We start from the raw sequence: 56689 nt of genomic DNA on the forward strand, positions 1-56689 counted from the left end.
TTTCAAAAGTGTCTGGTGCCTAATGTCCCCCAATTTAAATGTAAATTAAATGTAAATTAAGCAAGCAGATCTCTCTGTACCCTACTCTCATGTCTTTAAGTTCCTTATTCCAAGAAGCAGGTCCAGGATTCACTTCATTATTCTTTGTAGTGTCTCTTCTGAGAACCTCAGCCAGACATGTAAGTCACAGGAAAATGTTCACACTGCAATATATCCTCTAGAGAAAGCACAAGATATGTCATGCTAATTGCTATTGCAAAAAAAAAAAAAGGCAGCTGTGAGGTTCTCTTGCTAATTTGAACAAGTGGTATTACAAAGCAGGGGTTCAGACTGTGAATTTCTAACCATCTCAAAATTTTGCAGATCTGTTTGCTTATGAGATTTTTCTTACTTAACTTTGTTGTGCTTGTTTAAAATTTTACATTTTTCTTCATTTTTCTGTTAATTCTAGTTATGATATTTGCAGTCTTAAGAGTCTTTATATTCACAGGTATCACCATCAGTTATCACCACAGGTATCACCATACCTGAAGGAGGTTTGGCAGATGAGAGAAATTATTAGGAGAGAGAATACTATCCTCACTAATAATGTTGCCCAAAGTAAAATTCTAGCCCACAGACTGTTACTTGAGGACATGTTTCTATTTCAGAAAAGGAGAATCACTGTTGCATACCAGCAAACAGCAAAAGCCTCCTTGGTGCCCAAGAAAATTATGACTGAATAACCAGTCCATATGATTATTTTATCAAAGTGTTTCCCAGATTTGTTCCCGTTTCGCATACAACAACAGATCTTCAGGTACAATGGGGTGAGACAGTACATTAATCTAGTGAAACACATTTTGGGTGGTATTTGCACTGATGCATATTAGTATATTGACGTTTTAGGAGGAGGACATTTGTGCAGGAGATAGGAAAGTCTCAAGGCGGCATCTAAATGAACAAATTCCTTCTTTCCAGGGCTAAATTCCTGTAAGAATATCAGAAAATATGAGAAAGTATTGTATATCTGCCCCCCAGTGCTTCTTGCATCTTTTCTCTCCTTTTCTAGCCTTGTGTTCTTTAAAAACAGACAGATATGGATGATACTTCAGCACTAATTTTTTTCTTTGTGAAGTCCGTTGACATAACAATTTTTTTTCTGTCTGTGGATTTTGTGTAACTCAGAGAGGCTAAGTATGTCCATTCTCCATTTGTACTTACAGTCCTTAAGAACACTTATCTGGACAGCAATTTTTGCAATATAAAACAATTTCAGATACAAAAGGCAGGATTTATTAAAAGCATTGCTTATGTTACACTCCAAAATACGTTAACCATTTTAGAGATATAGAATAAGATAGCTCTCTGCTGGGAACAACGATCGAAGGTCTCCTCAGACACCCAGACTGGATTAACTACTGGAAATAACAGCAGAATTGGGTTTTCTATTTACTGTAGTAAAGCAACCTTGTCTATAAACTACTTATTGCTGCAAACCAAAGGTGTGTGTCTGGGGAGGGCAAGCGTTTCCCCTTGATGTTCCAGGACATGGAAATACAATCCTTTTTCAGACACAGATGTTTGCAATAGAAAACTTTCACTCCACTCTCTTCTGTTTTTAATCTGCTCATGACAGGAAACGCAGATTCAAAATGAATGTAAAGAACACAGTCACCATAACTGATGATAATACAAAAGAACATGTAGGAAAGATTTCTTTTCTCCCAACATGTTATGGGGAGAAAAGGTTTACAGATTTCAGAAGATTCTAGGTGTTTTTATTTCTGAGTGGCTACCAGTACAGTGTTTTTCCATGAACTTCACAGGATACAGCTCTCCGCAATGCTATTATACTATCAACAGTTTCAGTGTACAAAAGATAATACAACACTCCTTCATACTCTCTGCCAGATCTTCAGATTCTGCCAAAGCTGCACTGAACAGATGTATAAAAATGGCCAAAGATTCTTCCATAGCATGTGTAAAATGAAATAGGTAAGAGTAATTGATTCACCCTCTTCACTCAGTCTTGCTGCTAACCTCTAGGCTCCCAAGAATTTCAAAGATGTGCTTTTAAACTACGCCAACCTACACATCTCAAGTGAAGTTCTTTCTGCATGATAACATGAAGTGGTCGGCTGGACTCTTTCCTGTGCTTTTTGTTTGCTTGTTGCAACTTCTCCTCCTACTGCGCATTCTTCAGATCCCACCCTTCCTGGTCTCTCTCTTTGCCTTCTCTAGACTTTGCCTAAATCTCCCTTTCCTGCTCTTTCATTCAGGTAGTACCTTGCTGATGACAGCAGTAACATGGGAGTCACAATATTTACATGGTAATTTCTGCAAATTAATTTATCACGCCATGTGTCGTAGACTCTTTGATCTGTGTCCATTTTGTGTGCTTAGACTATGAGCTGTTTGGAACAGTGGCAGTCACCTGGTGTGTGCTTGAGCAAAGCATGGCACAGAGGGATCCTGGTTTAGACAGTTTTAGACAGTACCTGAGCAATACTGTAGCAAATAACAAAATCAATTTTAATTGCAATTACCCCTCCTCCAAGCTACATTAAAAAGGCATGATCTCAGAAATTGAGAAATGAGAGCATCAACTCTGTGATTTGATTTCCATTTGATTCCCTCCCTTTTCCTGTATAAATATTATGATAGCTATAGCTATATGATAGCTATATGATTGCACACTATTTTTCTGCCAGGGTCTTGCTTCATTAATTATTGTTCATTTAAAAATTTTTTTTTAATTCAAAATAGTATCCTAAAATTTTCTTACCATAAGATTTTTCTGTCATAAACCATCAAGTAAACAGAAAATCACTTATTTCCTTCTACGTCATTATTTCTCACTTTTATCAGAGAATGTGACTTATTCTAGAGTATTAGTGAAATTATTTTGACAATGCTGACTTGAATACCTCTTACTCTGTTTTAAAGATGGGAGCTAAAGCATACATACATTAGGCATAAAAGATAAATTTTATGTGTTAAATTAATAGTCATAGGTCCTAATATTTTAGGTTGTTTCATGTTTTTAGCATATAGTACGTTAGAAGCATAGTAGAAAAAAATAGCCTTTAGCTAGGAGTGCACAGAATTTCTGCAAATCTGCCATACATTTTCAGGTGAGCAACACAAAATGTTTTAGTACCTATGATTTTTGACAGTGGTAAGGAATAAAGCTGGGGTTTCAAAATTTATTCCACTCCTGTAACCACTCTTCCTTTTTACAATCTGTTGCCACACCCACCAAACAACTTCTAATTTCTATATTAAATAAGACAAAGAGGCTGTGCATAAAATCTCTCTACACATCCCTAATTAATTAATTCTCTGGACCCCATTCACACTGTAGACCAGCCAAGAATGGGTCCTGTGTAAAGCACGGACTCTTAAAGCCTTCATGAAAATAGAAGCTTTGTGGGCTGTAGCCCAGCTAGAGAAGTCTTTCTACCTTGAAAAAAAGAACCACACACTCTCCATTCTGGTCCTAGCACTATTCTGCATTTTCACTAATCATTTACTTGAGCATATGCCTAAGTCTTCTCTTAAATAATTTTATAGCTATTATCTGTAGTTTTTTTCCTTGATTTTTCAATATGTCTTTTTAAACATGGAAACCCAAAGTGGACTTCGCATTTACTGTCTGGTACTAAAGATCACTTAGTTGACCATTTCAGCAACACATCTACACTATCAAAGAGAGCTGATTTTCCGACACAAACTCTAGATCTTTTGCAGAATCACTGTGTCCTGAGAGGCACACACTCATCTGAAAGATATGGTCTAGAACTCTTGTTTCTAAGTCAACAGTCAGTTTGGCAGTATTAAAAATGGAGAATTGCACTAGTGATATTTTGACTGAGTTCTGTTTCATCTTCGCCTGTTGGTGCTATTTTCATAATTTGGGCTCAGTAACAAATTCTGCACATCTCAACAGCCTTGAATGGATTCACAATGCGTGTAGGGGCAATATGGGTAGGGGAAAAGTGTCCAGGAATCACACATGTGAAAGGTCAGAAGAGTTTTGGCAGCAGTGTGAGATTTCAGAGGACAATAAATATGAGCAGTGAATCTTTCTCCTCCCCTAACTGGGCCATCTCTCAGGATGCAAGCTGTCTTGTCTTCTCTGAGATTCTCAAAGCCAAACTATTCCTCTTCTCACCGTCCTCACACATTCACACTAGTCTCCCTCACTGCCTGCACCACGAATACCTTGTGCTTATTCTTCCACTCCTGCTAGATTTCTGTCATATTAGTGGGCTCCTCTTGTGTTGAAGAGCTATTCTAAGTATTGTGTTGGTTTTATTCTTTTTGTTCAGCTTGAGTTTGGGTTCAATAAAGACTACAAAGTAATAATTTGGGCCCAGTTCTGGTTAACTAAAAACAAACAAAAAACCAAAACCAAACACAAATTTAAGTTTTTACTTTGGTTCCAACTTGATTTTAAAACATACTTTGTTTTATTACACTCCTATTATCAGAGTGGTATGAGTGATTCACCCTATTTTTAGTATTATTTACATGTCTGTCAATATTTGTGTCAGGGCCACATTCCAACATAAATTAGTCAGTAACTATTTCCAAATTACTGGTAACCGTATTCCATTTATTAACTCAAACTCTAATAACCTTGAAAATGAACACTAAGACTTTTTAAGTAGCATTAACTATACCTTCATTCTTCAGTCTTTTAACACTGAATCCTACATAGATTTTTCTTCGTCATTTTGCCTGAAACCAATGTCTGACTTACCTATTTATAATAACATCATAACATTTATATTTAGTAGATGTTGAAAGCTTTCTCCTTGATAATTACATACTGGAAAAGCATTTGGCTTTAAATTCTTTACGACTGAAAAATTGCCTTAACATTTCCTTATCGCATTATCTCAATTTTCTTTACAACTTTTTGAAGATAAGCTTATACCCCATTTGCCACTTCAGCATCCCCCTCTTTATCAAGTTAGTTTATGACAGCTCTACCTGCTCCAATTAATCTCCAACACAGAACAATTCTAGTTGTGAGACAGAGGCCAAGGCATCTGTGCATCCCTCCCACTATCAGGCTTGTTGACTAACACTCCACTCAAAGCATGTCTTCAGCCTCACGTTACGGGAGCAGCCACAGGCTCTTGTCTAATATTTTTTGGGCTTAGGACCAGAAAATCTAAAAAAATATCACCTGGATTTTCCATTTTTCAGCTTCTTCTCTGATATCTCCTATAATTCAAGCAGCTCCATGCGATTTTTCCTAGTTATGTTCTCAAAAATGGATGACACATTTTTGCTGAAGCATAACACTGAACAAAAATGTCAGACAAAGGTGACTATTACACAGATTTCAGCTCAAACTATAAGCAATATCTATAGTGATAATGCAAAGAACTGAAAACATATATATGCACAATTTCTGCATCAAGTTAAAGATTTTATTGACTGTGCAAAGCAGATGTTTTACAGTTTGTATTACAGTAGAGTCTGGGGAACTAAATGAAGATTAGGCTCCAAGGTAGTAAGCACTGTAGAGGCACAATTTTAAAATGTAAAAATTGTTATTAACCAATGCAAAGTGCAAATAAACAAACAATTATATAAACTTAAGAGTATTTTTAGCCATGAAAATTACTTCATGATTTCACAGTTAGGAACATTCTATGGTAATATCCTCAGTGATGGGGTTTGGACTAATCTTGCTTGGTACTGAGTTTGCAACTGGAAATAATCACCCTTAAGCTATCTAGTGCCACTGATAACAGAACTACAACTGCACCATCTTTCCTGATAGCTGGTCTGTTTTCCCAAATTCTGAAGAAGCAGGTTCCCACAGTCTCTGCCCCAGATGTTTCCAGCCCTGCAGATGAGACACAGTTCACATCCTCTGAACGTTGGTAACAAACATCCTGTGGCTTCCCAGACTAGGAATTGAACTTGGTAAAAGTTAACTGGGGAGAAACCCTTCCCACAAGAGACATCATGAAGGGTTGGGATAGAACAGCAGTGTCAAACTCATTTTCACCAGGGGCCACATCAGCCTCAAGGTTGCCTTCAAAGGGCCAAATGTAATTTTAGGACTGTATAAATGTAACTACTCCCACCCCTGAGATAGAACATTTGCAAGAGCATGTTAAGTCTCATTTATAATTTCAGTGTTACTTATTTTTTTGACTCTGTTATCTAGCAAACCAGGAGCAACACAGGCACAACGACTGGATTTGGGGTTGCATAGTGCCAGAGATGAAAGATTATGAGAGCTGCTTTGGCTGTATCATTAGGGACAAAGCAGGGCAGATTTGGGGCAGAGAGAGGTTTTCTGTGGGGATTTACTTTAGTTTGACAGGAGACCTGACACGTGCAGAGGCAAGTGTATTCGAGCAGGGGCCCAGTCTGTGGACCTCTGGCAGAAAAGGTGTCACAGCCATGGTGAGCCAGCCTCAGGGGAGCAGGGGTCAGGGAGCCCTCAAAGGTTGTCAGGGGCAGCGGGAACACACTGCTGAGAGGGGCACTTTCAAGGGCAACCTGCAGATGAGGCAGGACACATTAAAGAGAGGAGAGGACGCACTGGCGTTCGCAGCACGCGCAAGACAGGCCTGCCAGGCCCCAGCAACCGCCGACTCGCAACCGCCACCAGCGCCGCGCGCCCCAACCGCCCTCCTCAGTGCGCGACTGTCACGTGATAGCTCCCCCCACTTCCACACCCCCACCCCGGCAGGCCGCGCCCTCAAGCTGCCACTCCGGGTCTGCGCGTGCGCATTCTGGGCTCCGACGACTGCGCTGCTGAGCGCATGTGCTGACCCTTCCGGGTTTCCACCCTGATTCCCTTCCCCCCCACAACCACCCTTCCCGCCTTTGCCATGGCGACACCGAGTGGCCTGATCCGGGCCCTGCACCGCGGGACCCTCGGCCAGGTAACCGGCCTGGAACACCTCCTCCGTCCCGGGGGGACGCGGGATCGCCTCACGATGTGCTCCAGGCTTGGCTGAGCCCCGCGCTGCAAGCGAGGCCTTCCCGAGCGTCAGCCCGCCCCGAGTGCAGCGGGCCAGCTCCGCGCATGCGCATTGGGGAGACCAGGGCGGTCGCGGAGGGCGGGGCCGTGGCGGGCGCCGTGACCTGCTGACGGTTCTCGCCTGTCGGGCCGTGCACGCGGTTTGCCTGCCGGTTGTCTCTGGCGCCTCTTAGCTGCGGGGCTTTTGCGCCACGGGGCAGGCGGGGTGTAGGGGCAGGGCGGAGTGGGAGGCCTGAGCCGGCAGGTGAGGTGTGAGCGTGCAGTGGTTGCCTTCGCCGGCCTGGTCGGTGTCCTGGTGGTCGTTTGAGTGCTGAGGTACCACTGGGTGTTATTCAGATTTTCATTATTAGCCTTTAGTTTTCCCCAGATCATTATGTTCCCACATTAAATGTACCTACAGGCTTCAAACTCCTGGCTTCTCCACCACGAAGAAAGAAAATATATATATATATATTTATATATATATAGGTATGTGAACATTAGTTAAAGGCTGTATGTCAACCCTTGGCACTTCAGTGAGATGTAGTGGTTTAATTGGCTTAATGCATTGTAGATTTTCATTGTAACCGTAAGGAACTGCAGCTTGCCTTTCCTGCTCCTCTTCCCCCATTCTATTACAAAATTGAAATAAAGGAGCAGTTGATTGCATTCATCACGTTTGGGAACGTACCCTCAGCAGTCAGCCAAGTCAGGTAGGAATATATGTGTTTGTAGGCAACTTGCTTCATAAAATTTTCTGTCTATAAATTATTTGCCTTACCAATTTATGTAGCTTGTCATCTTGTTTTAAAATGAGTGGAAGAATAATTTACTAAAAAAACCTGACAATATACTAATGTTGCATCAATTTAGTCAATATTTGTTTCTCTTAGCTAAACAATTGGCTTTTTAACGAAAATCATGCTCACCTTCATATATGATCCAAATCCTGAATGCTATGCTGTATTTCTATACTTCATCCAGAATGGGTGTCAGGGTAGATATCTCATGTTGCTTGTGAGAAGAAATAGGATAATTAGAAGACCAAAAATGACTTTCAGTTTCTTGGTGTTATCCATGTTATGTGTGACCTTGCAGCAACTGTATTCTACCAGTTGCCCTCAACCACAGAGTTGCTATTCTGAGAATTTCAAGCTAAACCATACACAAATAACCAAAAGCAGGTGTGTTAAGGTTAAATTAATGCATATTTCAGTTACTTATGAAGATAGCTAATATCATACAAATTACCTGGATTCTGCCTTTCCTATTGAGGAGGTAGAATGGGAGGGAAAAAAGGAGAACTTGTTATCCCCTATGAAACTTTCATAATCGATATTTTATTTAGTAATTATGTGCTTCCTACTAAGTGTTACTGTGAGGCAGAACTAAGGTTTCTGTGCTCACTTTTTGTTTCATAATTCATTTGTGTACAATACTACTCTGAATTTTAATCATACAGAAGACCTACAGGGGCTTATTGTGGCATACTCAGTAAGCTTGTTGAGTGCTTCCATTCGTTTAGGTGCTTTGATTTCATTGCACTTATATGTACCTAAATCTTCCTATGTTTTTGACACTTAAACTTTGAACAGTTACACTGTTCCTGTAATACATTTGCCAAAGCAAATGACATGCAGATCTTGCACAGATGTTTCAAACCACTCTTTATTTTTAGAAAAAAAGAACGGCAAAGTTCCTTGAAAAATATTGGAAAGGTTTATATATGCTTATCTTTCATGGTGGCTCTTGGGGATCCATTCAGTATCCTAGCGGATACTTTCCCCTGCCCTCATTCCTCTAGCAAAGGATTCTGGTTTATCCTGCATCACAGAGAAATCTGCCCTAAGTAGACTTGGCTCTGTTAAATCTTTATATTTGCTCTGACATGAACTTCTTTGCCAGCTCTGAGTTGCCTGTCAGATCGAGATTACTCATTGGGTGCTTTGTCACTTGGTTATTGTTACTTGATGTTCTTTAGATGTAATGGATCTAAGAATGTACATCCTCACTGTTATTCTTCAAATGTTTGAATTTGAAAAACAAGAAGCCCAAAGTTAGTGTTGGTTATGTAAATTCATACTGCCTGCCCCGAAATAACAGTAGTAATTTAAGTTGTTTCTCTAGTTTTAAATTTGCAAGTCCAATATGCTGTGGGCTTTTGTCGCTTTTCTTTCTCACTCTAAGTGCCTTCTTATGTCTGACTGGAAAGAATTGCACTGGAATTGAAGTGGTACTTCAGTGCTTCTCTAAAAGAATTGAAGAAAAAACTGTTTTCCTAATTTATGCTGTTCCTTTTGCAGACTCAACTTCAGAGTATTTCAACTATTATGGCAGACAGCTTGGAACAGCTCGTGTATTTACTATGTGCTAATGAGGAATATTCAGATTTCAAGCTAGAAATCTGTTTATCTTAAAGCTTGAGCAGTGTATGTCTACTGGCACCCTAACATTTTTTATGTTTAAGCATTTCATAATGCAGCCACAGTTATTAGGAGATATAATTTCTGTGGTTTCAGCTTTGTTTCACTGTAGGGCAAAGTTCATTGTTATGCTGGATTTATCATGCTGTGGAAAAGTTCTTCTATACTATTTGTTTTACTTAGTTCTGAGATGCAACTAGAATATGTAGGCATAATATATGTGGTTAAGAAGAAAGTAATACTTTGTTAGAGAGATTAATTGTATTTTGGCTATCTTGGCTTTTAAGAGCTTATTTTCAGATTCTTTGATTTATTATTCAGTGGTCTCTAAGCCAGGATTATAGAAAGCCATTTCATCAAATCTGTTTCTTTGATAAGACACACTTAAAAATGGCAGCTACCAGGTACTCCAGGGAATTACAGATAAAATTCTGAGAAATCCAGCTATGGCATAACCTGTCAGTAGGGAAATTTAATCTAAGGTGAGTCAGTCAGCTGTTGGTATATGACCTGATAAAATATGAATTAGGCTTAGTCCTGTCAGCAAAGCTCTAGACGTTCTTGCTACTAATGTAAGCATTCAGTCAAATCTTACTAAATCAGGCCTCACATTGGGTCTGTCAGTCAGTGAATTTCATGGGTTAGCTGTTACATCAGTTATCTTCAACTGATAATCTCTCTGTAGTCTCACTGTTGCAAAGCCAAATAATTTAAGATCAGAAGTGGTCAGTGGTCGAATCCCAGCCTGTGCGAGCTTTCTTTTCTCTAGTTCAGACCTTCATTTTTAACCACAGCAGCTGCTGCTGCGAAAGTCCAGGGAAGTGAATAATGACAGGGACTGTTTGTGCTCTGAGTGAAAAAAATCATATCTATCAGCACTACTAACAATGCCAGTGACTAACTGCAGAGCATTTCTGTACTGGTGTGTACTCAAGCTTTCCGATAGGCTATCTCCTTTTCTCCTCTGTACTCCATAATGGCCCTCTAATTTGTTCAAAGAGGAGCCTAGTCAGCATTGCACATACCCCCTTCAGGCTCTGACCTGCATAGCTCCTTCTACATAGTATGTTTGAGATATACCAGAAGATATTTTACTATCTTTGATGTTACCCAAGTGATGAAAAATTTTTCTCTTCTAGTAGGAAAGTAGTTCTCACTGTTACAGTTATTGTAACAGTACTGTAATACCTGTATTGCTTTTCTTCCTGAGAACATCTTTTAAAGAAAACATGAACCTCTCGTTTTGCTGCCTTTTCTCTTTTTTCCCTTTTTGGTAGGTAAGCCTTCCCTGGCCTTCACATATGATGTATTGTGATGACTGTATTGTTGTTGCACAGCTGTACATTTTGATGTCCTACAACTTTCATCTCTTGACAATTTTGACAAGGGTCTGATGGATTCTCTTTCAGTTTTATGTGATGCAGAACTCAATCTTCTAGCCACAAGGGTTGGTATTTTTAAACACAAAATACTTTCCTTTTTGTGCTAGAATTTGGTCATTTTTTTTCTGGCACTCAAAGTTAGATTTGCTGTAATGAAACTCAGGACAGTGACTCTAGCAGGCACTGTTTGGGTCATAAAAAGCGAAGACTGGTTTGAGTTCCAAAGTCTCAAGGATGCTGCTTCTACCTCTATGTGAGTGGTGCACAGAATTAGTCATCTCTGGTGAATATTTAGTCAGGACCATTGCAAGTACGAGACCTTCAAATCCAAGGAATCTTAGCCAGCGTGTTGCTAATCTCAGCAGCTCATTTAGGAATGTTCCTGTTTCTTTACCTTAGTTAATATCTGAAAAATGCCATAGGGTAGATCCTTGTAGGTGTTGTTTCTCTAGCTTGCTTTACGGGTTGTGACCAAAGATTGTGCTAAAATCAAGATGCATTTACTGTGTCTTCCTCTACTGTGACAGCCTACTGGGTCTTGAGGCCAAAGTTAGACTAGTCTGGTATGTTTTGCTCTTAACAAACCCATGTTTGCTGTTGTTTTCCTCTAGTTATCTTCTAGGGAATTGCAAAAGATGTTTATTGTTCACTGAGAATTGATGCTAAGCAGACTACCTCCCAGACTGCTCTTCTTTTTGGAGACAGGGATGACATTTGTCCTTTTTTGGTCTTCTGATACTTTGCTAGGCCGCTGTGAACCTCAATTATTCTGGCCACTATTCTCCGTATTTTAAGAAGATATCTTCAGACTGGTTGGCTCTGATTAAATTTGATTCATTTTTTTTTATGAAGTATTGTTCTTTCTGTATTCAGGCCACCTGATCACTCCATTGTTACTGTGCTTGTCATGTTAGTGACTGGTCATGTTTCATATTTTTTAATGAAGATAGCTGTGAAAAAGGCAGTTAGATAAAAATTGAAGTGTTGTTGTGGAGGAGACCATTAAAATACTTTTTCCCAGATTGCAAATTTAATCTCGAAAATTTTTAGCTATAGTTACCGTATGGGTTCCAGAGAAAGGAAGTAACTGAAATTAACAGGCCTTAATCCTTAAAGATTTCAGATGGTAGTTAAAACTAGAGCGGGAGAGAGAGCTCAAATATTAATATCATTCAGATATGTTATGAACAAAATGCAAACAATTAAAAGCATCCGTGTTCCCATCTTGAATTTGTTGCTGTCACATAGGGGTCAGTTTGTTAACCATCAATTAAATTAGTCCCCAGCTGCATGTAACAAGCTACACACATACACAGAGTACTGCAGCAGGTCAACTTCAGGACAGCCTTCAAGGCAGTCCTGTGCTGAGATTGATAGGTAAGTGGGTAGTTTAAGTGCCTGCCTTGGATTTATGATTGTGGCCGTCCTCAGTGTAGCATACCTTTCTTCTAAAGAGCATGAAGGTTGGAGGTGGTAAAGTGCTTTTGACTGAGAAAGAGGCTGGAAATACAAATACTGGTTTGACAGCAAAGACCCATCCTATTTCCTGGTATCCAGTATGGGGTCCTTCAGTATGTTGTAATCTACAGGACCCTTAGGAAAGATCTAAGTTACTTGAGAAATGCTTTCCAAGTATGTGTAGCATCTATGTGAATTGAAGTGTAGAAGTTGGTACCTTTTTAAAAATTTCATGTTTTCCTATTTTCCTGAATTTTAATGTTTTTGACTCTTGCTGGGCACAGATACTAACAGTTATTTGGTTATCCAGTTCCTCCTGAAATCAAATGGATTTAGCAACATGTTCCAGCTTTTGGATTAAACTTATAGTGTCTCCTAGCCACACTGGAATGGAAGTAATTTGATTTTATTTTAATCACTAAATAATTTATGTTTAGTCCTTTAGGGAAACTGGTTTATCTTTTAGATGAAGCATTGGAGGTGTTCTTTAAGTCAGAGTGAAATCATTGACTTGTATATTATTTTCAGAGCTGAAGGGAAGTTAGTATGCAGTGAGAATATGCATTTCTCAGGTCTTCACTGGATTTGGGAGAACTACGATTGCCACACAGAAATTAGATCTTCCAGTTGTAGAGACACTTCTCCTAAACTGCCTTGCTTAATGCCTTGTTTCTAGTGGATTTTGGCCACTGTTGTAGCTGCACAGGAGAGAGCCCCCATTGAAGACAGAAATGAAGGATCTTTGAGGCGTGAACGGGTCCTATTCATTTCCATAATGGAGTTCTAACAATAAAGTCTGGCAAACGTAGATTGTTTTAGCAGGAAACAGCCCTTTATTCCAGCGTCTTGGCAGGGCTTGGGTAGAGTCCCACCATTCTTTCTCCTGCTGGCCCTTGCTTGGAGTTTCTTGGCTGATCCTGTTTCTTCTCTGAAGGGACTTCTGGTTTTATTAACTTGTTTTTGTACAGTGAACTTAATGAAAGATGCTACTCTGGCAGTCCTGGATGTTGAAGTTTTGTGTAAATTTCTCTGGTGCATATGTTGGACAAACATATTGTGAATTGTACAGTCTGTAGTGGATCACCTCTGCCTCTAGACTGTAGACTGGGGGTCTTGTTTTAGTGCTGTTTCATTGTCAGATAGAATTTTCATTTACTAATACAGCAAGTACTATTCTAGACATTCAACAATTACTTTTTCCATGACACAACTTGTGGTTTATGCTAGGACTCCAGGGTTAGAAGAACAAACATTTTGTGGAGTTGACTCAAATTACAGTAGGATCAGAAGTTGAAGTGAAGAAAACCCTTAAACATTAAGTCAGTTAAGTCACTGTAGATCACATATGTTTTGAGCTCTGCTCAGTTTGTAAGTAGTGAATTGAAATTGTTTTCCTTTTGGCCATTTGATCCCTTGACTTTTGTTAACTGTAACAATAACATTCTTGGAGTTCCAAATGCAAACAAATCACATAGCAGATTTTATCATTTTCTGTTGTATCAGGCAAATCTATACATTCACTGGACAGGATTAAATACATTTTTGTGGCCAGAGATGTCCACTTTGAGACTGTACTGAAGTTCTTCCTGCGAGGGAAAGGAAATACATATATATTTGAATATATGTATACACACATGCAAAAATATACAATGAATTCTTATTCATTCTTATGCTGAAATGTGATGATTGCTACCAGAAATGAAATGTCTGCTTCTATTTTTTACTTCAAGATGTTTGAATTGCACTAGGGCTTGCTTCCACTTCTTGGAGGTGGCAGAAGTAATGGAAAGGTGAAGTTTACCTCATTGCTTCAGTAATGTCTGTACAATATCTAAATGAAGAATTAGTGTTGTGTGGAGGGAGCACTAACAGGGATTTTCTCAATTTTCATGGTATAGCACATAGGTCATGTTATGAACTACTACCACAATGCTGATTGTCTCTACATAACCAGGCAGATAAAACTCTGCTATGCTTCCTTTATATTTAGATGGCACTTTCATAACTGTATAGACTAGGAAATGTTTTTGCTCCACTTACTTTGTTTATAGATAAGGGGTTTGGAGCTTTACAGTACACATTAGAAAGTGAATTAAGTGCTTCTCATTGATTTTTCAAAGTGGGGTAAGCCCATCTAGTTCACCCAGATTGGTGGGTGTCAATATTTAAGTTCCTGTGCAGAAAGATCCCAGGCTTAGGTAGTGATAAGTTTCATTTTGAGGCTCAGAGCTCCTGTATAACTATTCTAATTCCCAGAAGTATTCAGAAGCTAAAGTGAGATGAAATTCCTCCCACTCTGACAGATGGAATATTTGTGGTTTTGAATCCCATCAGTGCAATCTTCTCATTGTCGTTTCTGGTCACATACATCAGTGACAGTCAAATAGTATACCTTGGTCTTCATAGCCTCCTCCTCACAATCTGGATGCTGAACTATTAATCTCATCTGAAAGGTTGTTGGCCAGCATTCCAAAAAAACCCAAAACAAAACCAAACACCAAACAAACAAAACAAAACAAAAAACACAAACAAACAAACCACAAACACTTCCCCAGGCTCATATTTTTTTTTTTATTTTGCCCAGGTGCACGGTTCTGACTTTGGAATCTGCCACCGTAGCTGTGTCTTGGAAATGGTATAGCAACATTTCCATGTTAATAAAAAACTCCAGGCTTCCTGATGATCTCACCAAAGATTCACATAGCAACTATTTCTGTCACTTGCTTTCACACTTGTACATACTCTAATATCCCTGTCCTTTGGCACGGAGATTGCAAAATGGCCTGTTTTGAGCTTACCCAACAGGAGGAACAGTTCCTTTCAGGGATTCTGCCTTAATCCTAGGTCTCATGGGCTTTCACTTTTCTGCTTACCAGCATTGTTTTTTACATTAACAACACCAAAGAAATAGGGGAAGTACAAACTTTTGATGACAGAAGCACATTATGCTATCTTTCCTAAATATAATCTTTTTATAGCCACATCAAAGTTTCTTTCATAGGTGGTCTTTGACTTCTACTTGAATTGGGTTATCCATTTGCAAATATTTTTCTTGAAATCACATACTTGCCAAGACGTGGAAAGACTTTACTTGATAGGCATCCATGGGGTGCTTCCCTTTTGCGTGGAAGAACAAAACAGTTTCAAACATTTCAAAGCTTCCTTGTTGCTTATGTAAGGTGAACAAGGGGTCCAGCTCTCTGAATTCCTGACTGAATCTCATTTTGCCTCTCTGCTGGCAACAAATTAGCCTATGTAATTGCTGCCACCAAGAATGAGTATGTATTCTACTCTTCATACACTTCCACTGTTTTGGTTTGGTTTGTTTCTGGAAGACATCCGCATTTGATATCTTTGCAGAATTAAAGCAATGTCAGCACTTTGCATGTTCATCAAGGATTAAGCCAGGTCAGAACGGCCAAAGCTGCTATCACTCCCTTCAGTGGGACATTTTTACAGTTGGCCGTGCAACATTGATTGTAAATCTCTAGGAGAATACTAGCCAGTCCTCAAAGAAACATGAAGTATTACACATCTCTGGGATACCTGCACTACAGGCAGTCAGCTTCTTTTACACTGATGTACTCCAACTGGTACATCCAAATTGAGAGTTGGTAATTTGCCTGGTTTCCTGGGGACCAGTTTGAATAATACAGGTAAGTTAAGTTAGAAAAGAGATCTCATTTTTATAACAAAGCAGTGAGTGTCACACACGAACTAGAGAACTTTTCATTTGATGTTTTTTGGCTTAAGGTGTGTAATAAGCAGGACTGTGACTTGGGTGGCTTGTGCTGTGGCCATTCTAGTTGCACAGGTAATGTTCTATAAACTTCTACATTCTCTAGGTCTCAAATATGATAACCCTTCATTGTACTGCCACAAATACTTGCCTGTATTGCTTTTGGTTTACATTCCTTAGATGGTAGTAACCAAGCGGCATACTTTTTTAAGCAGCATTTTATTGTGCTAGTGACTGAAAATGCTGGTGCACATTTTATATCAGTACTACAAGAAGTTCCTCTCATGTAAGCCAAAAATTTGCTCTGTATACAGAAGATTTCATCAGTTGTCAATCCAGTCTGCTTGTTCAATGGACATACAGACACTACACTCATCCTGTTTTCAACCCAACTGTCGAGGGTTTAGATTGCGGGGTGACAATAAAACCCTGGCAGATGTATTGTTAACCTCCTCTCCCCCCCATTTCCCCCTTTTGCCCCTCACTCTACCCCCTTCCCACTAAGGACAGGCGATTGTGAGGGAAAGAAGGACAGAGAGAAGAGAGTTGGAAAAATTAACAATGTTTTACTAAGGCTACTAATAAGAATAGAGAAAATAATACAAAATATACAAAACCAATCTTGAAAGTCTCAGCAACTGCAGAGCCGGCAACCAAAGTCCTGGATTAGACTCTGCAGCCAACCGGAGCTGGATTCAGTCTCTCACTAGGCCTCAGTTCGCAGGGACGACTAGCAAGGTCCTCTCCTAATGTCGGCCATAAGCAGAAGGGAAAAGGCAAAAGGGATGAGATCCTCATGATCTCCCACTTTTATATGAAGTATTCACGTGAATGGAATGTTATACACAGTTGGTCAGTTTCTTGGTCACCGGTTGCTCGTCCATCTATGCTTATCAATAAGTTTGCATTCCATTGCTAGGTTTACCAAAACATGTGTCTGGTTCTTCAGAAAAATGCAGCTAATATGAAGGCTTTAGCTGACAAGCAAAATCACTAAAAGAGAAACTTGTTTTTAACAAAGCCGGGACACCAACCTTGGATGAAATTCCTTAGAAAGAGAATATAGCTTTTGTTAACCATTTACTTTTTGTGGTCAGTGCTTGTATCTAAACTAGGGCATCCAAATGAGCTTCTGTGCCCGTGGACACAGGAATGTGCCTTAGCTACATCCTATTGGAGGGCAAGACCTGGCCACAAATGAACACCTCTGTGTTTGTCCTCCTTATCCACTCCTCATCTTTTGTTTGTCCTTTCTGTGGAAACAGCCCAGTCTTGTGATTTCAGGACCAACTTGCACTGATAAATACAATTTAAATGTAGTCTATGAGTATTGTCTGTCTTCAGAAAATGTTTTTTAAATTCTGTAGAAGTCCCCAATACAACTATGATTATGACATCTAAAATATTTAAGTTGATAGAATTCTCTCTTCAGCATAGACAAGAAGGATCAGCTGTAGCAGTTTTTTTGTGTATGTGTGCACCATTAGGGAATTTACTGAGACTTACAAGTCCTAAGGCCTCTCAACAGCCATCAGGTGATTTTAAAACTTTCCTTTTCACCTGAGATGAATTTCAGGCAGTGACCACAAGGTGAAAGTTTTTGAACAGCTGTGTTAATTTTGGCCCCATGTAAAATGAAGCCAACTTTTCCTTGTTACAGGAAATTGCCAAATAAAATAATGGAGAGGAAGTGAACTACTCTTTGAGTTTCTAGGACAATATTCTGAAGAAATGTAGTAATTCCAAACAAAAAATATTTTTTAAAAAACTTCCCTCTAGATGTAAGTTGATAGTCTTTGTTTATATCCCATAGGGCAATCTGTGGTAGCAAGCAAACTCCTTACTTGAAGAAAATATATTAAAAAAAAATAATAAACTCTCTTTCAGCTAGAGGTCAGAGAAGGAGCGAGAGCGATCAGATGTTATTCAGAGATTTGGATACTACTGTGATCAAAACCATAAAACTTATCTAATTTCTCTGGAAGGGAAGTATTTAGTTGTAAGAGCATTCTTCAGCTTTTGTTTTGCTTTAAGATTGTGACGTTTTGGGTCCTTAAAATGGTTTCACCTATTAACTTAAAATCACATCAGCATTTCATGTATAAAATAACCTATATTTATAATGAAGAAATACAGGATGTTTCAAAAAGCTGGATGCAATTTCCAAGTAATTTCAATTTGAAACTGGGTCCATCTTTTTTAAATACCCTGTACAATACACTTCTCTTTATATTTTGAGAGTAGCACCTGTAGCTTGTAGCAAAGTGAGTGCTAATTCTTCACTTGTTGCTATCAGTTTTATTGTATTGAAGCAGTATACATGTCTGAATGTGAGTATATACCAGTTTACAAGTGATAAATGTTAACCTATATTTCACATCTTTTGACAACATGGCATGTTTTTTCAAAGCATGTCAGTGTTCAGCTGCTACCCATGTAAAGGCCTCAATTAATAATTTTTGTTAAATGCAGGTAGAAATACTTGAACCTTGAAATGCCACAAGATCTAGCCCATCTAAATAGAATTCTAATTTCTTTTCCATCCTCTTTGTTCATTGCACTTCGACCTTAAGCATTCCTCTATAGGATCAGAGGCTCAGACATCTAGAAGAGACCCAACTAGAGATGACCTAGGGCTTCGCCTGGCCCAAAATAAAAATTAACTGACCCTACATCTTTATCAACACATCTCTCACATATATATATATATAGAGAGAGAGAGAAAGAACCTCTCTAAGCACTCTTCTGATAAGTGCTGCTTTGTTTTCTTTTCTGTCCAGTTCTACCCTCCCAGTCTATAATACTATGTTCTACGTGCTGTTTCTCTAGCTTGTGGGAAACTGAGGTAATAGCAGAACTTAATGAAAATCAGGGTATAACCTTCAGTACTTCTCCATTCTCTTAATAGCATCTGTTCTGCTATAGAAGGCTGTTAGAGTGGTCTGACATTACTAGTCCTTGAGAAATACTGCTGTCTGCTGTTTATAGCTGTAATTTCTTCTTAGTTCTTTTTTTATTCCTGCATTTTTCCAAGAATTGAAGTTAAGCTGACTCATACAGAGTAACTCCACTTAGGTGAGGTCCCAGAGTGGAGCATAAGGTTCCCTGCTTTCCCTTGCTCGCTGCTGCACTGTGTGCTTTCTGTCAGCCCACAGGACTGCATCTGGATCAGGAGGAAGGCAGACCTGGTGGAGTGCTTTGGGGAGCTGTTTGCATAAGGCATCTGTGCTCTCAAATTTTAATTGTTTGGTTGCTGCTGGTTCAGCCACATTGTTCAATGAATGATAACAAGATCTTCTATGGATTTGAGTCTTAGGGGTGTTTTCCACAGTGTAATAAGCCTATGTCTCCACTCTACATTTCCCTTGTGCCACCTTCTCAAGCAACGCCTACAGTACTGTAACTGTCACATTTTCAGCTTCTAACATTGTGTGCATCTTTTAATGGATTTGGAGGCAGCATGTACTGAGCTGGCCTGACCTTCATGCCTTGCCCAGCTGGCCAGAATGTTCCTGCTGATGGTTCAGCACACTCAGCTCTTGCTGAAGCCTCCTGTCAGTGAGGCACTAATTTGGCTTACCTCTTAGCAGCTTACTTGTGTGGTCATTGTAAGAACATAGTGTTACTGAGTCCTTTACCCTTTCACTGAGTCTGGGTTAAAAGGGTTGATACGACCTGCAGTTAATGCCTGTGGTTAGGTAGTTTGCTTGAAGAAGCTTTATGCCTTGGCTTAAAAAAATCAAAGTAAATGGTTTGAGAATAGTTAATGCAGAGTTAAGGCTGATATAGGCTGCTGCCTGTCTTGGACCATTTGAAACCATTAACTGCAGTTCTGTGTATGTCTTTAAAAACCAGGAGGTTCAGAAGTACTGTGTGTGTCAGCGTGTGTTGGGCTTTTGGGGTGTGCCTCAGCTTTGAACAGATGCCGTAGCATGCTGTCCTTGCAGCTGATGTGGGGAACTGTAGAGAGCACAGCCTAAAAAGGCTGTCAGGTTGTGTCCTTGCTACGGAAGACATCATGGTTTAGAATAAGATCACTCACTGCTGTTGGCTGCATGCACACCCTGTGCTTGTTTCCTTCACTGACTGCACAAACCCTTCCCACTCTGTGAAGTGTTATCTCCTCTTCATGTCCTAGGACCTCTGCAGAATATTTGAGCCAGCTCTTCACTTTTGTACACTGCTGAGTGCTTTAAAGTCCATTGGCCAGATTTTGTACAACCTGTTTCACTGGGTACAGGAGGGAAGGGTCTGTGGCTGCCTTGGGGCCAGAGGTACCTTCTGTTGTGTGGCGGTGTGAACTGTGGCAACCTGCTGTAGATAAGCCATGTGTCTGTCAGTACAGCTGTCACTAGCACATTGAGTGGCACGTGGAGCTCATAAAGGCAAATGAGAGAATACATTTGTGGGATGCAGCATACCACATGAAAGGATCCATTTGCTTAGTCATCTTTAACAAGGCAGCATGAGAGGGCAGCCTAACCCAGACGCAGTTGTACTGTGTTCTTTTGCTAGCCCCGGAGGGCAGAGTTAAATTTATAGGGTGGGGTTGGTATGTGCTGTAAATGTTTCTCCTTTAAATGTGTTTCTCATTTTAAATATAAATATTAAAATCTTACTTAAGTTTAAATATAAATGCATTTGACATTCAAGAAAGGGGTACCAGGCAGTGCTGTTTAAATCTTAATTTAGTTCAGTTTCTGAGCAATGAGTTAATCCTTTTTCAGAAGCTATTTATCTGAAAATTTGCTCTGGTCTAAATATCTTTCTTTCTAATTTAATGTTAGCTCTTTAATCCCTAATTTTAAGGATTGAGCATGCTGAAACTTCATTTGTACTTGATGAATTGGATGTATTGAATTACCAGATCAAGATAAACATGTTTTAAAGGTTTCTACTGCAGAGAAGTAATTGCTTAAAAAGCAATAATGAAGCAACTGTAGTACACAGACTGCTTCTATGTTTCCCTTTTCCTTCATATTTTTTTCTCTCGCTAATAATATTAACACTTAAATTATCCCAGTTATGCTTTAAAATTTATGCTTTAGCTGGTAAAATCAGACTCATCTGGTTTTCCTTCATTTTGCTGCTTAATAGCTGTCTAAAGACAGGTTTTGCTAAAGTAAGATTAACAGACGAGCATATCATTTTAGCAATGAGAGCTTTGAAGTTGCACAGTGTTAATGAGGGAAATTAAAAAAAAAAAAGTCATAGATACAAAAGATGCAGGAGTTGGGGACTTTTGTCAGCCAAAGAATTTCTTTTGTCTCTGAGGTTGAGGCAAGTTTTTGGGTTTAGTGGGTTTTTTCCTTCCCTTTTGGATTCCTGTTGGGAGGATCTTCATGTTTGAAATTTCAAGTATTCCATTTTGTGTTTTACTTGTGTCTGTGTTTGCTTAATGCTGCTTTTTCTTCCCTTTGACTTTCACATTTTCTTTTCCTCTGGTAAATTTGAACTTGCTTCAGTTTAGGACAACTAGGGCTAAGTGAACCGCCACAGATAAAATTATAGCAAGAAGAGCAAAGTCTGTGAATGATCCTTTGCTGTTTCCTGAGTCGTTCCAATCTCATTAATCAGTACTGGTGCTGTGGAAGCTGCGTGGTGTGTTATGTCGCCAGCACAGCAGCTTCTCCTTCCCTTTCCCCCACCCCCTGCGTGCCTACACAGTGGGGAAAACTAGAGAGGGAAGCCATCAATCTTTTCTGTCGTAGATGTCAGCAGTGATTCTTCTGCCGGCTTCCTGCTCTCTCTGTCATGCCCATCACCTGTGTTTAGAATTAGCTCTGATGCTGCAGATCTCACTCAGCTCTTCACCTGTTCTGCCCTGAATAAATAGCTGTTAAAATAAAGCAGAGCAGCTAAATGCTATAGCATGTGAATAGTAACCACCTCTGTGGGTTGTGGACTGATTTCTCTTGCAGCTGCTTTTGTACTGATGCTATTGTAATACTATAATAATTTTCCGTAATGATGAGGTTTTTAGGTCTAGAATCTCTTGCTTGTGTTTCAGCCCAAAGGTTAGTTTGCAAGCAAGTCTTTATTTAATGTAAAGATGAAAATATTTATTAGATACGTTATAGATAGAGGCATAAGCCTATCTTCCATCAGTTAGCTTGCTTTGGATAGCTTTATGAACAAAGTCTAAAGAAATTAATTAGTCTGAAGCCTTGTCCCTAGTTTCAGTTACTCAAAGAATACAATTAGCAAAAGACTCTTTGGGAGTCTTATACCTCTGTGTCTGGTTAGTGGGGGTCTTGAAAATGTAAGCGTCTGTCTTCCCCATCACTGGGTAGGTTGAGAAGCTGAGATGTACTGCTTCTGTACTCCTAGGGCAGGATTAATGTCATAATCTTGTTGTCTGTTGTGTGAAATAATGGATCTAACCCAGACTCTAACCAGCCCAACTTTTATGTATATTTTTATATAATTGTATAAATGTTTTCCTGTGCAGTGCTGAGAATTGTCTGTCAGCTTTCTCCTGCCTCCTTGACTGGATGCTAGCTTTTTCTATTTTCAAAACCCACTAAGATGAAAGTGTTTATGAGGCATAAGGGTTCCTTATAATTGTAGCTTGTCTGCTGTCATTTCAAGTGTATGATGGCAATATTTATGTAGAGTTATAAAGAAGAGAGGCTCTGAAAACTTAAGTCCTGTGAATGCTTTCACTTGATTTTATTTGTGTAATACCTTTGTGAATTGGAGAAAGTGTATCATGACTGATTATACTACATATTTGAGAAGCAGTTTTCTGTTGACCATGTGAGGAAAATACATGTATTCAACAGGTAAATAGTTGTATTAAATCCTCATAGAATTCATAAAGCTAAATATGAAAGGTACTAAGAATTGGCTAGTGACATGGGATGTTTTTATCTACATGGATCTTTTCAATGTGAATTCTCTGCACTTTCAGAGATTTGAATTGATTTCTTCTTTTGAATTAATACAATTGGAGGCTTCCCAAATCACTAGTTACCTCTCCAAACAGCTCTATTTTGTAGCCATGGTTTGTGTTTCAATATGATGAGAATGTCATGCTTGAGTTTGCGTGTTGCTTATCTGGGTCAATTTAAAAACAACAACAACAAATCTTCTGGTGAAGTCTTAAAAATCCTTTAAAAAAATAAAATTTAAATGAAGAAAGATAACTTCCTGTAGTTTTAAAGGAGGCAGAGGTGTCTTCTTATACTAATAAACAAAGGAGACTTACAATTTTAAATGTTGCAGATGTGGTGCTGAGCTAATGGAAGGAGTCCTGTAACTTTACGGTCAGTGATACAATTAAATGCTTTCAGCAGTTGGGTCATCTTCTGCTTTCCACTTGATTTTTAGTTTGTAAAAAGAATTCTAGATTATGGTTAGCTGTACGCTTCCATGCTTGTTTTTAAAGGAGCCTTGAACTCTTATTTTCCAGACTCTCTAATCTTTAATTTTTAAAACTTTTTGTCACAGATTTTTCTAAAATAACTACTAATATTTTAATTTCCATTTTTAAGCTTGTAAATGTTTCTCCTGAGTAGATTCTTATCTTTTAAAAAGATGTCTTGTAGCTATTGTGTTGTTTAGATATCAATTATATATGTATATGTAAGAGTAATATGGAGTCAAATTGTATGGATATCTAAATTAGAAGGTGTTAACAACGTAAATTTGAGTCGTCTGAAAGTCATGGAATGAAATAGAGAAACTTTATTGTGAAGCTTTTTCGTGAAACTTTTTCTACAGCTGCAGATGGTTTAAGGAGCATATGGCATCCTGCTCTGGAGGTTGCAAAAGGCTTTTAAACACAATTGGAAATGCAATATGTATGGCTACCAGCATCCAAAGAACTGCATAGCTACTTTTAGGATTTAGTGCTGCTGGGCTGTGGAACAGCTTGGAAGCTTTTCTGTGTGCTTTTTAACAGACAAAAGAATACTGTGTCTACTTTCTGAGGTGAACATTTTAACCCCTAAAATTGATTGTCCTCCAGGTTTCCTATAAATAGGGAAAGGTCTTGTTTCCTGATACAGAATGGCTGATCGTGCTTAATATGTGAAAATAGTTTGGCCCACTAAGGGTAAAACAACAACAAACAAAAAACACATACACACAAAAGAAACAAAACTGAATCTCAGTCTAAGGTAGCTCTATTTTTTGTCCTCCCTTTGAAGATTTTTTTGCTTTGGTAGATTGTTGTGAATATAAGTTTAAGAGAGTTTGCATGTTTCTTTTAAAGATTCATTGGTCTTCGAGTCAGTCTGCCCATTTCATTAATAACATGAGAAAGCTGTGTATTATCTGTATATTTCCCTATATGACTGAACAGCATCAAGTTGACTTTACTAATATTCTTTCACAAAATTCTTTCAGTTAGATGAGCATGCTGCTAACACCTTCTTTCCTTTAAAAATAAGGCTGTTTGTGATAGTCTTTAGGAAGCATGCAGATAGGATTTCCTTAATTCTAGCAACTTTGGTGTGTTCTCCAGTTCTGGCACATTTGTCTCATGAGCAGGGAATGAATGTGGGTTTGACTTCCAAGTTGAGGCCTTGACAATTGTAGCTTTCCTTACTGCAGGTGTGGCATATGAGAAAAGCACTGCTTGGGTCCAGGAGAGCAGCATTGGATTTTGGAAGCTATCATCTTTTCCAGTATATTCTTTTGTATTGAAAATGGATGTGATCATATGTAGGTTGTTGGAGACAGAATCTAGCCATCCTGCTCTGGGACAAGAATGTAATACTTATTATTTGAAAACATTTGGATGTTGACCATTTTTCAGTATAAGGACCAGCAGTTGTTCATCTCATCATGAAAAAGGAGGTTAGGTAAGGGAACACTTAAATCTTCACGGTTTTGAGCCAAGCTTCATTTGGAAATGCTGCTGAGAAATGCAACATGGTGTTTGGAATAGCCATGCAGAAGTCTTGTTGAGAGAAAACAAATAATGGATGTTAAAACATCTGTCAGATTTCACTCCTGTTAAGAGCATGGCGATTAACATGCAGCAGTACTAGTGTAGGTGCACACACCACACAGAGTTAAACATACGAACAGCAGGCTCACACTGTGCTTACTACAGATGTCTGAATGAGTGAGTGCCTGTGGGCTGGAGCTGCATGTCTTGTGGCTTTCACTCTGCTCCATTGGGAAGTCTTCACTCCTTTTGTTTTTATCCCTTTCCAACTCCAGTACTTTTGAGCACACAGATCCCATCCCCTGACCTAAGAGCTCCATTGAAGTGCATTCCAGCCCTATGATTTCATGGTACCCGGCAGAACTCCCCTGCCACGCTGCTATGCTGCCCGCCGCTTCTCATGGAGTGAACAAACAGGGAACATAAACTCTTTCCAAAGGAGCAATGTTCTCTGTGTATTTTTAGTGCTAGAAATCCAAAATTAATTTAAGGGTGTTTTGTGGGGGCTTTTTTTAATATAGACTTCCGCTAACACAATGGAATATTTCATACAACGCTATTTGCTGTAACATCTCATGCTTCATGTTGTTAAATGGCATCAAAGGAGTTAAAGATGAAAGACTCCTAGTCAACTGGTCCCTCAGCTGGGAGTCTGTGTGGTTTGTTCTTTGTAATGTATTTGCTAGTGCTTTACTCAGGTCCAGCCTAGCTCAGTTTTCATTATTGGATTTACTCGTTTCTGCAAATTCCATGCTTAGGTTAAGTAATCACTGAGCTTAGACTCAGTATAATACTGCTACTGTTTGTTTCTCCTGTTTAACTTGGTATTTATTGCCCATATACTGAACTAACCTTTCATAAGTAGTTGTTTACCATTTGAATGTGCAAGCACCATTAAAGATGCCACATTTGCTTTCACAGGTACACTCTTTACTGGATAGACAGAGGTCTTTGTTATCTCTTTATATGAAACTGTGTCCATTTTACATTGTACTTGCATGTTTTCTTTCCAACATGTAGTGTGTCACCAGTTGCTAACTTATACAGTGTTACAATAAACCTATTTTTAATTAGCTTCATTGATACCCTTAAACATTTGGAGTTAGTACAGAATTTTATCTGTAGTGTATGTTGAAACACTGATACTTTGTATTTTCTTGGTGAAAAGTGTCCTCAAACTACCTACTTAAACGTCTCTGTTGCATTTGTACCATCTGAGTGCATGATTCTCAAATTAGGGGATATAATTTTACCAGTACATCAGATATGTTCATAGTGACTTAATCTACAGTGATCTGGGAAGGGGAAAAGGCGGATAATGAACATGTTGTGGGACACATATGAAGCAGAGGCTGCAGCTGCAAGGGAATGGAGTATGCATGACTTGGAGACCCACAAGGTTTGTAGGCAGAACCATTCTCCACAGGCTCAGGGTGCCAGTTCTTTTCGGGTCAAGGTATTGGCACGTAAGCTGATCTATGCTGACAGCACAGAGATTCCTGCTTTCTGGTATAACAGACAGTTATCCCAGAGGGTAGAGTTCTTTCTGTACTGAAGTAGCACTAACTCAGGGTCCCAGGGACGAGAACTAATAACATCAGAGGACATTTCAGGTAGTGCTGTCTTTGTCTAGACTGCAACTGAAAGATGTGCAAGTTTCTGCATCATGCTTTAACACGGTCATCCTAACATTCTTTATTTGATGCACATCCATAGTGGATTTCTAGAACACCATAAAATTTCTTAGCTATTCTCACAGTGCAGGTAGGAAACATATTTAATATGAAGTTGCTGCAGTAAGGCAGTAATAGCTTCCTTACTGTATGGCATTCTCTGTGCTTCCTTACTGTCTTGATGTACCATTCTGAAGCTCTTCTGGGAAGCACAAGATGGGGAACCACAAGTGGAGGAAGAAGAGAATACAGTAACATGAGAGGAATTAAACTATCTAATAAGAAAATGGAGAGTAGGGCTATAAGAAGCTATAGCTTATATAGAAAATAGCAATTAAACAGGCATATAAATGGGCAATGGAAAGCAGGAAGCACTAGAAGGAGAAGTAATTGTGGGAAGGAGCATCAGGATTTGGACTGAGTGACGGGAGGCTGGGGGTAGAGAAAATGTGCTCTGAAAAACAACCAGCTGTTCTGGGATCCCCGTAGGGCCAGAACATCATCTTAGTGATCATATATTTATAGCCTGTTTTCTTCTTGAGCTCTTATTCTCTTGGTGAAGAGCAGGAACATGGAAAGCAGAAGACAAATACTATGCCTGTGAAGTACCTGTTGCATTGGCTAGCAACAGCTCTACACTATTAATAATAGAGGGACAGCTTTGAAGCCTAGTGGACCCCAAATTTCTACAAGGCTTAATTTAATTTATGTATGTTGGGATTCTGTATGCCTTCTTTTCTAGGTGGGCACCTGGCCCTTCTCAGTGTTAACAAATAAACTGGCTGCCATCCTTGGGCCATGTAGTAGCTTAATGGGAGGTGAGGGGCTTCTGCAAGTGGTGATGAGTGCTCTAATGCATATTCCCAGAAAAATAAGGAATCAAATGTCGAACAAGGAACTGAGTAGCACAATTCCATTTTTATGTAATGGAGAAAAAGGTCATGTTTGGTCAAGGACATGTAACACAAGAACTGGAAGTTAGAATTGCTGTTGGAGGAAATCGTGTGCTTTTCATTGCAGAGACTACCTTGGAGCTCCTGTGCTGAAGGTTCTCCAAGAGCACTTAGAAACTGACTCAAGAATATACCTTAAAGTTAAGCAGATGTTTGGGATGGGGTGAGAGGGTTACCACCTGGACTTAAATGTGTAGGCATTTATGTGAGCAATAAAAATTAGCATGCTACTAGCCCAAACCTGCTCTTGTCACTGCAAACACTTAAACATTGGATAAGAAAACTGTCTTGATCTGAAAAAGAGGCTTACTTTGAAAGCAAAGAGAATTTTTCAGCAAGTTGTGAAGGAAATGGGCTAGGCTCTTCTGAGCTATAGATTATGTAAAAAAGACAAGAAAAAAAAAATCAGTCCTACTCTGGTTGGAAACACTTTCTCATTGATTTTTCTTGAGTCCGAGTAAAAATTAATTAAGTCAATTTGAAGTTCTTTTTCTTTTTAATAGTTAAAAATAATGGTTCTTGGCCTAGACTTTTGGTGCAATTTTATGTGGTTTCATGATTGTATGGCTTTTTTTTTTTTCTCCGCCATACATTTTTAAGAGATTCGCAGAACTGCAGACGAACTATGTCAGTAAATAAATTCTCTCTACTTTGTTATAGACGTTGCTTATAAAATTTAGCAGGAAAAAAAATGTCATGCAGCCAGAGGCATAATGAAGTTGATGTTCCTGCTGCACAACAGAGTCTAAAGGTTTGTATTGTGCAGCTTTGTGACTGGGACTCCCTGCTGAGGTTGGTGGGACCCTCATTTATAAGTTGAGCAGTCTTGCATGCTATTACAACTTGGCACATAACAAGCGTTTTCACATAAAACATTGCTGAGTTACTTTCTGAATATGGTGGAATTCTTTGGAAAGGTCGGGGAGGTAATTGATCATATGCTGACAGCTTGGGGCAGTGAGAAAATGGTCAGATGGAGGGCTGGGATGCAAGAAAACAAACTTTCCAAGATGGTAACTGTCACTTAGCCAAGCTATACACACTTTAAGCTTTTTAATCTTTGCTTAAAACCTCAGCTTCTTACTCATTTTTTGCTGCTTCTCTGTGAACTCTGTTAAGATTTTGACATTTTACTGGTACTGATGCATCCACAGTATTCCAGGTGTGATCTTGAACTATAACAGGACTTCTTTGTAGAGCCCTTTCAGAAACTCTACTGCTGCCAAGATGGGTACTTTCAGAACTTCGATAATCTCTTTCATAATTCTTTGGCCTTTGGGTCAAGGACTAGGTTTCTTTCAAGAACAGCTCAAAATGTTCTTTCCAGCTAGAAAAATAAGACTTCAATGTTCATGGGAGTTAAGATGGCAATCTACTGGGACATCACGTATGTTTACAACAAAAATGTTTTAATTTCTCTGTGCTGTGATCCTAAGTTTCTGTATCAGAGTGGATAATATGCTAAAGAGAAACATACAGCTTCAGCACAAAAAGGATGAAAGAATCTACCACTTGGTTTCTAAGATCTAGTTTTCAGTGTTCTTGTTTACAGCTATGTCTGTTTGCATATGCAGTCTTACAGCTTAGAATTATGGTAGTTGTCAGTCTCTCTGCAGGAAGACTGAGTATTTTGACTGACTTACTGTAGTTATTTTTAGTCAATCCTGAGGTCATGTATACATTAATATATTAGCAGGAGAAGACAAGAGACAGGTGTAAGTGAGGCTTTATTAATGACTTTAAAATGTAAAAGAATCTGTCAAAAAAAAATGCATGTGTTAATTTTACCAATGCTTTGTGACAGAGTGTGGTCGTGGATCGAATTTTCTCTGGTATTCAGCCGACTGGGACACCTCATCTGGGTAACTACCTCGGAGCCATTCAGAACTGGGTGAATCTGCAGGAAGAGTGCAGCTCTGTGCTGTATAGCATTATGGATATGCACTCTCTCACCATGCCCAAAGAGCCAGCTGTCCTGCGCCAGAACATACTGGACACCACTGCTGCCGTCCTTGCCTGTGGTATTGACCCAAAGAAGTGTTTCCTGTTCCGACAGTCACTGGTTAGTGCTCCTGTTACGTTAGATCTGTTTCTCATGAAGTGGCTTTCCAGACACGCTAATGAATGGGCATAGCATTACTGAACTCTTTTATCATCTTTGTGTCAGTGGTCCTAGAAAATGTTAGCAGTGTTGGATTTCAAACTTACCCCTTCCTGCTGTTTTGAAGTGGCTGAAATCATGATTGAGAAGTTCATTTAGGGATAAGTACATTTTATATTTCCGAAACAGAGCTAGAAGCTTGTGCAGGTTATAAGTAATATACCAAAAAGACCTGTTAGGAGAGTGTTAATTTAGCTCAGTAAGTGTCACTTTAGTCACAAAAGGTTAACTCATAAAGGCATAAGCACAGCCTGTGTTACCATAAAGGCAAGTAAAACATGTCTCTATGGTTTCATATGAGCACTTACCACTTAATTGGCCAGCTGAACAATATCTCCAACAGGTGATTGGCATGGTAAGTTTTGTGTCAGCTCCATCGTAATCACCAGGGAGTGCCATTTTCTTTTATTTTTTTTTCCCTTCTCTGCTATAAGCTCCTTTTCATATGTACCTTTTTCCACCTGATCTGATAATTCTTATGTAAAATATTAGCATCTTATGACCATGTCACCTTTCTACTTGGCATCTGTCTGCATAGTCTATCGCATGCTGCATTTTCCTGGGACACAGCGTAGTTTCTTGCTTGATTAACTTTCTGTAGTTCTCTCTAAACTGACAAACTTCTGCAGTTTCCCACAGTGGCAGAAGTGTAATAGCTTCTGCTCTTGCGAAGACATCTTTAAACTGATGTACAACTTGAAACGGAACTGCAAAGTTGGTGTGCACAGGGTCTGAATTTTATCAGTGTGAGAGGAAATCATGGTATTACATTCCTCCTTTGAACACGGTTCTTTACAGGCAGAGTTTCCTGTGGTTGTCAAACTGCAAATGACAGTCATAGCTCCATATCCCTGGTTTATATTGATATGATGAAGACAGATACACTTCCTGCTTCACTTTTCCTCTGTATTAAAAAAAAAGTCAGAACTCAGAATTATAGCACAGATGTGTTTAAATTAATTTATCCTTTTTCAAATCTGTTTATCCTTTTAAATAAGTTAGCAGCTTGGGTTTTAATTTGGCTCTACTCTGACTTAGCTTCATTCACATTGACACTGACATTAACTGGAATAATCTCAAGGTAAGTTACAAGGCAGTAACTCAGTAAAAACCAGTCTGGAGTTTTGTTTATTCTTGTTTTCAAGCAACTGAACTGTTCAATTAGTAACTGACTCTGTGTTATAACTAGATGCGCAGAAAATACTCTTCAGCCTAGAAGAGAGATAATTTGCAGGTTACGGTTAGAGAGGAATAAAGTAAAGATTTATAAAACTGCAAGTGAAATGGAGAAAATAGATAGAGAACAACTGTTTTATCCACTAAAGAATGTGAACAATAGGTACCAAAATAAGTTAACGTCTGGTAGATTCAGCACAAGCAAAAGAATGCTGCATTTCATGAAGTCTACAATTGGGCTACAGAACATCTTGACACAGGACACAATACATGCTAAAAAAATGTATGAATTCAGAAAAGGACTTTACAAATTAATCTGAAAAAATTGTTGAGGACTATTACATACCTGAGGGTGCCACTTCTGCAAGAAGTGCTGCAACCACATTTGGGAGAGTGTTTGTGCTTTTCTGTACTTAAGCTCTTTTCTGATGGTTACTGTCGGATATGGATATTTGAGCTATTCCAGTGTTGCTTTTCTTAGGTTCTTATGAGTCTAAAAGCTAAACTACTGTTGTTCCAGGTCTTGCTAAAGGCAACACACAGACTTCCCTGGAAGCCATCAGATTATCAGTAAGAATCTGAAAGCACATTGTATCTTTCACAATATAACAATGTTGAGATTGAGTCTTTGAGTCTCCAAAGAGAAAGTATCAGCCTCAAGAAATGGAGGACTGTAAGTGATGATTCTACAGAACCAATACAGTCAACAAGCAATTAAAACTTTGGATTGCTACACTTGAAGAATGTTCAGCTTTATCAAACAAAAGTTTCCACCAAAGATGATTCTGGTTTATGTTATGCTGGGTAGGCTGGCCTCTGTTAAATAGACTACCTTTTATCCTAATTTTATGAGTGTTTTTAACTATCCAGATCTAGTGTTTTTTTCTTCTTATTCAATCTAAGCCATTAACTGTTTGCTTTCTGTGGCCAGTGTCTGCTGTCTTGAATCATATTCTTAGTAATACTTAGTACACATATATCAATACAACTTTCAGAAGTGGCTGATTCTAGCATACTTTTGTAAGCTCATTGTCACACTGCAAGCAGAAGAAGGACTATTACAGTTGTTTGTGAATGCAGACTGTTTCAATAATGGTTCAGGCTGAAGTGGCTTCTTGACGTCCCAAAAACAAGTCTATTCAAGCTGCATGTAGTGGTCAGGTATACCCAGAAATGCACAGTGGACCAGGCATTCCTCTGGAAGCAATTAAAAGGAGTATCTGTGTGTAGCTCTTGATGCAAGGAAAGGAGACAGGAACCTTGCTAATGTGATTATTGGTTTAGTATGTTAATGAAATAGTATGCAATGGAATGTCATAATATTGAGGTGATTGTTTCTAAAAACAAAGGTATAAGATGATTGGAGCTACTGCTAATCAAAAAAGTTTGTTGCTTCATTTTGAGTTGGTAATTGCTCAGTTTTCAAAAAAGGAGCTGGTCTGTCCTTTTCAGCCACTGTAGCAGTCTCCAAGTGTGGTCTAAAAGGCCACAAATTTGCTTACAAACATTTGGCTGAGGTGTAAAGCAAAGTGACCAAAACCAATTGCATACTGAAATAGGCTGTACTTCCAGAGGTCATCTGGAAAGCAGTGAAAATCCAGCTCCAAATAGAAAACTGGTTTAGGTATTTGGTTATGGGCAAAGTAGTTTTCTCTTTTCAATACCAGATCAAACTAATAATTGAGAGACTTCTCAGTAGATTAACATGCCACAGTTAGTGCTGTGTTTTCAGTTCTGTCTTGAAAATTCCCAAATCTATAGATCACAAAAGTGCTACTGCCGTTACTTCTGATTGGCACTTCTTGGTTTTTTTTAAACATGCAATGAAATTGTTAAAAAATACTAACTTTTTGTTTTAATCACCAAAACCAGCTGCAGCGGATGACTGGTGACACTCTAATTCTGTAGTGGTATATAGCATAATTAAATTCTTGCACTGCAAAAGTATGCTGGTAATGGTAAGCTCCCATTAAGGGAATTGCTCATACAGTCACTATTGTAAATGCTCCTGTGTCCTCTTACTTCCTCTGGGTTAACTTGGGCAAGAATGGTCTAGAATTGCTGAAGAGGGCTTTGTTTGTTTATTTGTTTGGCTTTTTCTGTTCTTTCTGTTGCTGCCTGTATTGGTTCTCTGGAATATGTTTGCCATATGTGAGAAAAAATATTGATTACCCTGTTTCTCAAAAGGCATGTGCATTTGGTAAGGATTTCACTGTCAGTAGGCTGTTTACAGCAGGGTTTATGCAGATCGTATCTCTAATCCAGAGCTATCTGAAATACCTGCCTCCATAGTTTTCCCACATTTTATCATCCTTTCAATACAAGCAAGAGAAAAAAGGCTGAATAATCACAGGTTGACTGCTGGGAAGAAGTGTGTTGAGAAGAGATACCTGTCGCGTTTACACTAGACTCAAAAGGTGCTGCTGCGATAAGGATACAGGTGAAGCTGTCTTGGAGTCCCAGAACTTATTTCAGTGATGTCCTTGCCTTGTGAGTAAAATGAAATAAAAGTCAGAGGAAGTTTGCATAGACTGATTTTTATTGTATTGCTTATACAGTGTATGGCATCTGTTCTAATGTATCAGGTATGCAGCGAAGTTTCCTATAAATGGAAAGTGCTAGTTTGATGAAAATTAGATTTATATACTTCATAGAATCTACCATTTGTAAATTATAGGTTTTTTATTATATATATAAACAGAAAGTTAACGGCTGGCTATATATTTGGTCTCCATACGTGGCAGCTCACCAAATAACCTCCCACACTTTCATTACCATATACAAACTTGAACTCTTGCATAGGGAAGTAGTGGCTATGAAGAGCAAGTGGTGATAACTTGAAAATACTTAGAAGCAAGAAGGATGATTATTAATATTTAGGGTAGTATTTGGAATTGCATTGTCTGTGAAGGGTTATAAATGAGCACATTTAATCTGAGTATCTATGAAAACACAATTGTGGAATGTATTGGACACTAGAATGGCCTCCCAGTGAGAGCAGCTCTTTCATTGCAGCTTGATTAATTATATTTTCTTAAGTAGGAAGACAAGTCATAGGAGAGTGACAATTTCTGTAAGAATAAAAATAAAACTATATGCATATTTCAAAATTATGCTTTTTATTTGGATCACAGCTATAAGAGAAAATAATGTCAATGTAAGCTTCGAGTGGCTGCCTTTGCCTACTAGGCATAAAAGAAAAGTAACAGAATAATGACTTATAAAACATGTCCTAAGAATACTAGAAGAAAGAGCAAATGTATTCCTTAAATTGTACCATAACTGATAAAAGCTGTAGCAGTCGTCTTTCATAAAACCCTGAATGTTTTATTAAAAACAAAAAGGACTACAGGGGAGGGGGAAATAAGGAAGACAGTAAGCAATCTGCACACATGGTAAGCTTATATGGTATAAACCATTTTCTCTGATTCCTGGTGGGTACGATACACATTTCAGTTCTTACCCATAACCATCTTGTATCTCATCTGCTTCACAGTCAAAACAATTTTAGAAACGGCTGTTGCTTTTATGTGGTCTCAGGCAGTTCTTTCTGTCCACCCACCTATCGTAGTAGACACATGGTAAATGTCCCAAGAGAAACTAAAATTCCGTCAGAGTTGATTCAGCAAGCAGTGGTTGATATGCTGCAATATGCTGCACTAACACTTCTCTGAGGAGTTCTGTGAGTTTCTGGACAATGTAACATTCAGTTTCAGGGCGGAAAATTGCAGTTTTCAACCTTCTGGATGGGGTGATTTATTTTTTGAGTATAATCAGCTGCAGTATTCTTGCAGTGTGCAAGCAAATTGAAGCAGTAACTCTGGGAGGTGGGAATTTGCCAATTTGTCTTAGCCTTAACTCCAAAAGCCAAAATACAACAATTTAAATGTGCGCACTAACTGTTTCACTGCTATTATTTTCCAGAAATATCCAGCTGCTTTGTTTTGTGGGCAGAGTTTGAATGGATTCACACTACTTCTTGTCCAATTTTCAGAGGAGCTTAAAAGCTTCCATTGCATCATAGCTTATAAATTCATTTAAGTACATTAATTTAGCATGGTCCATTGAAAACTTCCTGTTGTAAGAGGAACTATGTGACTATTTAATGTAGAAAATTATTCTGCTTCTCTCATCCCTCTGTTTTCTCCCTCATAGGACTGGACTAGACATAACTAGAGCTCAGCGGGAAGAGAAGTCACAGTTCAGTAGGGTTTCTTTTTTCTTTTCTTTCCTTCTTCCTTAATTTACCTGGTTTATTTCATACTATGTAGCTGTTATATGTTCCTCTCTCCACCATTCTTCTGGATACCCCAGGCTAATTAATCAAACAGCATTGTGTGTTAGACTAGGAGAATGTTTCTGAAAATAAGTTCATTTCATAATGAATAAAAGGAGGGAAGAGAGTTCCTGGAACAAATTACTGTGCTCTGTCTGGCTTTATAACCAGTATAACCTAATTCCAGCAGGGGTATTCTTGGTCAGGATCTTTGGAAAGGAGAAACAGATCTTATTTCCATAAGTTTTATCAAAACGAGGATAATTTATTAAATTGTTTAAAGGTAATAGTGAAAGCTGTAAATACTGATAGATTTACCAATGATAGTTAGATAACCACCCCCCGATCCAATACATTGCTTAGCATGTTTTACAAATCAGATGCTGCCTTTGTAACTGTGAACATATCCACCTACACTTGAATTATTTCTTTGAACAGGAATTTGGGATACCATGTCAAATTTTCTCTCATGAAAGTATCTCACTGGGCTTTCAGTTACTGTGTGCATTTGATTCAAGAGCAGTCTGATTTGTCTTGTTTATAGCCCTGTTATTCTCTCTAGCTGTGTAGTATAAAGAGGCTTTACAAAATATCTTGAATATATTATTTACAGCCTTAGGCATTAAAAAAATCTTACCTCTTATTCAAGGAAAAAAAACATGAGCAGCATTTGTTTCTTAAAGGCCTCTTAATTTTTTTGGAAGCACTAACTGGTGCTTCTAGGAAAGACAAAAATACTTTTTAAAAAGGTTTCATTTCTTTTGAGATTTAGGACACTTTCCCTTCCTCTCCTCAGATTTCTCTTAGTACATAGCTATCCAGATTACCTCCCCACACCTGTGTGTTTGTGCTGTCAAAATCAAATCTTTGAAATTTATTGCCCATTAGCCCATTATGAGGTTACACTGCTGAGGGGAAGCTGTTTCCACGTGACAGACGCGCAGCAGACTTGCTGTGCCTTACAGAGAGGGGCTATAGGTTGCAACTTGAGGAAATCCATCTTGAAAATAAAACATTGTGTCTCTTTTTGCGGGAAGCCACTTCAGTTGCCAACACACACTTTGTATAATAAGCCTCAGAAAGCTGAGTTTCAGTCTTGCTGATTGGCCTCCTTTCAGATCTGCTCACAGTGTCCATGCCTTTCCCTCCATTATTTTTCTTGAATCTCATTGCTTACTGTCTTCCTCAGCTGTATGTCTCAGCATGAGAAGTCATCTAGAATTATTTGAACTAAAAGTACCTATTCGTTTTCCATGTATATATCAACTGTGGCTGTGGCCAGGGAATAGCAGCAGTAACTCAGTAGGGAATAGCCAGGATTGAGGACAAAGCCTTCTACGTAAATGCTCATTATCATTTAGTAATGGTCATCCCTGTTAAATAAGCGTGCTTAAAAAAAAAATAAAAGGAATCTGACTATGCAGACTGAGGCTTGTTGGGCCACAAGAAAGGAATATAAGTAGCTTGCTCTGGAGATCACTCTTTGATTAGTGATTAGTAAGCCAGATCGTGGGGGATGCTTAATGCAATGGAAATTGAAGGAGGAAATGTGTCGCTAGTAATAGCAGAGAGATGACCATCTCGACCCTTTGAGAATTGTTGATGGTTTTTACAGACTTGCAACAGATTAGGAAAGAAAATTGTGCTAAAGTGTGTGAGAGCACAGAGCAGGAAAAAAAAAAAAAAAAGAGAGAGAAACTTGATGTATTTACTGAGAAAAGCAAAGGATATGATTTGCACTGTCTAAAAATGGATTCACTGTATGGATCTGGTTAAGCTTTTTTTGTGAAAACTGCTAAGTGGGAAATAGTTGGCTTTGTAAGGGAAACAATAAATAGAGGACTTACAAGACTGTTAGTACTCCAAGTATTTTCAGCTGAGCTGCAAGAAATATTTCCTGAAAAAAATATTTATATTGAAAACAGGCAATTATATTCTTTCAGGATACGAAAGTAGCTGAAGTTGACATGAAGGATTTAATGGTTTAATAGCTGTTTTTCAGAGTTACCAGTGATTGTGACATTCTTGGAAGCTGGTTTGACATACAGTTCAGGAACTGTCACTGGTTGTAAGTTTCATTTGTTGGAAATGTAATTCTGTTTTTCTGCATTTTGTAGCATTTTTATACTGGGGTATCTGGGGGACAGAGCACTGCTGAGAAACTGATGTCTTCATTGAAGAAGAGCTAAGCTTATTATTATCTGTTATCTTTGGGAAGGTGAGGCGTTCCTGAAGTATGTTGCAGCTCCAGAGGGTACTTCTGTTATCAGATTTTTTTTTTTAAATACAAACAAAATTAAGTTCATGTATACACAGATTAACCTTATTTGATTGGAACTCTGTAGAATCTTATTTGCTAGAGTTGTAGTTCGATTTTGCATGAATTAAAAACAAAACAAAAAACAAAACAACAACAACAAAACCAAAGCACCAGTCGTATTACACTACAACTGTCTACATATAGCCTTTATCGGGATGGCCACAGAGATAAAATTTTTGGATGCAATAAATTGTGTCCTAGTTTTACAGTCAGTTAGAAATTATGCCATACTACATTTACTTTTGAGTGATGCACAGGACCCAGTTCAGGATGTTTTAGTGGAGGACAGTAGTAGAAATATCATTATAGTGGTGTTTAGCATTGTGGCTGGAAGAAGCAGGCCAAATAAAGTCCATGAATTTTCTATTTCAGGAAAGGGAGCTAGGGGTCAGAAATAAATAAGCAAAAGGCAAGAAATCTACAGCTGTCCTGTAGGTCATGTTTAAAAACCAAAACAAACACCTAATGTGTTAAAACCAAACCAAAGCAAAAAACCACAGACATTAAAGAAAAAACAAGAACAACAGCTAAATGTGTGACACCACTCATGAAGAAAACATTGGTACAGCAATGGAGTCATCATTGGCAGTTCTCTGAAATCATTGGCTCAGCCCAAATAATTTTCAAAAAAAGCAACAATATGTTATCATCGCCATACCATCAGGAAGGGTATTTAGAACAAGACAGAAGTGACGTTTTGTCACTATAAAAAACCTTAGTGTGCCCATATCTTGAATACCGGGTAGAGCTTTAATGTTGACATCTCAAGAAGGAAGTAGTGAATTAGAGATGATAGAAAGAAGGGGAATTAATGCTACAGGGGATAGAGTAGCTGCCTTAAAAGGAAAAAAATTATTATAGAAGTCTAGGATGCTTCAATTCAAAGAGGAGGAGGCTGAGGTGTAGATACAATCAAAGTTTACAAAATCAGAAAAGCACTGGATAAGCTGAATGTGGAATTGTTCATCAAATTGTGCAATACGAGAAACAGGTGGCATTTAAAACTATTAATCAGTTTAGTGAATAAATAAAAGTACTTCTTTAAACATCAGGTTTGAACCTCTGGAGCTTGTTGTTTCATGTACTTGTGAAATGGGCAGGATCAGCAGGTTCAGAAAGGGATTAGGCACATTAATGGGGAACATGGATACTAACAGGACTGGCCCAGGGATAATACATTCTGATATTCCATAGTACAAAAATTATGGATGCTGGAGAAGTAGGGGTGGGGAAGATTCTGTAGGAAACAATAGGCTCATGTGCTTGCCCTAAATGCCGCCTCATGTTGCTACTCCCAGAAACAGAGTGCTAGGCTATAGCTACCCCTGTTGTGATCCAGTACAATATCATTTCTTATGTTCTGATGTTTTGGTTGTTTAAAGAAGATATTTGCTCAGAATTTTAAATGGGCTCAGGGCAAGTGGCTGACTGAGTTTGAGAGAATGGCTTCTCCTAATTGTGATCCATTGATGTTGCTCAGTGCCAGAAAGGAAGAGTAGATGGCACCTTTATTTTACTGGTATCATATACATCTTCACTTCTTCCAGTTTCTATGTATCCAAAGTTATCCAATCAAAGTTATAGAGTACTGTAGCTTAATGAGTAATCATGTTTGAGCTGATGCAAAATGACCGACCAAATGCAGCAATTACCTGCCCCTCTTGCCAAGTAAAACTCAGTAGCTTAAACCATGATTTGGTCTGACAAATGATTTGTGGTTTAAGCCTGATTCACAGACCAACACACAGTCAGTTACTGCAGTTTGGGTGATGAATGTTAACTCGTTAGGCTCCAGTACTGAGATGTTTTCCAACTGAAATCTCTACCCTTCTGTGCACTTTTTAATATTTTCTCCCCTTTTTATGAGGCTTTTTCTTCACAGTATTTAACACTCTAGCCTTACTCAGGAAAGGACTCTATGTGTTTGAGGATGAGAAGTAAGTATAAGTTGCTAGGACCCAGATCTGTGGATTCAACTCAAAAAATTATGTTTAGATCGCTTGGTGCTTTGGTAACTGATGTAATGTCAAAGACACTGACGCAATGAATCACACGTGCAGTCTTGGCTGTGGAAGCAACCTCTGACAGAGCTGGATCGATGACTGAATAGCTTTTAAAGGGAGACCTTGTCAACACAAGGGCAACAGAGCACCATCTCCTCTCTATCCGTGACTAGAAGAAAGGAATGAGAAACCACTTTGAAACAGATGGTGATTCCTTCTAAATGAAATAGGGGTCTTGAGCTTAGTATTTTCTATAACGTTCAGTTCACTCTTTGTATCTTGCAGAAGGTAAATTTGGTGCATCTTGCTGCACCTGTGCACAGAAGACTGGAGGTCAAACAAGCATAAGGAAATTAAAAGAAAAAAAAAACTGTGTGAAAGGCAGAAAGAGGGGAAAGAGAATCAACCTGGAATATTTAATATCTCTAACTGCTGAGCAGTTGTCTTGAGGTTAGATACCTCTACACAACATTGACAGCCTAAATAGTCTAATGACTGTTAGTTAGAAAATTACTACATTTAAAATGTGACAACAAAGGAATTGCCATTAACAATGCTACTAATTCTTACTTGTTAACAAACACTTTACTGCCTTCCATCTGGGTTATTATATCATGTGGCAAACATGAAGCTTGGAATATCTTTGAGATAGTTAGCATGCACTTAAGTATCCAAACCTGCCAATGCTGAAAAAAGTGAATCAAACATATAAGCAAAGGAGCAGAAAACAGATCAACTTTTTCTTTTGATGATTATTGTATATATAGCTAACTAACAACAGACAAAATGACAGGAAAGAAATTGAAGAACAACATCTGCATGAGCAATGTTTGCCTCTTTTACTAATCCTAAAATGAGTGTTTGAAATGCAAAAGCTGAAGAGTGTATATAAAGAAGCTAAACAGGGATTCATCCAAAAGAGGTGGTTGCACAGCACATTTGTTGTCTTTCTGAAATGACTAAAATTCCGCTATCACTGCAGTCTCCTGAGAATGTTAAATGGTTTGTTGAATGAGCCTAAATGGGATCTTCTTTTCTCTCTCATCTTTTCAAACCACCATTGTAGTGAAAGGTATGTGGAAACCTAATCCTTCTCTTTCACCAGCAGATCAGTGTTAGATTTGATAGGATTGCAGAACTGAGGGACAAATAAAGCTACGATTCAGGCTGCACTGTAGTTTGACTTCAGCTGTTATCCCTGTTTTGCAGACAGGTCAGGGTCATTAAGACCTGTTGGTGCACCCAAAGCCCTGACAAGTCTCAGCCATGTACCTTCTGTCAGTCCAGTACCCCAGGAGCTTCACTTAAGCACAGGCCCCCAGTCTTCATCTGAGCTATGTCACAGTGTACCTGTGCTCAGCCCTGTCCTTGCTGCCCAAATAATCTCCCCGGGCTTCAGGGATTGACCTCAGATGAGACTGACTAGTATGTCTGATGATCACCAGACTGTCACCATCACTACCCCTGCTCTGACGAAATACTGCAGGACATTGTCCTGGTCATGAGGGTGACTGCTCCTGCCTGGCTTGTGGCTGTCTGCACCCACAGCCTCGTGGGGCAGCCCAGCTCTTCTTGCTCCCTGGCCATTAGCTCAGGCTTCTGTGAAGGACCTGCGGTTAGTATAGTGCCAGACACGCTGCAGCATAATGCAGCGCAGGCAAGGACCGAGGGCAATCTGGCATGAGATTAAATGTGGCTCCTGGGGCTGTGGGCAGAGGGTATGGGTGGAGGGCTCAGGTGAGGCTGCTGAGGGCGATTAAGGGAAATTTGTGCATTCAGGACCATGATGCAGAAGAACTGAAGCTCAAGTGGCTTACTGGCACTGGAAATAAGAAAAACAAAGAGATTTTGTAACTATTAATATATTATCTAAAAGTGTGGGACTGCTGTGGCAGAGCGGCTAGTAGTTGGTTAGTTTACGTGTGTGTTCAACTCTGTTATTGCTAATGCATTTTCTTTCTTTTTTTAGAATATGAGTGGATAGGATCAAGAACCTTACTGTGCTGCTTTAGTGTAGTTTGTTCAATACCTGTAGTGTCCAGAACTTCCCATTAGCTTGTCGCTTAACTCTACTGAAAAAAATAATAGACAAAGATAAATGGTTTTCTGATCTATACTGTTTATTCTGATCTATTTCTGATGCTATTTATCTGTATTGATTTTGATAAAATATTCACATGAATGTAGAAGGTTAAAATACATTCTGACCTTGTGTTTCCAGGTTCCTGAGCATGCAGAACTTGCATGGATTCTTGGGTGCTTAACTAATGTGCCACGTCTGCTACGCTTGCCCCAGTGGAAGGTATGGACAGTTTCATAACTAGAAAGGAGATGAAAGGAATTCAGTAGAACTGCTGTCCTTGGAATACTTGTTATCTGTGAAACATCTTCCTATAAGTTTAAGTAGTTCTTTGGTCCTTTGGTGGAAGGAGGAAAACATGTCTTTCCAGGTCTGTTATTTCAGTGAATGTTTTTCTGCTGGAAGCGACAGGATAGTAATTTTGGCAGAGGCTTGCAGAAATTGTACTAAATAGGAGAGTTGTTTGATGTTGTTAAACTGATTTTGCTATAATGCTGGGAGTTATTTCAATGCTTATTTAATAAAACCAAAACAACTACAAGATATCATAGTGGAAACCTTGAGTCTTACTGATTAAGGAGTTCCATAAATAGCCTTTCTTTTTCCGCTGTGAAGAGTGGCTGTTCTCTAGATTTGATGGAAGAGGGTGCAAGAGAAGCATATGTTGGAAGAAGAGTATAGAGATGATAAATATTTAAAATGCACTGAGTGAGAAAGTTAATGCAACTTAAATGTTTGGTTTTACAAGTTTCAAGTATTCGTCTTCTTAATCTTGGTACTGCGTCAACATGACTGCATCAACTGAATTCTTGCATTTAATTTCCTTGTATTGTATTTTGGCATTTAGTAAGCAGAAAAACCAAAAGGCAGGAGAGAGAAGTATCAAAAAGGAAAAAAAAAATCTTAAGAGCAGTTTGGCTTGCAGAGTTCAGAGCAGTCTTAAATGCCTCCAGATGTTTTCTTTTTTCCTGTTTTTCTTCTTAATTAAATAAAAACAGTAAAACTTAAATACAGCAACCAGCGTTAATGCATGGCATAGATTAAAGCCAACCTTTTCAAACCTGAGGTTCTAAAGTTAAGCTCTTAAATCCAACTTTGACTGGATTGACTTTCCAAATCTACAAATAGGTTTTTCAGGTGCTAGGCTTTGCAATTTAGGTCCCCTGAACCTTAGGTACTTAGAGATGTAGACACAAGACAGGATCTGTACAAGAGAGTGAGAAAAATCTGAAGATAATTATTTCATTAAGACTATTCAAATGAGATTATAAGGATTTAGGTGTGCTTAACTATTGTTAAAAGCAAAAAGTAGATATGCCATTGCTAAAATAGTATCTGTAGTCTGACTATCTTGGTTTAAATGATCTATAACCTAGAGTGGTAAAGGATTTCAGGACAGTGGGAGCAGCGTGAGTTACTGGAGAGAACACTGGGCTTTGCCTCTGTAGTTCTGGGTTCTCCTAGCTGTCACTGACTCTCCTGGTGACTGTCTGTGACCACTATGTCTTGATCTCTTTTCTGTGAAACATGGGTATTAATGCTTTTTTTATAGCTTATTATAAAGCATTTCAAAAATTTACTGCTGAAAATGCTATTTAGAAAGTAGGGATTATCAATAATCAGTGTAATGACCTAGCCTGATGCTTTTGCATTTGTAATTATTATCTTCAGTAAGGTTACAAACAGAAAGAAAACCCAAGCCTGTTTTCTCCACACTACAATGTCAGAACAGTATAGGGAAATTCTTAAATATAGGACATAAAATGGGATGCATGTATTCACAGGGAGTAGATTTTGTGGTACACTTTTCTCTAGACTTACATGATAAGTTACTCAAATTAGTCAGGATTCTAATTAATTAAAATCATAGTCTTTGATACCATTAACCAAAAGGGTGATTTCTTTCTGTTTTTCTTTTGCAAACAGATGAAGCGTGCCAGCCAGAATAATGAAGGAACTGTTGGTTTGTTGACTTACCCTGTGCTTCAAGCAGCAGATATTTTGCTGTACAAGTAAGAGACAGAATGTGAGCCCATGGGCAATGTCTGTTCAGCTGCATTAAAATGAATGTTCATCAGGTCAACATGCTAAGTTATTAAGTGGGGGAGCCGGGTGTGACTAGATCAGAAGATTGGAAAGGGATGACAGCTTTTTTTACCTGTCAAGTGGCTAGCTGAAATCTAGCCTTGTTGGAAAGCAACTGAAAGGGCTGTAAAAAGAAAAAGCTGGTCACTTCAAAACAATTCTTAGTGAATTATAACACATTGATGTTTAATTATACATATTACATGTTCACACACATACTTTTTTTTTAGATAGTTATGCTTTATTTCATGCAGTGTACTGTAGAGATACCTAAGCTAGCTGAATACAGTATACCCATATTAGTGTGGGATTCTGTGTAGGCCTGTTGATACTGATGAAAAAGTGAGTAATTTACTGCATCTTGTGGCACCTGGGCTAATTTCATTTTTTCCGTGGTGTGCTGTGTGCTGAAGTGGAAATACAACCTAATGAGGGACTGGTGACTCAGTATGCCTAAGTTTGTAGCCTAGCTGATAGAACTTGCAGTACATTGTCATGACTAGTTATATTTCATAATGTGTTTTAAACTGTCTCAATAAGTAAATGTCAAAGACAATGCACTATGTATTAATTATTTTTATGTTCTGAGCAGATATACTCTGGAATTGTTCTGAAATGAAATTGTGAATATTTGTTGGGACAGAGAGGTAATACAGAACTCTGAAGACAGGGACTTTAGAAGGACATGCTAACTAAGACTGGCAAACTGTTAACCCAGAAGTCCATCTTGAGAAATGTAATCCTAAGTGATCATCAGTAAGGGAAAACAGTAACGTTAGAACACTAGTAGATGATATTTTAATTCACTTGAATTTTAACTGAAAGTAAGGGGAAGCAAAAGTCAGAATGAGTTTGAACACTAAGATAATCTTCTAAGCAGTGAGTCCCATTCGATAGTCAAGCACAGTTTTAAGGCTGAAATATAGGCAGCTTTATCAGAAATCACCTTGTTTTGATTGAGCTCAACCATGTATGTCTTTTCCATTTCTAATAAGATCATGTGATTTGTCATTCCTTAGTGAAGCCTGTGGTTTGTTTGCTACCATGTGTATTAACAGCAGGCCATCCAGACAAAGCACAAAACAAGGAAGTGAAAGAGAAACAATATCTCTCTGAAGAAATTTGACATACTATGTTTTAACAAAAAATGTTTTCATGTAAAAACATCATATATGGAACAAGAATCAGGGAGAAATGGAAACACAGGAAGGGAACAGCAGTCATGAAGAAGAATTAAGAACTGGAGGAGGGGGATAAACAGTACTAATTCAGATGAACCAAGGATCAAAGAGACAGGAAAATGGACAGAAGGTAAATATATGACAGAAAGGAATAAAAATAGCACCAGGACAGAAATATTTTACAAACAGCAAAGAAAAAGGCAAAGAATCATGCAGAGGCATTTACAAAGACAATATGTTTTCTGTTTAGTGGCAAAATTTGTAAATATGGAACTGTTTTGGCATATGGAAACATTTCTTTTGACCTGCTTAAAGCATATTGATTATGGTAGCTGATTTTCTTTTTGTTAGTTGTAGGCCACTGTGATTTCCTCTTGGCTACTGTAACTGTTTTTAGGTTGCCTTGCTGACTGTTTTGTGGGGAATAAAGGTGGACAAATTGATTCCTGGATGTCAGCCCAGTAATTCAGAATCAGAAGGAAGGAGTACCGTGTTGAACTGAAATTTTCTGGGAACTTTAAAGATGCATAGTGAACTTTCTTACACTGGAACATATCCAGGATTCAGAGCTGAATACCCCACAAGCCTTAGAAAAAAAAAAAAAAAAATCTGCTGGGAGAAGGGATAGTAATCAGAAGCTGGCAAGACTTCAAGTCTGCCTCAACTAAAAGAATCATGCATTTTTAGCTAGTATGATTAACTGTGGGAAAGAATCACCAGGGAAAGTAATGGATTCTTCACCTCCTCATGTACTCTGATGCAAGTTGAGTTTTCCTCCAGAACTGCATTCAGGCTATTGAGTTCAATACAGAAGATCAAATAATCCTTTGATCCTAACAGTTCTAATCTGTGATAACACTTGTGGCAGTAGAGACACTGGCTCACATGATATTTACGTGATTGTGACCAATGAGGAAGGACCACTCTCTTCTTTCCTTCCCCAGATAAATCCACAGTACTAACTTCTCAACAGTTTTGTTTTCCTGAAACTTGACAAGGCAAGGTACTTGCACTTTGTGCCTTGTAGATCTTTCTTACTTTGTTTACTCACTGTAACACATGCTCTCTCATCTCCAAAGAGACAGCAGGAGATACTACAAAAACTTTTCTTTGAGCTGGATTTAATGTTTTGCTCTTATTGGTATCTTTATGGTATGTTTTTGTGAAGGGCTATTTTTGCCCTTGGAGTTGTACTTCAGATAAAGAGCAGACTCATCCTGGGATACAGTCAGTTTGAGATCTTGTTCCCACAGCATGTATGTCTAGCTGGGACTGGGTGTTTGGCTCAATCTGACCCTCAGTCATGGCAGAAGCTATGGCAGTGGTGAGTAACATTTCAGCAGAACCAGAGAGCTTTGCTGAGTTTCCTGTATCTGTCTTTTATTAAAAGGTCGACACATGTTCCCGTTGGAGAAGATCAAGTCCTGCACCTGGAACTAGCCCAAGATATAGCACAACATTTCAACAAGAAATACGGAGAATTCTTTCCTGTGCCCAAAGCCATTTTAAGTGAGCTGGTCTTGGTTTTGTTTTTGGTTTTTTCCTCCCCCCATAACTACATTTCAAGGTTGAAAACAGATTTAAATATTGTGGAAATAGATTCACGGACCAAGAAGAGGGTGCAAACTGATGCTAAGGGAGTGGAAAATTAAAAACTGACAACAAGAGACTACAGGCTGTGAAATTGAACTCCCAAGATCGGCATAAGACTTTACAAATCCCCAGTAGAGGAATGTATGCGACATCTGGTATTCTAGTCCAGAGGGCCAGATGCACTCGGCTGCTGCCAGTCAGCCTTGCTCTTCAAGTACTAGACCTTTTAAGAGCAGGGCCTCTGCTCCATGTTGCTAGTTCAGGAGGCACGTAAGGAACAAGATGAGAGACTCTAGCAAGCAGAATTCTTCAGTGTCTGAGTGGTAGATGTTCATATTAAACATGCTAAACAGCTTGTAGGTTTATTGCTACAATGCTCAAAAATCCTTTAGATGAGTTTAATATATACTTGCATATTTCAGTAAGGGTCTCTTACAGAGCTTAGACTTTCCACTTTTGATTGTAGACTCCAGGAGACTTATAAGGAAAATCTTCTCAGCCGTTTTTAAGCTATAGGGTCATAGGCCGGGGTGTGAGGAGGACTCAGATGGCGTAAATGGCATGTTTGTTAAGAAACATGAAGAACTGGGCAAGGAAGAAGCATTGCATCTTTGTTGTAAGTAATGTAGAGGAATGCACAGCAGAGACCTTCGCCCCTTAAAGGGCAAGGAGCTCTCACCTTAGAAAAGATGGGCAGTAATAAACCTTTCTCAATTTTCAAGCCTCAGTGACAAAAAATGGTGTTAGACTCATAGTGGAGCCTACAGAATACTAGGTATTGCAAGCTCTGCAGTTTCTAATGAAGAACTAAATACTAAGTATTGTAATGAGGAGCCAAGTGTAGCCTATGATTCAGGTGAGACTATTTCCCAGGAAATAGAAAACTCAGTTGGAGGGGGAGCAGAGCATAAGCTTTCCTCATGAAAAGCACACCTTTATAAGTGCACAGGCTATATGCAAACCAATGAATTATCCTAGATGAGTGGAGGAGTTAGATACTTATTCAGGCTCACTGGCTGTAGGCAGCTAAGGTTACCTGGACTTCCTCAAATGTACAGAAAAGAAACAGACCTTTCCAAAAGGTGATTCAAACAGAGCACTTTCTGGGGCAGTCTGAATTGCACCCTGGAAGAATGCTTCTCCTTTCACTGAGTACACAGACCATCTATGAGGAGTATGTGGGTAATTTAGTTGTCTGTATTAGATGTTTAAAAACAATTGGCGTGAGTGGTACTAGATCAGTGGTACTTTGTGTATGATGTTTCTTGGTGAAAGACTGAAACAGTTTGTGTTGATGCTGTTAAAGAAAGTACTTTACAATATTCCCTTAATGCTACTATTCTATTTCATGTACACGCATATATCTTAGTAGTTTGTACAATACCCACACCTCTCTTGTCTGAACAGTGCTCTCCAACGGAGCTGATTAGTGTTCAGTTAGGGAACATTTAATAAGTGTCTTTATTAATATTTAGGAGAATTACCAGGAGATTTTGGGTGAAAGATTTTCATAAAGTAAGGAGATTAACTGTCCTGTGATTCTTTTTTACCAGTGGATTTAACCTGCTTCTCCACTGTTACAGAACCTTTCAGTAATGTGCAGTCTGTGATCTCTAGGTAACTTGTCCCCAGCGCCAAGAATGCAAGGGAGGAGAGAGTTTTGCGGGAAGATCAGCATGTATCCCCAGAAAATATTAGGAAGTCTCCCAGGTGAATTTTCTGCTTAGTGAGAAGGGGAGAAATGGAGCAGGTTTTCCTTTAGCTTATGGGAGGAGAAAAGTGGCTTAGAAGGACATGGAGGGCAAAAGGACTAAGCAGGAGTGTACGCAGTTGTGCTCACAACTTGTTTTTAAGCAAGGAAAAACAGAGAACGTCATGCTGCTACAAAGTGTTCTTAGCAGTTGTCATAAGAAACCGTTGTCTGTGTGTGTGCGCGCTCATATTTATTCCTTTTTTTGTTTAAGGTACAACAAAGAAAATAAAATCTCTCAGAGATCCAACAGTGAAGATGTCCAAGTCAGACCCACAGAAGTTAGCAACTGTTAACATAGCGGACAGCCCTGATGAAATAGTGCTGAAATTCCGCAAAGCTGTGACTGACTTTACCTCTGAGGTGACTTATGATCCAGCTGGTCGCCCTGGTGTCTCCAATCTGGTGTCAATTCATGCTGCAGTAACGGGGCTTAGCATCAAAGAAGTGCTGCACCAGTCTGCTGGTCTCGACACCGCTCACTACAAAATGGTGGTAGCAGAGTCAGTTATTCAAAAATTTGCACCTATCAGGAATGAAATCAAGAAACTCCAGGAAGACAAATCTCACCTGATAAAGGTTTTAAATGATGGAGCAGAGAAAGCCAAAGAACTGGCTGCCCCCATCTATCAAGAAATAAGACATCTGGTGGGATTTCAATAGAAACTGCTGAGTAGTTGCAAGGACTTTTTATTTCCTGGGACAGATATTTTGGTTTTTGTATCTTCTTAATCATTTTATTTTGAAACAAAAACTTTTTCTTGGAAAATCCAAGTAGAACGTGCAAGGTGTTTGCATTTAAAAATGTGTATGAAGCCAGATATTTCCAGTGGGACCAGCATTGAACTTGTCTGGATAAGCAAAGAGGGAGTGCAAAAGCAGTCATCATTCACAAAGAAAAGCTGCAAAAGCAGAATATAAAATTGCCCAAATGGGGTTTGGGTTTTACCATTGACTGCTGCAAGAAGCTAAGGTATAGAGAGCTAATCAGAATCTAACAGAAAGATTTATAATCTCAAGAACATGCTTACCTGTGCATGTGATCTTGTTACAGATGGACAACTCCTCCCATTGGTAGTTACTCAGCATTGATATGATGGTTGAATGTGTTCTTGGATAACGAGAATAAAAACACAGGCTTACAAATCAAAATGCTCATGATGGTGAAGAGAAATCTTACTGCCTCTCCCTATGGTGTCTTCAAACTCAGTGTATTTTCGTATCTGTGTCTAGTTTGCGTGAACTGAGTCAATGTGTCTTACAGGTATCTGTACTCTTAAAACCCGCTGTGACTACTGTGCTAGATGGCCTCTGACAATCACTTCAAAGAATCGACTTGAATTTCACTTCTGCCACCTGTGCCATCCTGCTGGTCAGATCTAAGGTACTTCACTGTGAAAAATGACATGTACTTCAACTGCTGCTATTCCACCTGCTGTTTGGTTTAGCAGGGAGCTCCAGAATTTTCAGTTCAGCATCAAGTCTAGGATTCACTTAGAAAATGTGCAAGGGAAAAGATGTAATCCTGTGTGAAAGAAATCTTAGAGAATATTGAGAAATCAGGGAACTTTCTGTAAAAATTACTTGTTTAGAAAATTATGCTGAGGTCAGAGACAGAATGAGATTAAATAGATCTTTATGAAATCTTACTACTGAGCATCAAAGCAACTCAGTGATGGGAGAATGGTGTTAGCCTCCCCTGATCTTAGGCCTCACAAGACCCACAGACTGGGACCCATGGGCTATGGCATTTGTTAGGGAATGTGTGGCAAAGGGGAATTGCCAAAAGAAGATACCCCCTTCTGAACCTGTTAAAAGGTTATGAAAGCCTTACAGGTCCTGTGCCAGCATATTTAGGTGGATCATTGCACTTACTGGTGCTGTGTTTGAAATTGCTATGCTGGAATGTACATTGAGTTCAACCTGTACTCTGGCAGGTCATAACCATTATAGGCTTATGGCATTTGTCAGGAAGGACTGCAATCTTACATGACTTGGTTAGTAAGACTGGGGAGAGCAGGTTCCATATGGTGCAGTTGTTTGTTTGGTTTTTTTAATCTATTTAGTTTTAAATGTGGTTAATTATCATAATGAGGTAATCAAGAAAGAATTATTCAGTTTTGCAAAACATGAAGTTGTGGGCTGACTGTCTGTGGATCTGTACTAAAACCTGTATTCGTTTGTTAGGGATCTGAAGAAGAGAACTACCATGCAAGAACTTGATGATGACGGAGTTTCTAAAGTTAGTCAAGAGTAGAGGAGCACAGTGCATGGAGACAGAATGATGGGCTCCCTGAGACTTCTCTGAGATGCTGCTGAAGTGCACTTAGTGGGCACAGTGGGTAGTTTCTGCAGAAGCACACTCCTGACCCCAGCCACAATGCTAGTGTAGATGTGCCCTGCGGTGCTGTGAAAGTCATTGTAAGGTGTTATTCCAGGACTGGGTGGGAAAGAGACCAAATCACATCTTTCTTAGTAGAAGAAAGAAGAGTTGAAAGGTGGAGAGGTATCCTTGCTGTTTTGCTCATTATTTCAGCTTCCTTTTCTTTAGCGATCCTTTTCCTTGAATATGTGCAGTAATTTTTGTCTCAGTGTCGAAATCTCCTCCTTTCCCATTCCTGTATGTTTACTGTATCAGAGGTACGTATGTGGGTTCTGCAGTAGCAGGCCTAGCACATCCAGGTAACTGAAGAGATTCAGTTACCTTTAAAGATGAACATCAACTCCACAGTGAATAACTTAATAAGATGTAACTAAAACATTTCTCCATTTGAGACATTTACCATGGTGGCCAATGGTTCCTAGTAAGTCATTTTGTCACTTATCAGAAGACGCTGATAGTGAATTTCAGTTCTGTGCTCCAAATTTAGAGCACAGAATTTACTGGGAATTTTAGATTCAGGAACAATGTTTTTTTCAGCAGAGACTCCAGATGATGATTAGCTTCCTATATTAACTCTGGCACTTCTCCAGCATCTGCGTACATGGCTGTCTCAAATAACTGAAGTGTATGTATATTGTACATTATCCTGGAATCTGTTTGTAATTCTTAAAGATGTGGTTAAAGTATACTTAGTTTTCAGACTCCATTATCTGGGTTCTCAGATTCTCCAGAAGACCTTGTGCATAGTTCTGATTTAGTGTGTGTTTACCTACAAACAATTCAAGCAAAACTCCTTAGCAAGATTATGGTTGCCTCCATTTAATGTTAGGGAATTCACATGAGTGAGCTGAAGATTTAAAGAATCACAGTGAAATGGGATCCTTGGGGACTGCTCTGCATCTCAGTGTTTTGGGACCATAGGTTATATCAGAGCCAGTGGGGTTTTTTTTATCCTTGGTGGGGGCTAGCATGATCCTGACAACAGTACAGCAGTAAATAGTGCTGATGAAAGCCATTATGTCAGCTTATGTAGGAACTCTCTGATTTGTTGATGACTGTACTATAACATGAAACTTTAACTTCTCTGTGCTCTACAGTTTGCTAGATGATTGTGTCAGCAGAAATCTGTTTGGAAACGATTAGCCAACACCAAACCTAATTCTCAGATCCTTTGAATGTTCTCCCAAAATGGGGCTTTCCCAAAACATCTTGTTTTTTATAAGCTACAATACCAATTTAAGTAGTTGCTGTAGGATCGGTAAGACCCAGAGGTCTGTTCTGAACAACTCATTTGTATTTTTCTTTACTACTCTGATGCATGTGCTCCTTAAACCTGTGGCTCAGGAATCATGACAAAATTCATAGAGGGTCTGCGTGTGGTTCCGGCAATAGCAACAATATGGACCCAGGTGGGTTTGAGTCTTGAATCTAGTGAGCATGTTCTTTTGGTGGTCCAGCTGGGTTAGATTTATGTTCACAACAGATGGATCTTTCACCTGTACTTATGTCTCTGAGTTTTTGGATGCTGCTTGCCTGTTTATTTATAGCTGGTTGCTTGACAAAGAGTCTAGCATGCTAGCATAGGGATTCTAGTGGGAAAGGTTTGTTCAGGAAAGATGTTACCTCACCAGGAAAACAAAATCTTTCCGCTATATTGGACTATCTAATTTCCTTTAGATGATTTGGTTTTTGCTTCTTTCTGAGTAAACTTGGCAATAATAGTTGCAACAAGAATGTTACTTTAATGTGTAGTCAAAAGTCTTGGAAGGAGCCAGGCATCTCCTCTCATCATTTCACAAATCACTTACATTTTGGGACTCTTCTAGTTGCTTGAGCCGGTTTCAGGTAAAATGCTGCAGCAAAACTGTGGTCTTATGTGACATTCATTGATCTAATCAAAGTTTTTATGTTTTCATTTGCTTTATTTTTTTAACTGACTAGGTTGTGAGAGAAGACTTTTGCTAAACTTAGGAATTTCCAACTAAGCTTTCTATTGCATAGTCCTTTGGTGACCAGATGACAGCTGAAGTAATGGAAAATTCTCTTTATTATCACAAAAGATTCTGTGATGATTAACTCTGTATTTTCTGTTGGTTTTATTGGTTGTGCTAATGATCATATTGTAGAAGGTTTGACAGAACAGTATTTTGTTTTGTGCCAATGAAAAATCATTCCACCTGTAGCAGTCTCACATTATTATGCAAATGCCAGGTTCATTGATCTTTTTGCTTTTAGGCAGCAGCTTTCATTTTGCAATTATTTTATGTAAAACAAAATGCCAACCTCCTGCACTGAGAGATGGGCACATGCGCCCAGTTACAATAAACAGTTTCACATCTGGGAAGATATTTTGCTTCTGTGATAAATTGCTGTCACAGAACACCATGACTGAAGGTGAGATTATCCACTACATGAGTGCTCTTGTGCTGCCTGTGGACATGAAACTGAGCTTAATGTCCATTGTGCTGTCGTGCTCTCAGCACTCCAATGTGGCTGTGAAACAGGAACAGCAAATCTATGCCACACCAGAAAGCTCAATTAATTCCAGATGTGCTATATTTGGTGCATCTGCAAGACGAAATGTCAGGACAAGAGTTCCAGCACCAAAATCTTTAAAAGTTATTAAATGTTTGGCAGTAATAGCATGCTTGTAAAAGCCTGGGTATGATCGAATGGTCTTAGCCTCATTCATATGGCTGACATGAGAAGTCAAATGGCTGTATGGGATGGTGGAGTAAAGTAAGCCATCTGCTTCCTCAATACAATCAATGTAAAGACAGCATGCATCTAATTTGAAGGGTTAATGGATTAACCCTTACGGGTGAGAAGCAATAGCTTTTGGCAGAGTGAGGTGGTACCAGATCTCTCTCGCCATATCTCCCTAAGCCATTCTGAAACAAGATGCTCACAGTTCAGGTGGTGACTTCAGGTTGCAGAAAGCACAGGCAAGATCCTCCATGGACAGTGTCACTTGTCCCACATACTGTTTTATCTACGACTCTCCAATCAGTCTGATTTCTGAGGCATGTCTTCATTGTTGGTGTGACTTAACTGTCATTCATCAATGTGAAATGATGATCACATGCTGATAAAACCAATGAAACTTCTGTTAGGAACATTTGACCTATGTTCTCTGCTATCTTTGGTGAAACTTCGTTCCTGATGCCCCAGCATTTATAGAAACATATTGTTAAGCTAAATACAGATGAAACTTATCAAAACAAGGCTATTCTCTGGCATTACCCAGATTTTCTGGTGTAGGTGGCCTCTGGCTTCATTCATCGTGTTTACCTTCATGTTTCCTTCCCTAAACCACATCCCTTTCAGAGTAAAGTAAAATCCTGTATATTGAATGTTGTGAGGATGACTTTTTATTGTGACTGGAAACAGTTGTTCAAATGTATTTCAAGACTCCCTTCATGATGTTTGCTGAATGAATAACAAAGGTCTCAATAAGTGCCTCTTGAGTACTCAAGCCAAGAAGGATCTTTCTGAGTGGGTTGAGGCTTTCTCTGCCCACACTTACTACTTCACAGCCTGTCTGGCAGATGTTCCTACAGCAAGAATGGGAAAAAGAGCACTTTTCTATTTAGGCTTGTGGGCCAAATGTCAACTGTGTCTGGCAGTGTGGCATCCATTCTCTTTAGGCAACCCTCATCAACTTTCTATTACTGACGTCAGTGCTTGCAAGCCTCCAGTATTGAAGTTGTGTGGATATTTGGGGAGGGAAAGGGTGGGTATTTACATTACATTAGCTGAGGTTCTTCAAGACTTGTTGTCCACATGTGCTGTGTGTCTTGCCTTCTGTCTGTTCTGATCAGAAAGTTACTCCTGAGATTCTTGCTCTTAAATATAGGCTACACTCTTTTCTTGCAAACAGGAAGCGAGGTGTGCAGAGTGAATGCTAGGCTTCAATGGCTGCATCTCTAAAAATGCAGTCTTACATTCTTGGCACATATGTGGAATCCATGTGGACAAGGCATCTCAAAGGACCACGGTTTAACTATATTTTTGATGCACAGAAAGCTCCTCCCCATCACATCCAAAACAGTTCTCAAGAAGCACTGAAGTTAGTGTCTAGTCAGAGGCTGGATGTGAACAACTTAAACCCATTTCCTTCTCAGAGCTGGTGCATTCCCTTGGCCTGCGCATTGACAGGCAAGCTAAAAGGGCCTTGGTGGACCTTGGGAAGACAGTTGCTGGAAGAGGGTTACTGTTGCCATTGAGACAACTAATTCAAGCTGTGACACTCCTGGTTTATGTTCAGCATGAACTCCCCCCCCAGGAGGAAGCTGTGAAGTGGATGAGTTTACTTTGTGGTCTGCGTGAAGGCTGCAGGTTGCATAGTGTTGGTGTGACCTGTGGGGAAAGTATCGTTTTGGTGTTTAATAACCAGTGCAGAAATGGCTCAGAGATGTTCTGGGATTCTGAAGATCTTGGACTGAGGTGTGTTGCTGACACAGGAGCAGTGGTGTTCTGTGGAGGGATTCTGAAGATCTTGGACTGAGGTGTGTTGCTGACACAGGAGCAGTGGTGTTCTGTGGAGTAAAGCATGTTGCTCTGGCTCCACTGAAGATGAAATGTGCTTTTGCCGTGGGCTTATTTGTAATGGACTTAATTCCTACAGAGGAAGTGTTGTTAAAATAGACTTCAGATTGACAATATACCTGCATAAAATAACAGTGAAATGAAGGTGATGAGCATCACAGCTGTTTTGCTTACCAGCACCAGATGCTGGCAGGCTGCCTTGCAATAGGAACTCCTTTAAGCCAGCGTAGACCTGACTCAAAGGGCTTCACTCTACTTTCCACTTGCCTTTGAGGAGATGGATTAGCTGAAGTGTGAATGTCATCTTTATGGTTTATGAGGATGTTTTGGTAGATGATGAGTGGTTTGTCAAGGGAGATCTATGGGTGGCCCAAGTAGATTTAATGGATGCTGGAAGGTTGAGGTGGGGAGGTTAGCTCTTGTTAGCTTTAAAAAAAAAAAAAAAAAAAAAAAAAAGGGAAAAAAAGTATATATAAAATGTATCAAATGCATCTTCAGCTGAGGCTCAGCAGCTGCAAATTAAAATAAATAGGGAAGATTTCCTGTCTACTTCACAGAATGTTTTTCTGCAGCTTCACAGAGAAAACAAAATGTTCATCAGCAAGGCCATTTTGGTCTGTTGGTTTTAATCTGATTTGGGTCTTCATGTGCCTTGCAGTTTTCTGCTCCTTTAGTTTTATTTCTGCAGGAAGAGTTTTGCTCTTCGGTTAAGCAAAGAAAAACTAGGAATATGTTTTACCTTCTATTTCTGTCATGCCTTTGAGCAAGTTGCTTAACTGTGCTTTGTCTCAGTTTGCTATAAAATGAAGCATAGGAGACTTCATTATGCAGGTATTGGGAGGCTAAACTAATACTAGATAAGCATTTTGAGCCTTCCAGTTGAAGATGCTTTCACTTGACACCAAGTTACAGTATTTCTTCCTGAGATGCTCTATTAGCAGTGCTTGTGGCATGAATAAACAATGAAATATGCTGGAGAGCAGACAGTTCAATCCAGTGTAATAAATAATGGATCCAATTTGTCTGCTTACAGAAACCTGTAGGCTATTGCTTTCTAACTTTTTGTTCTACTGTAAAATGCCTGAAAATATTCCGAAAGAAACTTACACTACAGTCTCTACTGCAACTCCTTAATCTTTGTCTCGTCCCTGCAGCCTGCAAGTGAGAGCCTCTGGCAAGGATCTAATATCAAGAGAAGGCCTAATACCACTACAGGGAGGGGAAAAATAATTACTAAGTTTCCTGAATAGTAAACAGTTCGGTGGGTTTGGGTTGGTTGTTATGTTTTTTTTGTTGTTATTTTTCAGGAGCTGGTCCCTCTGCTCTTTTGGACCTCGCTCTGCTGGTGGGTGTCTCTAGGTTGGGATGCCCCAGCCTGCTGTTGTTGCAAGCCCCCCCCGCTCCCCTCCCCGAAAATTGCAGCCAATGGAGAAAACAGGTTTGGCGGGGAAAGTGTCACCGGAGTTAAAGAGCAGTGGGGAGCACTGCTCAGTCCCTGCGGGTGGGAAGGAGCTTTCCCTCGCCGGGGGGCGCAGTGCGCGGCGGCGGGCGCCAGGGGGCAGCCGTGGGCTCTGGGCGGGGCTGCGGGAAGGGCAGCCTCCGCCTCCCCCCCCCCCCCCCCGCCTTC

At 39.2% G+C, this 56689-nt stretch overlaps 1 protein-coding gene across 1 annotated transcript; it reads left to right on the forward strand.

Moving 5' to 3' along the window:
- The first annotated feature begins 6780 nt into the window (after positions 1-6780).
- On the forward strand, positions 6781-49089 carry WARS2 (tryptophanyl tRNA synthetase 2, mitochondrial). The gene is made up of 6 exons (XM_080344828.1): positions 6781-6902; positions 29311-29568; positions 41664-41744; positions 43449-43534; positions 46179-46297; positions 48346-49089. The coding sequence occupies exons 1-6, from the start codon at positions 6849-6851 to the stop codon at positions 48792-48794; spliced, it is 1047 nt and encodes a 348-aa protein (XP_080200954.1). The 5' UTR covers positions 6781-6848; the 3' UTR covers positions 48795-49089.
- Positions 49090-56689: the final 7600 nt, after the last annotated feature.

This window comes from Nesoenas mayeri, assembly GCF_963082525.1.
Source record: "Nesoenas mayeri genome assembly, chromosome: 1".
Lineage (NCBI taxonomy): Eukaryota > Metazoa > Chordata > Aves > Columbiformes > Columbidae > Nesoenas > Nesoenas mayeri.

Coding starts and splice junctions, on each gene's coding strand:
- WARS2 (XM_080344828.1), top strand. CDS start 6,849: ATGGCGACACCGAGTGGCCTGATCCGGGCCCTGCACCGCGGGACCCTC. Junction 41,745..43,448: donor TACGCTTGCCCCAGTGGAAG/GTATGGACAGTT, acceptor TTTTGCAAACAG/ATGAAGCGTGCCAGCCAGAA. Junction 46,298..48,345: donor TGTGCCCAAAGCCATTTTAA/GTGAGCTGGTCT, acceptor TTTTTGTTTAAG/GTACAACAAAGAAAATAAAA.